The sequence below is a fragment of the Salmo salar genome, chromosome 05, assembly GCF_965601325.2.
Source record: "Salmo salar chromosome 05, fSalSal1, whole genome shotgun sequence".
NCBI classification, from domain to species: Eukaryota; Metazoa; Chordata; class Actinopteri; order Salmoniformes; family Salmonidae; genus Salmo; species Salmo salar.
Genome location: NC_138295.1, coordinates 41546039 through 41618127, shown reverse-complemented (window position 1 = coordinate 41618127; position 72089 = coordinate 41546039). Strand labels below are relative to the sequence as shown.

The 72089-nt window shown below is 43.0% G+C and overlaps 1 protein-coding gene across 2 annotated transcripts; it reads left to right on the top strand.

The window, feature by feature from the left end:
• The first annotated feature begins 35872 nt into the window (after positions 1–35872).
• On the top strand, positions 35873–44665 carry LOC106604927 (T-cell immunoglobulin and mucin domain-containing protein 4). 2 transcript variants are annotated; one of them, XM_014200067.2, is made up of 14 exons: positions 35873–36096; positions 36200–36538; positions 37754–37816; positions 42237–42275; positions 42423–42551; positions 42675–42842; positions 43007–43077; positions 43182–43416; positions 43545–43595; positions 43721–43798; positions 43950–44023; positions 44122–44221; positions 44310–44340; positions 44453–44665. In XM_014200067.2, exons 1-14 carry the CDS (start codon positions 36048–36050, stop codon positions 44505–44507), a joined length of 1482 nt encoding a protein of 493 aa, XP_014055542.1. In that variant the 5' UTR covers positions 35873–36047; the 3' UTR covers positions 44508–44665. The 2 variants fall into 2 exon arrangements, with proteins under 2 accessions (XP_014055542.1, XP_045574211.1); XM_045718255.1 differs by lacking the exon at positions 42237–42275.
• Positions 44666–72089: the final 27424 nt, after the last annotated feature.

The window sequence follows — 72089 nt, the reverse complement described above, 5'->3', positions numbered from 1 at the left end:
ACTTGTGGACTTCAATGCACAACACATCAGCTGTATGTGACCAGGCGAAAAAACCTTTCCAAGCCAAACCATATCATAACCGCTATACACAGCCTGGGTAGCCATTTGATTAGATGTTCAGGAGTCTCATGGCTTGGGGGTAGAAGCTGTTTAGAATCCTCTTGGACCTAGACTTGGCCCTCCGGTACCGCTTGCCGTTCGGTAGCAGAGAGAACAGTCTATGACTAGGGTGGCTGGAGTCTTTGACCATTTTTAGGGCCTTCCTCTGACACTGCCTGGTATAGAGGTCCTGGATGGCAGGGAACTTGGCCGTACACACTACCCTCTGTAATGCCTTGCGGTCGCAGGCCGAGCAGTTGCCATACCAGGCAGTGATGCAACCCATCGGGATGCTCTCGATGGTGCAGCTGTAGAACCTTTTGGGTATCTGATGACCCATATCAAATATTTTCTGTCTCTTGAGGGGGAATAGGTTTTGTTGAGCCCTCTTCACAACTGTATTGGTGTGTTTGGACAATATTAATTTGTTGGTGATGTGGACACCAAGGAACTTGAAGCGCTCAGCCTGCTCCACTACAGCCCCGTTGATGAGAATGGGGGCGTGCTCGGTCCTCCTTTTCCTGTAGTCCACAATCATCTCCTTTGTCTTGATCATGGCCAAGTCTCTGACCTCCTCCCCATAGGCCGTCTCGTCGTTGTCGGTGATCAGGCTGTTGTGTCATCTGCAAACTTAATGATGGTGTTGGAGTCGTGCCTGGCCGTGCAGTCATGAGTGAACAGGGAGTACAGGAGGGGACTGAGCACGCACCCCTGAGGGGACCCCGTGTTGAGGATCAGCGTGGTGGATGTATTGTTACCTACCCTTACGACCTGGGGGTGGCCCGTCAGGAAGTCCAGGATCCATTTGCAGAGGGAGGTGTTTAGTCCCAGGGTCCTTAGCTTAGTTTTGAGCTTTGAGGGTACTTTAGTGTTGAACGCTGAGCTGTAGTCAATGAATAGCATTCTCACATAAGTTTTTCTTTTGTCCATGTATGAAATTGCAGTATGGAGTGGATCTGTTGGGGCGGTTTGCAAATTGTAGTGGGTCTAGGGTTTCTGGAATAATGGTGTTGATGTGAGCCATGACCAGCCTTTCAAAGCACTTCATGGCTACAGACGTGAGTGCTATGGGTCAGTAGTCATTTAGGCAGGTTACCTTAGTGTTCTTGGGCACAGGGACTATGGTGGTCTGCTTGAAACATGTTGGTATAACAGACTCAGACAGGGAGAGGTTGAAAATGTCAGTGAAGACACTTGCCAGTTGGTCTGCGCATGCTCGGAGTACACGTCCTGGTAATCCGTCTGGCTCTGCGGCCTTGTGAATGTTGACCTGTTTAAAGGTATTACTCACATCCGCTGTGGAGAGTGTGATCACACAGTCGTCTGGAACAGCTGATGCTCGCAAGCATGTTTCAGTGTTACTTGCCTCGAAGCTAGCATAGAAGTAATTTAGCTCGTCTGATAAGCTCGTGTCATTGGGCAGCTCTCGGCTGTGCTTCTCTTTGTAGTCTGTAATAGTTTGCAAGCGCTGCCACATCTGACGGGTGTCGAAGCCGGTGTAGTACGATTCGGTCTTAGTCCTGTATTGATACTATGGCTGTTTGATGGTTTGTCGGAGGGCATTGCGGGATTTCTTATAAGCTTCCGGGTTAGAGTCCCTCTCCTTTGAAAGCGGCAGTTCTACCATTTAGCTCAGTGTGGATGTTGCCTGTAATCCATGGCTTATGGTTGGGGTATGTACATACAGTTACTGTGGGGATGACATCATCGATGCACTTATTGACTGATGTGGTGTACTCCTCAATGCCATCGGAAGAATCCCGGAACATATTCCAGTCTGTGATAGCAAAACAGTCCTGTAGCTTAGCATCTGCTTCACCTGAACACTTTTTTATTGAGCGAGTCACTAGTACTTCCTGCTTTAATTTTTGCTTGTAAGCAGGAATCAGGAGGATAGAATTATGGTCAGATTTGCCAAATGGATGGCGAGGGAGAGCTTTGTACACGTTTCTGTGTGTGGAGTATAGGTGGTCTAGAGTTTTTTCCCTCTGGTTGCACATTTAACATGCTGGTAGAAATGAGGTAAAACAGATTTAAGTTTCCCTGCATTAAAGTCCCCAGCCACTAGGAGCACCGCCTCTGGATGAGCGTTTTCCTGTTTGCTTATAGCTGTATACAGCTCATTGAGTGCGGTCTTAGTGCCAGCATCGGTTTGTGGTGGTAAATAGACAGCTACAAAGAATATAGATGAAAACTCTCTAGGTAGATAGTGTGGTCTACAGCTTATCATGAGATACTCTGCCTCAGGCGAGCAAAACCTTGAGACTTCCTTAGATATTGTGCACCAGCTATTGTTTACAAATATACATAGACCGCCACCCTTTGTCTTACCAGAGGCTGCTGTTCTATCCTGCCGATACAGTGTATAACCCGCCTGTATGTTATTCATGACGTAATTCAGCCACGACTCGGTGAAACATAAGATATTACAGTTTTTAATGTCCCGTTGGTAGGATATACGTGATTGTAGTTCGTTCACTTTATTATCAGCGATTGTACGTTAGCCAACAGTTCCGTTGGCAATGGCAGATTAGCTACTCGTCACTGGATCTTCACAAGGCACCCCGATCTCCTTCCTCAATACCGCCGTCTCCTTCTCCTGCGAATGACGGGGATGAGGGCCTGTTCGGATGTTTGGAGTAAATCCCTCTCGTCCGACTCGTTAAAGAAAAATGATTTGTCCAGTTCAAGGTGAGTAATCGGTGTTCTGATGTCCGGAAGCTCTTTTCGATCATAATAGACCAAAGCATTATGTACAAAATAAGTTACAAACAATGCCAGAAACGAACAAAATAGCAGGGTTGGTTAAGAGCCCATAAAACGGCAGCCATCCGCTCCGGCGCCATCTTTCATGATCACTCCAGAGAACGCGTTTCCGCTGCTCCAGAATCGAATGGCGGCGGGCTTTACACCACTCCAGCTTACGCTTGGCATTGCACAAGGTGAGCTTAGGCTTATGCTAGGCCATGAAAACCCATTTCATGAAGCTCACAATGAACAGCTCTTGTGCTGACGTTGCTTCCAGAGGCAGCTTTGAAACTCGGTAGTGAGTGTTGCAACCGAGGACAGATGATTTTTACGCGCTATGCGCTTACGCACTCACCGGTCCCATTCTGTAAGCTTGTGTGGCCTACCACTTCGCGACTGAGCCGTTGTTGCTCCAAGACGTTTCCACTTCACAATAACAGCACTTACAGTTGACCGGGGCAGCTCTAGCAGGGCAGAAATTTGGCGAACCTACTTGTTGGAAAGGTGGCATCCTATGAAGGTTCCAAGTTCAAAGTCACTGAGCTCTTCAGTAAGGCCATTATACTGCCAATGTCTATGGAGATTGGATGGCTGTGTGCTTGATTTTGTACATGTGGCTGAAATAGCCAAATCCACACATTTTAAGGGGTGTCCACATACTTCTGTATATATAGTGTAAATGACAACATACTGGATGACAACAAATGGAGGAACTAAGCGTTTGGCAGAATTTTTTTTAAAATGGGAATTCCAGGATTGGTACATCCATTTTTTAGGAGCTCATTTAGTAGTGAACTCTTGACGCCCCTTAAGCATAATTGTGCCACGAAACTCTTTCATTACTTTGCTGACTTCAATTTTGTGAGAGAGCAACATATAGCACTGATATCATTAATGAGGAATGTGTGTACACTTAAACTCAAGAAAACAAGGACGAAATGGGAAAAATAAGAGAGATATCCCCCGGGAGCCACTGATATTTAATGAGTAGACGTTACAACCTTTTATCTAATTCCTATGCACCCATACACCCCTCCTAAAACGCACTGAACATGTCTCTAATCCATAAACCCAATGAACTTCTCCCTTTGTACTTTCTGTTTCAAATGTCAGATATTACAGTATCCAAAAAGAAAGGGAGAATTATGGAAGGTCAATAAATGTTACATTAAATGAGGTATATTGTGATTAGAGTAAGTTATGATGGAGTAAATGTATTAATCAGTAAAAAAAAACAAATGAGTTGATCATTTCACAGGTAATTGTGGAATATTAGTCTTTATGTTAGTCGAGGTAGTTTGTACATGTAGGTTGTGGTAAAGTGACTATGCATAGACAAACTGTGAGTAGCAGCAGTGTAAAAACAAAGTGGGGGAGAGTGTCTATGTAAATAATCCTCAGCAGTTTTATAGTTTGGGGGTAGTCCCAATCCACTAACTTGTTTTTTATAGAAATTAAGCAGAAACTATCTGTCCTTCCACTCAGTTCCTATTCTATCCTTTCTATCCTTACACCCTGTTGTAAAAGCAGGGACTGGTGGGCAAGAACAACAGACTGTTGTTCTTGCCCACCAGCCCCTGCTTTTATAACAGAGGGTTTCTACCAAACAGCCTGACTGTTTCTCAACAGTTGTTTCATTACTCAGGGAGTAATTGATAATATTGTGCTTTCCAAACTCAATAGGTAATGTAAATCTCAAAACTACTAGTTTGTATTGTTTTTATGGTCTGTCAACCACCAGTGTCAACAGTGCTACTTCATAGGAAAACACAGCTGTTGACCCGAACAAGAGGACAGCTACTAAAACCTTTGCATGCATTATAGCTGGTTGACCTAGAGTATGAAATATGCATTCATTTCCACACGGGTTTCCTCCCTTCCTCCTGTGTGCTTATGGTAGAGTACAGTGTGTACTGACACATAAAGAAGTACTTGAGCCACAACCTTCCTATACACTGAGTACAATATGGCAGGAAATAAACATGTGAAACTCAAAAAACACGTTGAAAAAATTTATCAATACATTAATTGACCCCAATGTCTTAAAGTCATAGTAGCCAAGGCCTGCAGTGAAAGTACACTCTTAAAAATAAAGGTGCAAGTTGGAACCAAATAATGTTATTGAGAGCGATGCCATAGGGGAACCATTTTAAGGTCTCTGAAGAACCATAAATGGGGTGGTTCTTTGACGAACCATACAAAACTCCAAAACCAGAAATGTTTCGTCCCTCCAGGATCAGAATTGAATAGCTCTGCTGTAGGGTTTTAAGACTTATTTGCATATTGCCTTTTTGTGAATTTTAGAGTTACCAGTACCAATCATGACTGCGTTTGCTAGTGACATAGGTTGTTGCATTCATTCATTTTCAGTCCTGCGGCCTTCACCAAGTGAGATCCTACGTGAATATTTATTTTAAAATTGTTTTAAGACAATACAATACATACTCTATATATATATATGTAAAAATATGTGGACAACCCTTCAAATTAGGGGATTTGTCTATTTCAGCCAAACCCATTGCTGACAGGTGTATAAAATTGAACACACCGCCATGCAATCTCCTTAGACAAACAGTGGGCAGTAGAATGGCCTAACTGAAGAGTTCAGTGACTTTCAATGTGGCACCGTCATAGGATGACACCGTTCCAACAAGTCAGTTCTTCAAATTTCTGCCTTGCTAGAGCTGCCCCGGTCAACTGTAAGTGCTGTTATTGTGAAGTGGAAATGTCTAGGAGCACCAACGGCACAGCCATGAAGTTGTAGGCCACACAAGCTCACAGAATGGGACTGCCGAGTACGTGAGCACCTCTGGAGGCAACGTCAGCACAATAACTGTTAGTCGGGAGCTTCATGAAATGGGTTTCCATGGCCAAGCAGCCGCACACAAGCCTAAGATCACCATGAGCAATGCCAAGCGTCGGCTAGAGTGGTGTAAAGCTTGCAGCCATTGGACTCTGGAGCAGTAGAAACGCGTTACGCTGGCATTCCGACGGTCGAATCTGGGTTTGGCAGATGCCAGGAAAACGCTACCTCCCCTAATGCTTAGTGCCAACTGTGAAGTTTGGTGGAGGAGGAATAATGGTCTGGCGCTATTTTTCATGGTTTGGGCTAGGCCCCTTAGTTTCAGTGAAGGGAAATCTTAACGCTGGTGTAAATGTGTAGGCCCATGTGTTCCGTCATTCAGGGCAGGTGGGGCAGAGCCTGTTTAGCTAAATATATATATACATACAGTATATATACACATTATATATATATATATATATATATATATATATATATATATATATATATATGTATGTGTGTATATGTACATTATATCAGTTTGTAAACAATGTATAAAAAACGAACTTTGAGTTAATAAAGCTGCATACACGCATGGTCTCTTTTTTTGTTTTCTTGAGTAAGGCAGCTCCAAAATGCAGGTGTTTCAGCCTAGCTCGGTGCTTTCTGTGGTGGTGGGGCAGCCAGTGGAGCATAGGAGTTGGTAATGTTCTCTAGTTCCGCCGTGATTGGCTCAGTTTTCTGTCACTCATGGGGACACTACCTCACCGCAAAATCTATGGAGGGAGCTCGAAAATTCAAGCTCCATAGAGTTATATTAGAGGTGCGCATCCAAGAATGCTTAAGGTCATTGGCCACAAATAAAATGACATCAAATCACATTATATCTACAGTAGCTTTGAATGGACTGATCATGTCAACATCATACTTTCAAAATCTTAGCTAAACAAGCAGTCTTCATCATGAATCACGTAGACAATCTACTGGCAAATCCTTTTCAATCATTGTAATGATAGGTAAAATGTACCGGTGCTTATCGCCCATTGGACATAAACATTACACAACAAGTTGGAAATCGCTAATTCAACAATGAGTGGTTTGGAAGGAATCAGTGGCTAACTGCAAGAGTTGCAAAGCATTCACTAGCCTGCTATTCAGCATGACTTCTGCCACGTTCAAACAACTAGAAACTCGGAACTGGGAAATCTCAGACTTCAGGGAGTTCAAGACTGGGAACTCAGAAAAAAATTTGCTCTGACTGGGAAAATACATTTTGAACAGTCATCCAACTCGGAATTCCAAGTTGGGAACTCAGGTCTCTTTCCAGAGTGTCGACCTGAATATCACTGACGTCATGATTCGACCCAGTTTTTTTTCCAAGTTCCCAGTTGTCTTGAAAGCACAATAAATACAGAGAATGCCGGACTTTGATGACAAAGTTTCATGACAAAATTGTAATCATAAAATATTGTAAGAGCTTTCATTGTCTGCTTATATGCCCCCTTTATTTATCCTACAGTTCTGACTTGGTGTACAGGGAGAATACTGTAAAAACGGCACACGTTCTGAATTCTGTCGCTGTAAACTTCAAAAGTGCTGAACAAATAGTTATATTGACTACTTCCGTCGGAGCTCACTCATTAATGTCTTAATCGAAATTACGGAATGCCTTTTATCTGCTCATCGTCCCCTTATGCCATAGTTTCTACATCTCAATTGTCAGTAGAAACCACATTTGTTTAAGTAAGTCAGCCATATCAGCTATGTTTTTGTTTAAAGTTAGTAAATGAGGCTGAATGAACTGTTTCGCTGCCAGACAAGGCCCCGCTGATGCCAGGTGTAGCGGTGGTAAGGACTCACTCCATGGTGCTGAAAAGAAAGCTCTGCTGTTGGGACAGCTTTAAGTAGGCCCAAACAGTGTCGGCACCGTTTGTCACCGTTATAGTGCAATTGATGTATTTTTTTGTGTTGTGCTGTGTAGTGGCTTTCCTGACATGCATCGAAAATACATTTTTGGTTGTTTGCGACACCAATATTTGCATGCTAAAATCGGACAAATGCTGTTTGATACGCGTATCAAAGGTACAGATTACTGCCATATATAGTATAAATCAGAGGTGTAAAGTACTTACAGTGCCTTCGGAAAGTGTTCAGACCCCTTGACTTTTTCCACATTAAAATATTAAAATTAAAACCAGAAATACCTTATTTACATACGTATTCAGACCCTTTGCTCTGAGACTCGAAATTGAGCTCAGGTACCTCCGGTTTCCATTGATCATCCTTGAGAAGTTTCTACAACTTGATTGGAGTCCACCTGTGGTAAATTCAGTTGATTGGGCATGATTTGGAAAGAAACACGCATGACTATATAAGGTCCCACAGTTGACAGTGCATCTCAGAGCAAAAACCAAGCCATGAGGTCGAAGGAATTGTCCGTAGAGCGCTGAGACAGGATTGTGTCAAGGCACAGATCTGGGGAAGATTACCAAAACATGTCTGCAGCATTGAAGGTCCCCAAGAACACAGTGGCTTCCATCATTCTTAAATTGAAGAAGTTTGGAATCACCAAGAGAGCTGGCAACCTGGCCAAACTAATCAATCGGGGGAGAAGGGCCTTGGTCAGGGAGGTGAGGGATTTATGGTAGAGTGGCCAGACAGAAGCCACTCATCATTAAAAGGCACATGACAGCCCGCTTGGAGTTTGCCAAAAGGCACCTAAATTCTCTCAGACTATGAGAAACAAAATTCTCTGGTCTGATGAAAACAAGACTGAACTCTTTGGCCTGAAAGGCAAGCATCACGTCAGGAGGAAACCTGGCACCATCGCTATGGTGAAGCACGGTGGTGGCAGAATCATGCTGTGGGGATGTTTATCAGCGGCAGGGACTGGGAGACTAGTCAGGATCGAGATAAAGATCAACAGAGCTAAGTACAGAGAGATCCTTGATGAAAACCTGCTCCAGAGCTCTCAGGACCTCAGACTGGGGTGAAGGTTCACCTTCCAACAGAACAACGACTCTAAGCAGACAGCCAAGACGACGCAGGAGTGGCTTCGGGACAAGTCTCTGAATGTCCTTGAGTGGCACAGCCAGAGCCCGGACTTAAACCTGATCAAACAGCGATCGGTTGAATAGCGTGCATTTAGTTTTACTTGCATTTAAGAGCAGTTGGAGGCCACGGAAGGAGAGTTGTATGGCATTGAAGCTCGTCTATAAATTAAGGACAGAATATTCAGCTGTCTCCCTTTCCAAATTCACTGAAGGAATGTGCCTTTGTCTACACAGATATTTTCCCGCTGAAACTCTAACACGTTCTAAAGCGAATACTGGAACAATATTTCTAGCATAGAACATGGGGAATGGGCAGAGGTGACCTAAAAGAACACTAATTTCATTTCAGGTGTTATTTTGTGATGTCATTAAAAATGTTATGAAGGAAATATTGTAACTTGGAAAGTATACCAACTATGTGAGTGAAGTGTCCAAAAATTATGTAAGTGTTTTTGTGTGACAGGGGGCAGTATTTGGAAATTCAGATGAATAACGTGCCCAAATTAAACTGCCTGCTACTCGGGCCCAGAAGGTAGGATATGCATATCATTAGTAGATTTGGATAGAAAACACTCTGAAGTTTCTAAAACTGTTTGAATGATGTCCGTGAATATAACAGAACTCATATGGCAGGCAAAAACCTGAGAAAAAATCTAACCAGGAAGTGGTTTGTAGTTTTTCAAGTGATTGCCTATCCAAACTACAGTGTCTGCGGGGTCATTTTGCACTTCCTAAGGCTTCCACTAGAAGTCAACAGTCTTTATAACCTTGTTTCATGCTTCTACTGTTACTGGGGAGAGAATAAGAGCTGTGGACTGCCTGAGACCAATGAGTTGTTTACTGCGCTGTAATGCAGGCGCACCGTTCCTTCTTTTTCCTCTGTAATGAATACGCTATTGTCCGGTTGGAATATTATCGACTATTTATGATAAAAAGACCCTAAGAATATTGAACAATGTGCTTTCGCCGTAAAGCTATTTTGAAATCTGACACAGCGGTTGCATTAAGGAGAAGTGTATCTATAATTCTTTCAATAACTGTTGTACATTTTTATCAACGTTCATGATGAGTATTTTTGTAAATTGATGTGCTCATTCACAGGAAGTTTTGGGAGGCAAAACATTTTCTGAACATCACGTGCCAATGTAAAAGGTTTTTTTTGGATAGAAATATAAACTTTATCGAACAAAACATACATGTATTGTGTAACATTGAGTCCTGGGAGTGTCATCTGATGAAGATCGTCAAAGGTTAGTGATTCATTTTAGCTGTATTTCTGGTTTTTGTGACGCCTCTCCTTGCTTGGAAAATGGCTGTGTGGTTTTTCTTGTCTCGCGCTGTCCTAACATAATCTAATGTTATGCTTTCGCCGTAAAGCCTTTTTGAAAAGGTTGGGTTAACGAGAAGTGTATCTTTAAAATGGGATATAATAGTTGTATGTTTGAGAAATTTGAATTATGAGATTGTTGTGGTTTTGAATTTGCCACCCTGCTATTTCACTGGCTGTTGAATAGTGTGTCCCGCGGGACGCTAGCGTCCCACATGTCCCAGAGAGGTTAAGAGAGGGATGTGATTTTAGAAACTATAAGAGGAAATGGTTTCTCTAACTTTGCACAAGTAAGTAGTCACCGCCCCCTTGAGTGAGGTCGGAAAGCGTATCAGCCTCACGAACTGCCCCTTTTGAACGAACTGTATGAAACGATGGGTTAAGAATTAACATACAGTGGGGGAAAAAAGTATTTGATCCCCTGCTGATTTTGTACGTTTGCCCACTGATAAAGAAAGGATCAGTCTATAATTTGAATGGTAGGTATATTTGAACAGTGAGAGACAGAATAACAACAAAAATATCCAGAAAAACGCATGTCAAAATTGTTATAAATTGATTTGCATTTTAATTAGGGAAATAAGTATCCCCTCCTAGGGACGGGATGGAAGAGCACCATTAAGCCAGTGATTCAGCCCCATAATAGGGTTAGAGGCAGAGAATCCCGGTGGAGACAGGGGAACCGGCCAGGCAGAGGTAGCAAGGGTGGTTTGTCGCTCCAGTGCATTTCCGTTCACCTTCACACCCCTGGGCCAAACTACACTCAATCATAGGACCCACTGAAGAGATTAATCTTCAATAAAGACTTAAAGGTCTTCCAGAGCGAAAGTAGCGAGAGCTCTGTAGTTCTGTTCAGGACTACACGACAGGTCGCGGGATGCCGGGCAATGGCAGAGGAGAGCAACAGTAGAAGATGGGTGTGGACCGCTTTTGGACAATCAGAGCCTTACAAGCATGCTGCAAAAAGACCCAACAACCTTTCCAACAGAAATGCATGAAGAATCAAGACATTTACACATAAATACATTCATGATTTCTTACTTCAAACGGGCGGAGGTTCGTGGGCAGAGTATATGATTACTGTGAGAGTAGTTTCTAAAATGTACCAACGTTGTGTCTGTCTCTCTCTCTATCTCTCTCACATCCTCTCCATGTCTTTTGTAACAAGCCACTATGTTGTGTCAGTTCACTAGGGACCTGTTTCTAATGTATTAACCTCTATGGGCTAGGTGGGACGCTAGCGTGCCACCCGTGGTGCACTCCATCAACAGCAGGTGCATTTCAAGAGCGGCAAATTTGAATCCGAATAAATGTCAAAATTCAAATTTTTCAAACATACAACTATTTTACACCCTTTGAAAGATAAACATCTCCTTAATCTAACCACGTTTTACGATTTCAAAAAGGTTTTACGGCGAAAGCATAAATTTAGAGTATGTTAGGACAGTACATTTACAAGAGTTGTGTGTAATGTTTTGTCAATTCAAAGACAGGGTCACCAAAACCATAAAACCAGCTAAAATGATGCACTAACCTTTTACAATCTCCATCAGATGACACTCCTAGGACATTATGTTAGACAATGCATGCATTTTTAGTTCTATCAAGTTCATATTTATATCCAAAAACAGCGTTTTACTATGGCATTGATGTTGAGGAAATCGTTTCCCTCCAATAACCGGCAGTCAAGTCAGCGTCACAAATTAAATAATTAAAATTAGAAAACATTGGTAAAATATTATATTGTCATTTAAAGAATTATAGATTTACATCTCTTGAACGCAATCAACTTGCCAGATTTAAAAATAACCTTACTGGGAAATCACACTTTGCAATAATCTGAGCACTGCGCCCAGAAAAATACGCGTTGCGATACAGACTAGACGTCATGTTGGGGAGATCTAAAATCGAAAATACTATGTAAATAATCCATTACCTTTGATTCTCTTCATCAGATGTTACTTCCAGGTATCACAGGTCCATAACGAATGTAGTTTTGTTCAAAAAAGCTCATCATTTATGTCCAAAAATCTCCGTCTTGTTAGCACATGATCTAAGCCAGCCGGACTTCTCGTCATGAACGAGGGGAAAAAATATATTTCCGTTCGTTCAAACATGTCAAACGTTGTATAGCATAAATCATTAGGGCCTTTTTTAACCAGAACATGAATAATATTCAAGGTGGACGAATGCATACTCTTTTATAACGTATTGGAACGAGGGTACCCAACATGAACTCGCGCGCCAGGTGTCTAATGGGCCATCATCGTTCCATGGCTCTTGTTCGGTCAGATCTCCCTCCAGAAGACTCAAAACACTTTGTAAAGGCTGGTGACATCTAGTGGAAGCAATAGGAAGTGCCAAAATATTCCTCAGCCCCTGTGTTTTTCAATGGGATAGGTTTAAAGGTAATACAACACATCAGGTATCCACTTCCTGTCAGAAAATGTCTCAGGGTTTTGCCTGCCAAATGAGTTCTGTTATACTCACAGACACCATTCAAACAGTTTTAGAAAATGTAGGGTGTTTCTATCCATATGTAATAAGTATATGCATATTCTAGTTACTGGGTAGGAGTGGTAACCAGATTAAATCGGGTATGTTTTTTTATCCAGCCGTGTCAATACTGCCCCCTAGCCCTAACAGGTTAAGTGTGTATGGTTATCCTTTGTTACCATTTAGCTAGCTAGTAAATAAATAATTACACCAATTTGTGTAGTACTGAATCATAAGTAAGGCTGGGGTTTTTGCAGATGCAGGAGGTTACGACTCTTCAGAATTATGATATGATACGAGGTTACGATTAATAAGTTGACAATTTATGGATGTAATAGGTAAAGACCTTTAGAATTTCATTTGGGAAATGGTAACTCTTTAAAGAACCGCTCTCTTGTGGTGCTTAATGAGTTAATGGTAATTAATTCCTAATGAGTTAATGGTAACAACATACTTATTTGATGAGAAAAATAACAGTCATCAGATTAATGAAAGTAAAGTCACGACACCATCCAACCTGACAGAGCTTGAGAGGATCTGCAGAGAAGAATGGGAGAAACTCCCCAAATACAGGTATGCCAAGCTTATAGTGTCATACCCAAAAAGACTCAAGCCTGTAATCGCTGCCAAATGTGCTTCAACATAGTACTGAGTAAAGGGTCTGAAAACATATGTAAATGTTATAATTCCGTTTTTTATTTTTGTTATAAATTAGCTAAATTTCTAAAAACCTGATTTTGCTTTGTCATTATGGGGTATTGTGTGTAGATTGATGAGGAAAAAATGTATGTAATCAATTTTAGAATAAGTCTGTAACCTAAAAAAATGTGGAAAAAGTAAAGAGGTCTGAATACATTCCAAAGGCACTGTAAGTGAAAATACTTAAGTACTACTTAAGTATTTTTGATGGGTATCTGTACTTTACTATTAATATTTTTGACAAATTTGACTTTTTACTCCATACATTTTCCCTGACACCGAAAAGTACTTGTTACATTTCAAATGCTTAGCAGGACAGGAAAATGGTCCAATTCATGCACTTCTCAAGAGAACATCCCTGGTCATTCCTACTCCCTCTGAACTGGTGGGGTCACTAAACACAAATGCTTCATTTGTAAATGAGTGTTGGAGCATGCCCCTGGCGATCCTTAAAAAAATAAAATAAAAATTGGTTCCATTTCATTTGTGAAGTGATTTATACTTTTACTTTTGATACTTAAGCATATTTGAGAAATTACATTTGCTTTTGATAACTTAAGTTTCTTTAAAACCAAATACTTTTAGACTTAACTCAAGTTGTATTTTACTGGGTGACTTTCACTTTTACTTGAGTCATTTTCTATTAAGGTATCTTTACTTTTACTCAAGTATGACAGTTGGGTATTTTTTCCACCACTGGTTTAAATAGTAATAAAAATAAGACTATACATTTTCATTACATTTACATTTAAGTCATTTAGCAGACGCTCTTATCCAGAGCGACTTACAAATTGGTGCATTCACCTTATGATATCCAGTGGAACAACCACTTTACAATAGTGCATCTAAATCTTTTAAGGGGGGGGGGGGGGGGTTAGAAGGATTACTTTATCCTATCCTAGGTATTCCTTAAAGAGGTGGGGTTTCAGGTGTCTCCGGAAGGTGGTGATTGACTCCGCTGTCCTGGCGTCGTGAGGGAGCTTGTTCCACCATTGGGGTGCCAGAGCAGCGAACAGTTTTGACTGGGCTGAGCGGGAACTGTGCTTCCTCAGAGGTAGGGGGGCCAGCAGGCCAGTGGTGGATGAACGCAGTGCCCTTGTTTGGGTGTAGGGCCTGATCAGAGCCTGAAGGTATGGAGGTGCCGTTCCCTTCACAGCTCCGTAGGCAATCACCATGGTCTTGTAGCGGATGCGAGCTTCAACTGGAAGCCAGTGGAGAGAGCGGAGGAGCGGGGTGACGTGAGAGAACTTGGGAAGGTTGAACACCAGACGGGCTGCGGCGTTCTGGATGAGTTGTAGGGGTTTAATGGCACAGGCAGGGAGCCCAGCCAACAGCGAGTTGCAGTAATCCAGACGGGAGATGACAAGTGCCTGGATTAGGACCTGCGCCGCTTCCTGTGTGAGGCAGGGTCGTACTCTGCGAATGTTGTAGAGCATGAACCTACAGGATCGGGTCACCGCCTTGATGTTAGTGGAGAACGACAGGGTGTTGTCCAGGATCACGCCAAGGTTCTTAGCACTCTGGGAGGAGGACACAAGGGAGTTGTCAACCGTGATGGCGAGATCATGGAACGGGCAGTCCTTCCCCGGGAGGAAGAGCAGCTCCGTCTTGCTGAGGTTCAGCTTGAGCTGGTGATCCGTCATCCACACTGATATGTCTGACAGACATGCAGAGATGCGATTCGCCGCCTGGTTATCAGAAGGGGGAAAGGAGAAGATTAATTGTGTGTCGTCTGCATAGCAATGATAGGAGAGACCATGTGAGGATATGACAGAGCCAAGTGACTTGGTGTATAGCGAGAATAGGAGAGGGCCTAGAACAGAGCCCTGGGGGACACCAGTGGTGAGAGCGCATGGTGCGGAGACAGATTCTCGCCACGCCACCTGGTAGGAGCGACCTGTCAGGTAGGACGCAATCCAAGCGTGGGCCGCGCCGGAGATGCCCAACTCGGAGAGGGTGGAGAGGAGGATCTGATGGTTCACAGTATCAAAGGCAGCAGATAGGTCTAGAAGTATGAGAGCAGAGGAGAGAGAGTTAGCTTTAGCAGTGCGGAGAGCCTCCGTGACACAGAGAAGAGCAGTCTCAGTTGAATGCCCAGTCTTGAAACCTGACTGATTAGGATCAAGAAGGTCATTCTGAGAGAGATAGCAGGAGAGCTGGCCAAGGACGGCACGTTCAAGAGTTTTGGAGAGAAAAGAAAGAAGGGATACTGGTCTGTAGTTGTTGACATCGGAGGGATCGAGTGTAGGTTTTTTCAGAAGGGGTGCAACTCTCGCTCTCTTGAAGACGGAAGGGACGTAGCCAGCGGTCAAGGATGAGTTGATGAGCAAGGGGAGAAGGTCTCCGGAAATGGTCTGGAGAAGAGAGGAGGGGATAGGGTCAAGTGTGCAGGTTGTTGGGCGGCCGGCCGTCACAAGACGCGAGATTTCATCTGGAGAGAGAGGGGAGAAAGAGGTCAAAGCACAGGGTAGGGCAGTGTGAGCAGGACCAGCGGTGTCGTTTGACTTAGCAAACGAGGATCGGATATCGTCAACCTTCTTTTCAAAATGGTTGACGAAGTCATCCGCAGAGAGGGAGGAGGGGGGGGGGAGGGGGAGGAGGATTCAGGAGGGAGGAGAAGGTAGCAAAGAGCTTCCTAGGGTTAGAGGCAGATGCTTGGAATTTAGAGTGGTAGAAAGTGGCTTTAGCAGCAGAGACAGAAGAGGAGAATGTAGAGAGGAGTGAGTGAAAGGATGCCAGGTCCGCAGGGAGGCGAGTTTTCCTCCATTTCCGCTCGGCTGCCCGGAGCCCTGTTCTGTGAGCTCGTAGTGAGTCGTCGAGCCACGGAGCAGGAGGGGAGGACCGAGCCGGCCTGGAGGATAGGGGACAGAGAAAATCAAAGGATGCAGAAAGGGAGGAGAGGAGGGTTGAGGAGGCAGAATCAGGAGATAGGTTGGAGAAGGTTTGAGCAGAGGGAAGAGATGATAGGATGGAAGAGGAGAGAGTAGCGGGAGAGAGAGAGCGAAGGTTGGGACGGCGCAATACCATCCGAGTAGGGGCAGAGTGAGAAGTGTTGGATGAGAGCAAGAGGGAAAAGGATACAAGGTAGTGGTCGGAGATTTGGAGGGGAGTTGCAATGAGATTAGTGGAAGAACAGCATCTAGTAAAGATGAGGTCAAGCGTATTGCCTGCCTTGTGAGTAGGGGGGGAAGGTGAGAGGGTGAGGTCAAAAGAGGAGAGGAGTGGAAAGAAGGAGGCAGAGAGGAATGAGTCAAAGGTAGACGTGGGGAGGTTAAAGTCACCCAGAACTGTGAGAGGTGAGCCATCCTCAGGAAAGGAACTTATCAAGGCGTCAAGCTCATTAATGAACTCTCCAAGGGAACCTGGAGGGCGATAAATGATAAGGATGTTAAGCTTGAAAGGGCTGGTAACTGTGACAGCATGGAATTCAAATGAGGAGATAGACAGATGGGTCAGGGGAGAAAGAGAGAATGTCCACTTGGGAGAGATGAGGATTCCAGTGCCACCACCCCGCTGGCTCGATGCTCTAGGGGTATGCGAGAACACGTGGGCAGACGAAGAGAGAGCAGTAGGAGTAGCAGTGTTATCTGTGGTAATCCATGTTTCCGTCAGCGCCAGGAAGTCTAGGGACTGGAGGGTAGCATAGGTTGAGATGAACTCAGCCTTGTTGGCTGCAGACCGGCAGTTCCAGAGGCTGCCGGAGACCTGGAACTCCACGTGGGTCGTGCGCGCTGGGACCAGCAGGTTAGAGTGGCAGCGGCCACGCGGTGTGAAGCGTTTGTATGGCCTGTGCAGAGGGGAGAGAACAGGGATAGACAGACACATAGTTGACAAGCTACAGAAGTGTTGTTTCTTGTATTATTGTCTCTTGTGTCTTTAGAGAACTGTTTCACTTTGATATCCTTTTTCTTCTGTCCTGATTTTCTCTTTCTTTTCTTCTGTTAACTAGATATTCTTTGTTGTTCTTCGTTAGCTAGCTAGCTTCTTCCAAAAGAGTCCCTAGCAACTGCTTAGCAACTGGTAAACAATTCAGCTAGCTAAGATAACTACAATTTTATGAAAAATAGTTATTTTTCAAAAGCCTATCTTCTTTGTTTGTTGCTTGTTTTTTCTCCTATTCAGTCTTGCAGTTTTCTTTTGCTTTTTTCCGATGTACTTCACTCTAAAAACCATGTAAAATCCATCTATACGATACTGTTCCCTCACTTTCGCCAGTCCTGTCTTCCATTCCAACTGTGCTTATTGCTAGGGAGTAGAAGAATAAAAAAGTTATTTAAAAAGTGCAGTTTTGACATATGTAATACATTTGAGCAGAAGTTGTTTATATCTTCAGGGATTCCGTGCTTATGAAATAAACTGCAATGTTTTGGTGGGTGGGGGCAGTCAGAAATGTGTTCCTCTCCTTTATTTCATAATAGTTTTTAGTTTCCTGTGTTATAAACAGCTATTTCCCTGCAAACTCCGTCGTAACACTTCAGATACTCTCTTTGTTTGGTTGTATTTACTCAAGTAAAGAAGTATCCAATGGATTATTAGACTATATACTTTATTTTCTTTACCAAAAGCTCCACGAGATGATGGGTATAGTTGCTACCAAGAGGAGCTTGGTGGCCCTAAGAGACAGGAAACGATTAAAAGTGCATACCAGCCACTCTTGAGCCTAATTGAAATGCTGCAGGGGTCTGTGAGAACTCAATGGCCAACCCGCCAGACCTGCATGGGACCAAGTGGGGCTGTGTAATGGTACTGTGTTTCCAGGGTGCTCGCAGTGAGATGGAGAAAAAAAGTTACTTTTTTTTTCATCAACAATGTAACAGAGACTGACCGGATTGCGCAACTCTGGAGTAATTGTGTTGATTGGTCACCCCTCTTGGCTGGAGGAGCTGATGGATTGTGCAAGAAAGCCATCAGCATGTTCAGAGAGAGAGAGAGAGGAAGGGAGAGATCCATGAGATGTGGGAAGATTTTCTACTGGGAAAGCAGACACAATGGAATTCAGAGAGAGAGAGATAGTGGGAAGAAGAGAGAGAGTGAAAAATAGAAACCGAGGGAAAGGGAGGGAGAAACTATGTAAAATGCTCCTATATTGGAGGCTATGTGTTCTTGGCATAAAAAAAATTATTGCGTGATTTGGAAAAATAAGGAGTAGTCTTTTAAGCCTTTTCTAAGCCTTATATTAAGTGAAATACATTTGTATTACAGCTGTTCAAGTTTTGACAAACAGCTGATTCCTACTCCCCTTTGTTATCGTGCCCTAATAAATATCATCAAAACAATTCAGATACATTTTGTATCAATAGTTTGGCATGTCAAGTTCTATAGACTATTATCTTAAAGCACACATTAGGAGTTTAACCACACACTAGGCCTCCCGAGTGGTGCAGTGGTCTAAGGCACTGCATTGCAGTGCTAGAGGAGTCACTACAGACCCTGGTTCGTTCCCAAGCTATGTCACAACTGGATGTGATCGGGAGTCACATAGGGTGGCGCACAATTGGCCCATCTTCTTCTGGGTTATGGGATGGTTTGGCCGGGGGGTAGGCCGTCATCTTAAATAAGAATTTGTTCTTAACGGACTTGCCTAGTTAAATAAAGGTTAAATAAACAAAAACACTCCCCGTTGTCACTGTCCTCTATCGTTGCCAATGTATATTTCATCTCATGTCTCACAGACTGCAACAAAAGAGCTCTCTCTCCCCACAGGAGTCTTAGTTATTGATTGACAGTATGTTTGTAATATATCAGAAAATCCCACAATTTCCATGGTCTCCAACTTCGCAGACAGTGTATTTCCTTCCCACCACTGTGCTCTATCCTCCAGCTGATTCCAATAAGCAGGTGTCACGGAGTGGAGACAGAAGATGTATGTTTCATTAGCTCCCAGATGCAGTGCCTTGAATGGGACAACTGTGTGGGAAATTGTGTCTGATCCTCTGGTAGACTGCCGTTGTTAAACTTTAATTTCTAACAATCTGACTGTCAATTGTTGGTACAAATTGAAGAGTCACTAGGAACACAAGTTGACAAACACTAATTCAGACAGGTGATATGTGAAATACTGTAAATTTGCAATGACGGAATAATAGCACTGTATAGAATTCATAAAATTGGATGGTTCATCTCCACTTTAAAAACATTCAAACCAGAAATACATTAAGTACCCCCACAAAAGACCCTGTAATTTGACCTGCTAGGTGGTGTCACGGTAAATCACCTCCCCACCACTTCCATCAGAAGCCTCCCTCCCATGTTGTTTTGAACAATGGCTTAGCCCTGCCAAATGTATGTTCCCTCTGGAATAATCAGTAGCCTCCCTTGCTCTGCATGTGACCTGTGGGGAGTCACACTAAATCCGGTCCCCCACTGAATTCCTGTATGGCTTAAACAGAGGCCTGTTGCTCTGAATTACGATGGCCGTGCTGCCTCTGTGCTCTCCTCTGAACCTGCTGGAGAGTAGTAGCACTCGGCTGAGTTCAAAGCGACCATCCATCTTCTCTCTATCTCTGCTGGTCATTCTCCATTTCTCTCCCTCTCTCCATCTTTATCCCTCTGTCTCTCACTCTCTCAATCTCCAACACTCCAGGAGTCTCACACCTCCCTGTTTAGTCTGTGTGTACAGTATATTCCCTGGCTGTTGGTCTGTCTCTCTCCCTCTCTATGGTTCAGTTTGTACCAGATCTCTCACTGGCCTGTCCTTGGCTTGGTTGCTGTGTGCTACCTCTTTTCCTGGACTGATCAGAACTCACATACAGGGCGTAGGGAGTAGGAGTGGATTGGAGAGGGTTCAACAGGGTTTAAAAACTCTGTTGAAATCAGGAAATCCCCCAGTAAAAAATAAGAATTTCACTGCTTTCATTAATCTGTTTGCTCTGCCATCATATTTAGCCTCACATTGAAGTGTTTTACAATTCTTTTTTTCAGGACAACCAGAGCTATAAGTAGAACACAAAACAATTTCACATAAACAGTTGCATTCATGAGTTTTACTGACAAAAGTCAACAAACAAAGGTATCCACGAAGTAAAAATGGATGAATATCCAACTAGTCAGTGACAACTGTGCGGAGTTTGGAGTTTGAGACAGCAACTTTGTGAGCTTAAAGACACTATGTCCTGGGATTTCCTATGATCTTCTATGTAGAATAACCCCTTACCTTTTAACGACTCTTAAGTGGCTTGTGAGCGTCATATAGCAAAACAGATGTACAAAATACATGTATGTGTTCGTGAGAGTCTCAGCTTTTTGTAGTCGGGTAATAGTTTGTAGCGCAAACCGTTACAGACGTTTTTGTAAGAAGAACCGTTATTGGGACCCACCCTTGTCACAAACAGAGGAGAGGACCTTGGCTTAGTGGTGACTGCACAGACAGTTCTGCTCAGGGAAGACTCCTTTTCCTGTGGGTTGTTGGGAGGAATGTACGACTACACGTATACCATGGACAGGATGCATATTCATAAATAAAGGCATATGGCACACGTACGTACACACATGCATGCACGCACGCACACATAGACACACACACACACACACACTTTCCATAACTTTTTCTCATGAACCTTGACTCATGCTCCGTTAAGCGGTGAGAGGGCTCATGGCCTTGATTTGATTCACAGTATTGTGACTGAATCAGGATCTTTCTGGAGCTGCAGAAACAGGAAAAAACATCCAGATAAAAACTGCAGGGGACAAGCCAGAGGCCAAAGGACAGAAGCCTCCAACATACCCTAAAGTACATGTCTATAGTACATACCCTAAAGTACATGTCTATAGTACATACCCTAAAGTACATGTCTATAGTACATACCCTAAAGTACATGTCTATAGTACATACCCTAAAGTACATGTCTATAGTACATACCCTAAAGTACATGTCTATAGTACACACCCTAAAGTACATGTCTATAGTACATACCCTAAAGAACATGTCTATAGTACACACCCTAAAGTACATGTCTACAGTACATACCCTAAAGTACATGTCTATAGTACACACCCTAAAGTACATGTCTACAGTACATACCCTAAAGTACATGTCTATAGTACACACCCTAAAGTACATGTCTATAGTACATACCCTAAAGAACATGTCTATAGTACACACCCTAAAGTACATGTCTATAGTACATACCCTAAAGTACATGTCTATAGTACATACCCTAAAGTACATGTCTACAGTACACACCCTAAAGTACATGTCTATAGTACACACCCTAAAGTACATGTCTATAGTACATACCCTAAAGTACATGTCTATAGCACATACCCTAAAGTACATGTCTATAGTACATACCCTAAAGTTCATGTCTATAGTACATACCCTACAGTACATGTCCATGGCCTGTACGCCTACAGTTGATATGTGAGTAATTCAAGTAATGCATTTACTTCTTCCTGATTCCATTAGTGTTTGATAACTACTGTTCAAAATGGTAATCTTCAAGCCTGTCTTTCACCGCCCTTTCCAGCAGGCATCACTTCTTCTGTTCCCTGATCCCTGCTAAGCTCAGTGAATGATGCTTATGGCCAGTATAGCATTACGCCCTCATGGTCAAAGTTAGGATTTACAGTAGGGAGGATGATCTGATCTTAGATCTGTGCCTAAAGGTGACTTCTGCTAAACATTTACCAGCCAATGTTTTGCACGGGTTCACTCTTCAAGTCACTGCTGTTAGTGTTCTCTCATGGGGGTTTTCTCAGCATCGACCCTGTCCATGTATTAATGTCCCTGTCTTACAAGGTTGGGGTCAACTTGGAATTTCTGAATTTCATTCAATTCAAACAATGAATTTGAATTGAATATCATTTGGCCACACTCCACGGGAGGCAGAATTTGAATTCAATTTGAATTGAAGGAAATATAATTGTATTTAAAGGAATTTAAAAAAAATATTCACTTAGACGTGAACCTTAAAAGTCTAACTAATTTGACAAATATTTTATCAAAAGGATTTTGCCACTTATTAATACAAAGAATACACATACCATTTCAAATGTTAGTTTGATTGTAACTCAAAGATTTCAAACTATATTTTTCTCTGTAGTGTTTGATCTAATGCATTCTAGGAAACATGTTTTCTATATACACTGCTCAAAAAAATAAAGGGAACACTTAAACAACACAATGTAACTCCAAGTCGATCACACTTTTGTGAAATCAAACTGTCCACTTAAGAAGCAACGATGATTGACAATACATTTCACATGCTGTTGTGCAAATGGAATAGACAACAGGTGGAAATTATAGGCAATTAGCAAGACACCCCCAATAAAGGAGTGGTTCTGCAGGTGGGGACCACAGACCACTTCTCAGTTCCTATGCTTCCTGGCTGATGTTTTGGTCACTTTTGAATGCTGGCGGTGCTTTCACATGGTAGCATGAGACGGAGTCTACAACCCACACAAGTGGCTCAGCTAGTGCAGCTCATCCAGGATGGCACATCAATGCGAGCTGTGGCAAGAAGGTTTGCTGTGTCTGTCAGCGTAGTGTCCAGAGCATGGAGGCGCTACCAGGAGACAGGCCAGTACATCAGGAGAAGTAGAGGAGGCCGTAGGAGGGCAACAACCCAGCAGCAGGATCGCTACCTCCGCCTTTGTGCAAGGAGGAGCAGGAGGAGCACTGCCAGAGCCCTGCAAAATGACCTGCAGCAGGCCACAAATGTGCATGTGTCTGCTCAAACGGTCAGAAACAGACTCCATGAGGGTGGTATGAGGGCCCGACATCCACAGGTGGGGGTTGTGCTTACAGCCCAACACCGTGCAGGACGTTTGGCATTTGCCAGAGAACACCAAGATTGTCAAATTCGCCACTGGCGCCCTGTGCTCTTCACAGGTGAAAGCAGGTTCACACTGAGCACATGTGACAGACGTGACAGAGTCTGGAGACGCTGTGGAGAACGTTCTGCTGCCTGCAACATCCTCCAGCATGACCGGTTTGGCGGTGGGTCAGTCATGGTGTGGGGTGGCATTTCTTTGGGGGGCCGCACAGCCCTCCATGTGCTCGCCAGAGGTAGCCTGACTGCCATTAGGTACCGAGATGAGGTCCTCAGACCCCTTGTGAGACCATATGCTGGTGCGGTTAGCCCTGGGTTCCTCCTAATGCAAGACAATGCTAGAGCTCATGTGGCTGGAGTGTGTCAGCAGTTCCTGCAAGAGGAAGGCATTGATGCTATGGACTGGCCCGCCCGTTCCCCAGACCTGAATCCAATTGAGCACATCTGGGACATCATGTCTCGCTCCATCCACCAACGCCACGTTGCACCACAGACTGTCCAGGAGTTGGCGGATGCTTTAGTCCAGGTCTGGGAGGAGATCCCTCAGGAGACCATCCGCCACCTCATCAGGAGCATGCCCAGGTATTGTAGGGAGGTCATACAGGCACATGGAGGCCACACACACTACTAAGCCTCATTTTGACTTGTTTTAAGGACATTACATCAAAGTTGGATCAGCCTGTAATGTGGTTTTCCACTTTAATTTTGAGTGTGACTCCAAATCCAGACCTTCATGGGTTGATAAATTGGATTTCCATTGATTATTTTTGTGTGATTTTGTTGTCACCACATTCAACTATGTAAAGAAAAAAGTATTTAATAAGATTATTTTTTTCATTTAGATCTAGGATGTGTTGTTTAAGTGTTCTCTTTATTTTTTTGAGCAGTATATTTATATACAGCACCAGTCAAACGTTAGGACACACCTACTCATTCAAGGATTGACACTGTAGAAAAATAGTAAAGACATCCCAACAATGAATTAACACATAAGGAATATAGTAAACAGATGGGATGGCGTATCGCTCCACAATGCTGTGGTAGCCAAGTGTGCCTAATTCTAAATAAATCACAGACAGTGTCACCAGCAAAGCAACCCCACACCATCACACCTCCTTCTCCATGCTTCACGGTGGGAACCACACATGCGGTGATCATCCGTTCACCTACTCTGCGACGCACATTAAATAGTACCCTCAAAACACCAGTCTCAACATCAACAGTGAAGAGGCGACTCCGGGATGCTGGCCTTCTAGGCAGAGTTCCTCTGTCCAGTGTCTGTGTTCTTTTGCCCATCTTAATCTTTTCTTTTTATTGGCCAGTCTGAGATATGGCTTTTTCTTTGCAACTCTGCCAAGAAGGCCAGCATCCCGGAGTCGCCTCTTCGCTGTTGACGTTGAGACGGGTGTTTTGCGGGTACTATTTAATGAAGCTGCCAGTTGAGGACATGTGAGAAGTCTGTTTCTCAAACTAGACACTCTAATGTACTTGTCCTCTTGCTCAGTTTGCACCAGGGCCTCCCACTCCTCTTTCTATTCTGGTTAGAGCCAGTTAGAGCTGTTCTGTGAAGGAAGTAGTACACAGCGTTGTACAAAATCTTCAGTTTCTTGGCAATTTCTCGCATGGAATAGCCATCATTTCTCAGAACAAGAATAGACTGAGTTTCAGAAGAAAGTTCTTTGTTTCTGGCCATTTTGAGCCTGTAATCAAACCCACAAATGCTGATTCTCCAGATACTCAACTAGTCTAAAGAAGGCGAGTTTTATTGTTTCTTTATTTCTCCCCCGGCTTAGACAGGGCTTAGACTCTTATGGGTTAATTGGTTATAATATGGATAAGTTATTGAAACTGTGGACCAGCCAGCGCCACAGCTGTTTTTCCCTTAGTCAAGTATGGCTGTAGTGTTTATTCATCATCAATAGTGATCAGGGATATTATGTATCCCATAGACATGTACAGTGCATTTGAAAAGTATTCAGACCCCTTGACTTTTTCAAAATGTTGTTACGTTACAGCCTTATTCTAAAATTGATTTAAAAAACTAAAATCTCATCAATCTATGCACAATACCCCATAATGACGAAGCAAAAACAGGTTTTTAGACATTTTTGCAAATGTATTCAAAATAAAAAACATAAATACTTTATTTACATAAGTATTCAGACCCTTTGCTATGAGACTCGAAATTTAGCTCAGGTGCATCCTTTTCCCATTGATCATCCTTGCAAAACATCTGCATCAACTAGAGTATAACAAAGACTGTGTGGGTGTCTGTGTGTGTCTGGGGTGGAAGATAACATTTGAAGATGGAAGGCCAACATTTTAAAAATGTCCATAGCTCTAGACTAACTTTCTCCAAGATCAACCCTGTCTGGATCTCTATATCTTAGTGCTCCTCTCTCTCCCTCCTTCACCTCTTACTCTCAATCCTTCTCTTCTTTTCTCACCCAATCTCTCTCTCTCTCTCTCTCTCTCTCTCTCTCTCTCTCTCTCTCTCTCTCTCTCTCTCTCTCTCTCTCTCTCTCTCTGACCAGGGCACATATTCACAAAGCGTCTCAGACAAGGAGTACTGATGTAGAATCAGGTCACCCCTGTCCATATGATCTCATTCATTGTGAATAAAACAAAAGGCTAAACTGATCCTAGATCATCACTCCTACTCTGAGACGCTTTGTGAATACTGGACCAGTCCTCTGAGGCATTTCCGCTCCCAAACCCCTGTGTGCTCCTAGTCCCCCTGATCCCTGATGATGAGTTATTATTAGGAGGGGGAGGGACATTCCGACCATGTCTCTGGAGGACCCTGTCCTGTCCACACTGGGAGAAGACACTGTAAATCCACATAGGACTGAGTGTACACACACACACACACACACACACACACACACACACACACACACACACACACACACACACGCACACACATGCACAGACACGCACTCTAATACAAACACACACGCACACACAAAGACACATGCACAGATACACTCTTCGAAAAAAAGGTGCTATCTGGAACCTAAAAGGGTTATTCGGCTGTCCCCATAGGATAAACCTTTGAAGAACCCTTTTTGGTTCCAGGTAGAACCATTTTGAGTTCCATGTAGAGGGTTCTGCAGGGAACCAAAAATAGTTCTACAGTACCTGGAACCCAAAAAATGTATCCTATGGGGACAGCCGAAGAACCATTTTGGAACCCTTGTTTCTAAGAGTGTACACACACACCGACTGACGGACCTGCTGTACTCCACAAACAATTCCATGCAGCTACGTCCCACTTTTCTTAAAAAATGTGTCAAGTCGGAGGGCTAAATCTTAGTAAGCGGTGGTGTATTATGGGAATAGGTTTCTACTTCAGAGTGTAGTGGGAGTGGATGTGGGACCTTACTGGTATGGTGGTAAGTTCCCCCATGGGTTGTCTTTGATATCCTCTCTAGTGGACTGTGTTGACGTGTGGAAGGGGGAAGTGGAGAGAGGAGTGAGGCCTTTCAGAAGGAGTGGAAGAGCACAGGTCAGATAGCCAGTGGTACAGAAAAACCTTTACCTTAGAAAGAGCCCGCAAAGAGTTGAGACACACCCAGTCAATCTTTCCATGAGAACTTTCTAGATGCTCTACGTACGCAAGCATTGACCTCCTTTTTTTTACCAGGTAAGTTGACTGAGAATACATTCTCATTTACAGCAACAACCTGGGGAATAGTTACATTGGAGAGGAATGGAATGAATGAACCAATTGGAAGCTGGGGCTGATTAGGTGGCCATGATGATATGAGGGCCAGATTGGGATTTTAGCCAGGACACCGGGGTTAACACCCCTACTCTTACAAAAAATGCCATGGGATCTTTAGTGACCACAGAGAGTCACGACACCGTTTAACGTCCCATCCAAAAGATGGCACCCTACACATGACCCCAATCACTTCCTTGGGATATTTGTTTTAGACCAGAGGAAAGACTGCCTATTGCTGGCCCTCCTACACCACTTCCTGTAACATCTGGTCTCCCATCCAGGGACTGAGCAGGACCAACCCTGGTTAGCTTCAGAGGTAAGCCAGCAGTGGGATGCAGGGTGGTATGCTGCTGGCTATGCTGCTCCTTCTTTGGGCAGCATAGCCCTCAAGTGTAGTCTTTGTTTGAGTTGGTATGTCACACACCCATGCCTGTACGTGTGTATGCACGCACACATCAATGCACACACAAACGCATATACTGTAAAAACACACACTTGCACGGACGGACGCACACACACACACACCCAAACAGACACACACATACATACACGCACAAACACACACACAGACGCATACACACAATTACCTTAATGGCAGCAGAGAGAGCTCAAATGGGTAATTCCGCTCTACCTTAAAGGTACTATAGAAGATATTATAGATGATACTATAGGCTACCAAACCTCTTAAGGATCCGCCCCTTTTTTTCAATTTTCTAGATGATACTATAGGCTACCATTAAAAGACAGAACTCTATGGGTCAGTCAGGAAGATGTGACTGGAATGAGAGTGCATTGAAAGGCTTGTCTTCTTCCTCTGGAGGAGTACTGTAGCCCCATATGTATGGCAGAAGAAGCTGCCTCCTGCCTTTGGTAGTCAAAGTCAGGGAAGGCTTTCACAACTCAGCATAGCAAAGTAAACAGCTCAATACTGCTCTACATACTCATTATATTTATAACAGCAGAGTTACGGCAGTGTTGAGTGTTAAATGGCCTCAGGGTGTACAATAGACAGGCTTTAAATGTAGAATAGAAGGTTGTTTTGGATTGTTCTGTTTTGGATTTGGATCAATTACTGTATGTCATCATGGGAGCACAGTAGAGCAAGTCAAACAAAACATATTTCAATTAACTAGAATAGCCGTGTGTCAACAGATACCAACTGACGCCATTGGGGAGTCTTTTTTAACAGTCTAATAAATGATTTGAATATACACCATCACATGAAATCCATTATTATTTTACATAGGCTAACATTATGAAACTAAGAAAATGTATTGCAAATGAACAGAATAGCATATTTTATGTTTTACTATGTTACTAGTCTGCGCTTAGAAGCCCAAAGACTATACTGCCCCCGTGCTCACGCACCGAATGCGTGGAAGCGTGGTTATTCTACATAAAGGTGTTATTAAACAATAAGGCCCAAGGGGGTGTGGTATATGGCCAATATACCATGGCTAAGGGCTGTTCTTATGCACAACGCAATGCAGAGTGCCTGGACATAGCCCTTAGCTGTGGTATATTTGCCATATATCACAAACCCCCAAGGAGCCTTATTGCTATTCTAAACTGGTTACCAACGTAATTAGAGCAGTGAAACTAAATGTTTTGTCATACCCGTAGTATACAGTCTGATATACCATGGATGTTAGCCAATCAGAATTCAGGGCTCAAACCACCCAGTTTATAATTAAGCAATAAAGCCTGAGGGGGTGTGCTATATGGCCAATATACCACGGCTAAGTGCTGTTCTTAAGCACGATGCAACGCTGAGTGCCTGGATACAGCCCTTAGCTGTGGTATATTGGCAATGTACCACAAACCCCAGAGGTGCCTTAGGCACAATGTGAAGCAGAGTGCCTGGATACAACCCATAACCGTGGTATATTGGCTTTATACCACAAACCCCTGAGGGGCCTTATTGCTTAACATTAGCCAGCTAGAGATCTTTAGCTAGCTTATGATCATTTTGACATTTGTATGAATTGTAATTCTTATTATTTAATGTTTTAAGGGGTCCTGAGCAAACCAGCAAACCAGGCTGTCATCTTGAAAAACCCAGGAATATAAAGAATCTACTGTAGCTAAAGCATTTACTGCAAATTGAATGTACAATTTTGTAAGCTTGCCATGATGGTCATTGAAAAATATTTCAGTCAGTCACTTGTCATTGTTCTTTATTGTAGTAACCTTAACATTAGAGATCGAAGACATTTGCCATTAAATGCAGCTGAAGTAATGTAGTTAACTATTTTCTTACTTATAGAGCTCCACAGTGGAAGTGTCATAATACCCATACAACCTAGCTGTCAAACAGGGAAATAGTTCCAATTTATTCATTAATACTTTTGTTTTTACGTGTATGTGAATAACTCACGTCGGAAAGTTTGGTAAATTTCAAGCATAATCCTTTACTCAGGTATAACATGTTACAGGTCACGACATCCTAATCAGACACCTATAATGCACCTGTTTATATATCCTAGATAGGTGCCCCACTAGCGCCATCTCTGGGTTGGCATTATACCCATTATCTTAACAACATTTAGCTAACATTAGATCCAGAGATTCGTACCTTTGCCTCGATTCGGCGGTCTCGTCCAGATCATCCTGACATTTGTAGTTCTTTACAATAGCCACAATAGCAGCTAATTAACATTTAATTTTTGGGGAGTAAATACAGGTGAATATATTGATAAAAGTCACCTTGTCCTAGAGAGATTTACACAGATATCAAAATGTCACACCAGGGTAAGCCTACACAAAACACAGCCCTTATTTAGATTTTCTAAAATACCCTATGGGAAAAATGAATGGTGGAAAAACGATTGGAATCCTTTCCGTGTTTGACTGCTAGGTGTTATGGGTATTATGACTCATACTGTGGTACTCTATAGTGAAGTGGAAGATAAAAAGACCTGTGTGCCTATGGATTTGAGCTATGTAGCCAATACGTTTGGTTTAAATATTAGTTCAGAACACTGGTTTTAATTGCTTCCACTGGTTAATCATTAAACCCCAAGAAATTGAAGAAAATAGGAAATGCGCCTGTTACATGTCAAACTGCTATTATGGAATTAATCCTGCTTCACTACTACTCCACATTGAACCACAGTCACAGGATGGGTACATTACGGGCACATTGTTGTTTTGCAGTTCTTGTTTGTTGCTCATATGTTATGTATGTATTAGGTGCATGAGGAATATAAGGTAAGCTATTACTGCAGCCAATACGGGCATTGGGAAAAACACCAGGCTCGTTGTCAATTAATTGCATGGTAGGATATCTTTTGACGGCTTCTGTTGTGCAGGACTCGGATGATGTAGTGATGTCCCATTTCCTAGGGTTACATATCTCTCCCTAACACTAGCTCCTCCGTTTTCTCTGCATTTGAGGCTACTGAGCCCATTAAACTGGTCCACACTTTCTTGATAAGTTTAGCAAGCCCATGTCATCAGATAAGACCTTATGTGCCTCTGCTACTCTATCATAGCCTATCTTTCACACAGGCACATGTTTGTTCTATTTTTTTGTCAAAGTACCTCTTCAATGTCATTACGTCTATTTTTCATCCCTCGATGCTGCTCAAATGGACTTATAGCCTATTCTCACTTCATCGGCTGCTCTCTCAAGAAGCTCAAAGGGTAGACCTTGTTTTACGTATGTATACACCCGGCATGATGATGTGTGCTCTGTAACAATAAAAATGCACTGTCTAGAGTTCATAATGTATGCTGACACAATGTAATTAGTGGGTATGGTGGCCATTGGCTCAACTTACCCCAAGGCAAACATTTTGACTATATTAGCCCAAACAGCTACAAGGATGCACTTTCATGCTAGGTTTTGGACCTCAGATTGTACAAAACAATCTTAAAACTATCTACAGTACACTGGTTTAGATACAAGCATTATAAAAAAAATCAGTTTTTTGGACCTACCTACCTTACCACTTTTTCCATGTGGTTTCTTCCTTCATAGACTCCATGAAATGATGATCTCTTCTTAAATATTTGGTCACATTATTAATTTTGTGTATGGTTCACCAGAAACAAGGGGTGGCTAAACTAACCCTTTTGGCTCAATTTACCCCACTCTCCCCTACCTACATGACAAAACAACATAATGTGATATGGATATAGAGCATGGATGAACAGTTGCAGAAGGAACTGACCCCGCTGGCTCTCTATCCTCGTCTATGACCCATGACACGTGAAGACAGAAAAAACATTGAGTCTTCTCTTTAATCAGTGAGATTACCACAGGAAATGAAGACATTCCATAGTAGTTCAATAGGAGACCAGTGGATGGGTTTACTGCAAGCTCACACTGCACTGAACAGGCCAACTGTGGGCTGTATTAGCCAGTTAACAACACCATTCTAGTCCCTTTACTAAAGAAGCATGAAAATTGGCACAGAAATCATTTTTTTTACAGAATTGAAGAAAAGCCAATACAGAGCCGTGTGGCGTAGGTGCTGGCCTGTTTACAAATGTGACGGATTTAACTCCTCTGAGTCATCACAGAGTCAGTTAGGCTCTTTTACAGTCTCTCTCATAAGATGTTCTTGTTTGCCATCGTGTTTGCCAACAAGGTCCTGCAATGGTACTTCTAGCACGAATAAAGGTTTTGTTAAGAGATCTTTTGTCTTCCCCTCATCTCGGTTCTTCTGTGGTGCTTTGGACATAACGCCATCTAGTGGTTATAAGTGGTAATAAAGGTGGCAGCAGCAACTAGACCAAACTACAGTAAGAAGAGAAAAACCATTGGGTACACCATGTCATTCCAACATGGATAGTTGAGACATTGATCAATGAGATTACAACCTATATTGACCCACTCAAAAAGACAGCCAAAAGTTAGTTGAATTTCCAATGTGTTCTCACTATGCTTTCAACCTTCTAAAAGCACAACCAAGTTCCAATGGAAAAACAATGGCAGATATTTGGTTTCGTTGTAACCCAAATGTCTTATCACTGCACTTACAACCATTTAAAAGCTCATCAAAGTTCAAACGGGAATACAATTTTAGATATTTTGTTTATTTAAACAACAGATTCATGTTTTATCACTGTGCTTTATCTAATAGCAGAACCAAATGACCTGGATTGCAGTTGAGATTACATGAAAAGTACATGGTGCAAGTGATCAACGCCATTCAAGATTCTGCGCATATTGTTAGGGCAGTTGTGAATATCTCCACAGACCTGCGATAACCTATGCACGCTATCTTGAACGTGCGCGCTTTATATGATACTTAAGAAGACATTGTTACCGTAACCTCAAAATGTGGCCATGGATGTGTTACTCATTTTAAGGTTGAATGTTACATTAGTTTGTAAGACTTTTGTACTGTAAACTTTACAGTAATGTACTCTTAAACCAATTTTGGGGGGGAATTTACAGTAACATATTTTTTTTACGGTAATTTACAGGTAACTGGCTGCCAGTAAGTTATCGTAAAAACAACAGGATTGTTTTTACAGTGTATTTACTGTATTACAAAAGTAATATTAACTTGTGTTTGTTTGACAACGCAACTAAATATCAATATTTAAAGGAGATGTGTCTACTGCTTGGATAGTTCCATCTGAGCAAGTGGCTTAATCCTGTTCTTTCACTCTCAATTTTTGGTTGAGTTGGAGATGTGAAACCGACATATCATTTATTCACTTGTCGACAAGTTAATAAGCTATTTATTGTATTTCAAAAGTGATATTAAATTGTGTTTGGTTGTCAACACTGACGTATTCTGGCTTTAATTCCAGTTTGTCTCCAAAATAATAATTCATATGTTGGATTCTCCATCTGATCCAAAAATCTAAGTTAAAGAATAAGACTAAATGCACTGTTAATAACGTTTGATTTGATTTAGTCCTATTCCTTAATCCAAGCAGAATATACTTCTCAGAATATATTTTTTCCTAGGCCTATATGTATTGTCTATTTTTAGTAGAATCCTGGGCTGAATTGAAACAATAGCTGTTGATGACTTTTCAAATGCTGTATGGGTCTAAATAGTATCATCGATGATGTATAACTGATAAAGTATGGTCACATTTCATGTGCTCTGTTAAAACTACCCTTTGAAATGACACTCAACAATCATTCTCATGATAGTACATTGGTAATAATCAGTGGGCTTAGTTAAAACCCTGGATGGGAGACCGAAAGGTAGCTGTAGATAGATGAAGGGTAGCTTTAGATAGATGAAGGGTAGCTGTAGATAGATGAAAGGTAGCTGTAGATAGATGAAAGGTAGCTGTAGATAGATGAAAGGTAGCTGTAGATAGATGAAAGGTAGCTGTAGATAGATGAAGGGTAGCTGTAGATAGATGAAAGGTAGCTGTAGATAGATGAAAGGTAGCTGTAGATAGATGAAAGGTAGCTGTAGATAGATGAAAGGTAGCTGTAGATAGATGAAAGGTAGCTGTAGATAGATGAAGGGTAGCTGTAGATAGATGAAAGGTGGCTGTAGATAGATGAAAGGTAGCTGTAGATAGATGAAAGGTAGCTGTAGATAGATGAAGGGTAGCTGTAGATAGATACATTCTTCAGTAGGAGGTGCTGCCCAGCCTATAGTGTTTTTTGTAATATTGAATATAACGTTGAGGAATATAACATCAAAGACCTGATGTTGTTTTAAAGGTTTATACCTATGTTAAATTTGGTTACCACGATGATGGCATAATGCTGTAGTTGAAATTTTACCTCCATAACAACAATTTACGTTGATGACTTTTTGCAAATCTGATGTATTTTACTCATAGATTCCATGTCACAATACGTTGACAAATGATGTTGAAACAACTTTGATTCAACCCGTTTTGTCTCTCAGAGATATTCTAGGAGAACTTGACCATGTCATAGAGCTGCACCTGAATAACTGTATGGTTTTGCTAAGTGGTCAAGTTTCCCACACAACATGTGAAATAAGAAACCAAAGTTAAACAGAGAGAAGAAGTAGAGGGAATTTTGTATGTAAAAACTTTCACTTCTGATATTTGAAGTATTTGGATCTTTGGTTACAGTTTTTTTATATTCAGGTTGACACTAATTTCAGAACCTTGATGTCATTTTCCAAATTCTCGACACAAAACACAACCGATGATCAAAATGCAGATTTTCAAAACTTTTTACAATTGCTTGGATACACAATACACATAAAGCTAAGATCATTTGTTCATGGAACTAAAATCACCTGTTCAAAATGACACAACATCAAAGTGTTACCATTTCAAAATGCAATTCACACATTACATCTGAGATGACTGTCTATTCATTTCATTACAATGATCTAACTATCAATTGATACAACTGCTCAAAATGATAAGTAAATATTGCATTACTCTTAATGCATAGTTTTATGGAAACTGACAAACAATTTTCCATGTTTAGATCATGAAAGTTTCAGGATAAAGAGATCCATTGACCGTGGAACACGAACCAATTGGACTACATTATCTATGGATGTAATATTTCATCATCATTTTTATCAGACACTGTTTCTATGGCCCCATGTACCACTTTTCCAGACCATGGTTTCAGATTTGACATTACTGTACACTCATGGGCCACTTTATTAGGTACACCTGTCTAGTCCTGGGTAGAACCCCCTTTTGCCTCCACAACAGCCTGAATTATTCACGGTGTTGTATGTTAAGAGATGCTCTTCTGCACACCACTGTTTTAAACGGCTGTTATTTAAGCATTTGTTGCCTTTCTGTTAGCTTGAATGAGTCTGGACATTCTCCTCTGACCTCTCTCATTAACAAGGTGTTTTTGACCACAGAAATGCCGCTCACTGAATGTGTTTTGTTTATCGCACCGTTCTCTGTAAACTCTAGAGACTGTAGTGCGTGAAAATCCCAGGAGGGCAGCTGTTTCTGAGATGCTGGAACCACCATGTGTGGCACCAACAATCATACCACGGTCAAAGTTGCTTAGATTACGCATCATGCCCGTTCTAATGTTTGGTCGAACAACAACTAAAGCTCTCTACTCTATATACTCTATATATTGAGTTGCAGGCAGCCACATGATTCGCTGTTCGAAGGAGCAGGCTATTTGCGTTAACACACAGGTGTACCTTATAAAGTGGCCGGAGAGCGTATGTATGCAGGCCCTTGTAATTGCTTTTCCAATTCTGCCAACTCGTTACTGATGATTGATTTCACATTGTGGTACGTGTATACACTGCGTGCACAATTATTAGGCAAATTGTATTCCTCGGGATAAATTTTATTGTTGAACAAACACAATGGTCTCAGTCAATCCAAAATGTTATTGAACCTCAAACCTGAATGTTTAACAAAGGAAAAGTGAGTTTTGTCTTTCTCAGGGAAATATATAAGTGTGCACAATTATTAGGCAACTATTAGTGTGCAGAACTATTAGGCAACTAAATTTCAAAAATAATTTCTCTCAACTCACTTGTTTATTCTCAATTTTTAGATTAAGTGTAACAGATAAGTAACACAAAATGACAATTATATAACATTTTTGGCCGTTTTGAGTTTTGTGTCTAGAGTTTTGAAAAAAGGTTCTGAAATTTGTGCAAAAGTGATTGTGAAAAACGGTATTTCTCCAAGGGCTTCAGTAGAATATAATAGAAAATACATATCCACTTGTAGCACATGGTTTGCTGCAGAGCAGGGCCCCTAAAGCGGGTTAGGGGCTAAGTGGCTTGCTCAAGCAGTGGGTAGCACCTTGGTACATTGAGTTGTCTGGATGGGGTGTCTTCTAGGCATCTAGGTTCCCCTTCAGATCTACACCTTCACTATACCCCAACCCTAACCCTACCCTAAACTTGCTTGCAAGCATGTCCTTGAGTAACATCCCTGCCAAATGTTGAAATGACATCTGTTGATGCAGCGTCTTTGCTCCTAAACATTGGAGTAAACAAGTTTGTGGTGTCAACCGTGTTTCACGAGGAACCAAAACCACTGAAAAGGAAACAGGCCCAGAACGCGACCCTGCTGCAACCAACACAACTGATGATGTGTGCAGATTAAGTACACTGTGTCACCTGATTTATGTGTGTGTGTGTGTGTGTGTGTGTGTGTGTGTGTGTGTGTGTGTGTGTGTGTGTGTGTGTGTGTGTGTGTGTGTGTGTGTGTGTGTGTGTGTGTGTGTGTGTGTGTGTGTGTGTGTGTGTGTGTGTTTGTTGTGTGGCGTGGTGTGCGTGGGTGTGCTGTGGTATGTGTGTGTCTGTATGGTGTGGTGTGTGTACGTGCGTGCGTGTGTGTGACAGTGCAATAGGGGTTTAATTGTGAGACAACAGTGCAGTCATGTGTTGTGTGTTTCAGTTGTTGACCAGAGCCTGTTGAAGGTACAGACACCCTCATGGACTCATACATCTCGTGTTGCTGGCTAGTGCTCTACCTTTTCTTTGGTGAGATCATCATCTTAGTAGTCTGATAAACAGTCAAATAAAAAAAAACAAAAAGCACGTTTTTGGTAAGACTCCTTTGATATCATCTCTTTCTCCATTGTAGGCGGTGGTTCTACAGTAACCATCCAAGGCTATGTCGGTGACGTTGTGACCCTAACATGTAAGTATGACGCCCGGCATTATGGTACGCTCTCTATCTGCTGGGGTCGTGGTCACATCCCCAACAGCGGCTGTGGCAATGAGGTCCTCAGGACGGAGGGAGTCAAAGTGACCCACAGGGCTTCGGTCCGGTACAATCTCCAGGGTGATCTGAGGTCAGGGGATGTCTCTCTGACCATCACCCAAGCACAGGTGAAGGATTCTGGGTTATACGGCTGTCGTGTGGATATACCTGGATGGTTCAATGACCAGAAACACCATCTGGCACTCGTCATCAAGCCCGGTGAGCGAACAATTGTGCATTTAAGCCATTTAGTCATTTAGACAGTCATTTCATTAGATCAAATTAAGATTAGTTAAAAAACTGAAACTTTCTGTAGAGCAGGGAAGGCTATCTTGACCATCATCTATACTTATCTATAGGGGAGAGTGGGGGATAAGCTGAGCTACCCTTGTTTCTGGGAAACCATACACAAAATGTATCATGTGACCAAATATTTAGACAGAGGTCATCATTTCATGGAGTATGTGATTGAAGAAACCACATGGAAAAAGATTAAAAAAAATATCCACAAAAACACATCTCCACCAAATTAATTTATTGTGTTAGAAGTTTCATGATATCTTTGTTAATTTTTTTACATATATATTCCCATTGACGGAGTGATGCTGAATGTAAAAAAATGATCAATGTTCTTCTTCCTCTACTTCTTCTCTACATCAAATTCAATCAGTCCATTTGAATCTATTTCAGCTCATGAAATAACCCCTGAACCGTGGATCCCTAGAGAGAGCACAACAGTTGGCTACCCGAAAGGCACTACGTTTACAATCGCTATTAGTTTGTGTTAATGCAGAGGTGGAAAAAGTATGAGGTTGTAAATAACAAGAACATTTCCCAGGACATAGACATATCTGATATTGGCAGAAAGCTTAAATTCTTGTTAATCTAACTGCACTGTCCAATTTACAGTAGCTATTACAGTGAAAGAATGCCATGCTATTGTTTGAGGAGAGTGGACAATTTGGGCAGTCTTGATACAACATTTTGAACAGAAATGCAATGGTTCATTAAATCAAATTAAGATTAGTTAAAAGGTTTACTGAAAACTTTCTGTAGAGCAGGGAAGGCTATCTATGCAATGTCAATAAGACTATCTTGACCATCATCTATACTTATCTATAGGGGAGAATGGGGGGTAAGCTGAGCTACCCTTGTTTCTTGGAAACCATACACAAAATGTATCATGTGACCAAATATTGAGGAAAAGGTCCTCATTTCATGTAGTATGTGATTGAAGAAACCACATGGAAAAAGATAGGTCCAAAAAACACATCTTCACCAAATTAATTTATTGTGTTAGAAGTTTCATGATATCTTTGTTAATTTTTGTATATATATTTCCCTTGGCGGAGTGATGCTGAATGTAAAGAAATGCTCAACGTACCCCACTCTTCTCTAAGTCAAATTCAATCAGTCCATTTGAATCTATTTCAGCTCATGAAACAACCCCTGAACCGTGGATCCCTAGAGAGAGCACAACAGTTGGCTACCCGAAAGGTACTACGTTTACAATCGCTATTAGTTTGTGTTGAATGCAGAGGTGGAAAAAGTACCCAATTTTCACACTTGAGTAAGAGTAAAGATACCTTAAAACCTCTTCAGGATTGGTGGGTCCCCTGCGGGATTGTTGAGCTAACGTAGGCTAATGCAATCAGTATGAGGTTGTAAATAACAAGAACATTTCCCAGGACATAGACATATCTCAAATCAAATCAAATCAAATTTTATTTGTCACATACACATGGTTAGCAGGTGTTAATGCAAGTGTAGCGAAATGCTTGTGCTTCTAGTTCTGACCTTGCAGTAATATCTAACAAGTAATCTACCAATTCCACAACAACTACCTTGTACACACAAGTGTAAAGGAATTCATACGAATATGTACATAAAAATATATAAATGAGTGATGGCCGAACGGCATAGGCAAGATGTATAGATGGTATGGAGTACAGTATATACATATGAGATGAGTATTGTAGGGTATGAAAACATATAATGCAGCGTTGTTTAAGGTGGCTAGTGATACATTACATCAGGATGGCAAGATGCAGTAGATGGTATAGAGTACAGTATATACATATGAGATGAGTAATGTAGGTTATGAAAACATTATAAAAAGTGGCATTGTTTAAAGTGGCTAGTGATACATCTAATTACATCAAGATGGCAAGATGCAGTAGATGGTATGGCGTACATTATATACATATGAGATGAATAATGTAGGTTATATAAACATTATCTAATATAAATAATATAAAGTGGCAAGTGATAAATTGATTACATCAATTTTCCCATTATTAAAGTGGCTTGAGTTGAGTCAGTATGTTGGCAGCAGCCACTCAATGTTAGTTATGGCTGTTTAACAGTCTGATGGCCTTGAGATCGAAGCTGTTTTTCAGTCTCTCGGTTCCAGCTTTGATGCACCTGTACTGACCTCGCCTTCTGGATGTTAGCGGGGTGAACAGGTAGTGGCTCGGGTGGTTGCTGTCCTTGATGATCTTTTTGGCCTTCCTGTGACATCGGGTGGTGTAGGTGTCCTGGAGGGCAGGTAGTTTGCACCCGGTGATGCGCTGTGCAGACCTCACTACCCTCTGGAGAGCCTTCCGGTTATGGGCGGAGCAGCTGCCGTACCAGGCGGTGATACAGCCCGACAGGATGCTCTCGATTGTGCATCTGTAAAAGTTTGTGAATGTTTTTGGTGACAAGCCGAATTTCTTCAGCCTCCTGAGGTTGAAGAGGCGCTGCTGCGCCTTCTTCACCACGCTGTCTGTGTGGGTGGACCATTTCAGTTTGTCCGTGATGTGTATGCCGAGGAACTTAAAACTCTCCACCCTCTCCACTACTATCCCGTCAATGTAGATAGGGGGCTGCTCCCTCTGCTGTTCCCTGAAGTCCACGATCATCTCTTTTGTTTTGTTGACATTAAGTGCGAGGTTATTTTCCTGACACCACACTCCGAGGGCCCTCACCTCCTCCCTGTAGGCCGTCTCGTCGTTGTTGGTAATCAAGCCTACCACTGTAGTGTCGTCTGCAAACTTGATGATTGAGTTGGATGCGTGCATGGCCACGCAGTCGTGGGTGAACAGGGAGTACAGGAGAGGGCTGAGAACGCACCCTTGTGGGGACCCAGTGTTGAGGATCAGCGGGGTGGAGATGTTGTTACCTACCCTCACCACCTGGGGACGACCCGTCAGGAAGTCCAGGACCCAGTTGCGCAGGGCGGGATCGAGACCCAGGGTCTCGAGCTTAATGACGAGTTTGGAGGGTACTATGGTGTTAAATGCTGAGCTGTAATCGATGAACAGCATTCTTACATAGGTATTCCTCTTGTCCAAATGGGTTAGGGCAGTGTGCAGTGTGATGGCGATTGCGTCGTCTGTGGACCTATTGGGTTGGTAAGCAAATTGGAGTGGGTCTAGGGTGTCAGGTAGGGTGGAGGTGATATTGGCAGAAAGCTTAAAATCTTGTTAATATAACTGCACTGCCCAATTCACAGTAGCTATTACAGTGAAAGAATGCCATGCTATTGTTTGAGGAGAGTGCACAATTTGGGCAGTCTTGATACAACAGTTTGCAGAAATGCAATGGTTCATAGGATCAGACTAAAACTTTGCGCATACACTGCTGCTGGTGGCCAATATCGAAATTGCACCTAGGCTGGAATAATACATTATTGCCTTTCTCTTGATGGTGCAAAAAAAATACCCCAAAAGTTTTTTTTTTGTATTATCTTTTACCAGATCTAATGTGTTATATTCTCCTACATTCCTTTCACATTTCCACAAACTTCAAAGTGTTTCTTTTCAAATGGTACCAAGAATATGCATATCCTCGCTTCAGGGCCTGAGCTACAGGCAGTTAGATTTGGGTATGTCATTTTAGGCGAAAATGGAAAAAAACATTGGTGGTGCATAGTTTTTTTTTTTATGGATAGCCAGCGGCATGCTCCAACACTCAGACTTAAGCAGTACTTTCAAGTATTTTTACTTAAGTACTTTACACCACTGGTTGATTGCAATGTTGATCTCTGTTAAAATCGTTATGCAAATATATACTGCTCAAAAAAATTAAGGGAACACTAAAATGACACATCCTAGATCTGAATGAATGAAATAATCTTATTAAATACTTTTTTCTTTACATAGTTGAATGTGCTGACAACAAAATCACACAGAAATAATCAATGGAAATCCAATTTATCAACCCATGGAGGTCTGGATTTGGAGTCACACTCAAAATGAAAGTGGAAAACCACACTACAGGCTGATCCAACTTTCATGCAATGTCCTTAAAACAAGTCAAAATGAGGCTCAGTAGTGTGTGTGGCCTCCACGTGCCTGTATGACCTCCCTACAACGCCTGGGCATGCTCCTGATGAGGTGGCGGATGGTCTCCTGAGGGATCTCCTCCCAGACCTAGACTAAAGCATCCGCCAACTCCTGGACAGTCTGTGGTGCAACGTGGCGTTGGTGGATGGAGCGAGACATGATGTCCCAGATGTGCTCAATTGGATTCAGGTCTGGGGAACGGGCGGGCAGGTCCATAGCACCAATGCCTTCCTCTTGCAGGAACTGCTGACACACTCCAGCCACATGAGCTCTAGCATTGTCTTGTATTAGGAGGAACCCAGGGCCAACCGCACCAGCATATGGTCTCACAAGGGGTCTGAGGATCTCATCTCGGTACCTAATGGCAGTCAGGCTACCTCTGGCGAGCACATGGAGGGCTGTGCTGACCCACCGCCAAACCGGTCATGCTGGAGGATGTTGCAGGCAGCAGAACGTTCTCCACGGCGTCTCCAGACTCTGTCACATCTGTCACATGTGCTCAGTGTGAACCTGCTTCATCTGTGAAGAGCACAGGGCGCCAGTGGCGAATTTGCCAATCTTGGTGTTCTCTGGCAAATGCCAAACATCCTGCACGGTGTTGGGCTGTAAGCACAACCCCCACCTGTGGATGTCGGGCCCTCATACCACCCTCATGGAGTCTGTTTCTGACCGTTTGAGCAGACACATGCACATTTGTGGCCTGCTGGAGGTCATTTTGCAGGGCTATGGCAGTGCTCCTCCTGCTCCTCCTTGCACAAAGGCGGAGGTAGCGGTTGTTGCCCTCCTACGGCCTCCTCCACGTCTCCTGATGTACTGGCCTGTCTCCTGGTAGCGCCTCCATGCTCTGGACACTACGCTGACAGACACAGCAAACCTTCTTGACAGAGATCGCATTGATGTGCCATCCTGGATGAGCTGCACTAGCTGAGCCACTTGTGTGGGTTGTAGACTCCGTCTCATGCTACCACTAGAGTGAAAGCACCGCCAGCATTCAAAAGTGACCAAAACATCAGCCAGGAAGCATAAGAACTGAGAAGTGGTCTGTGGTCACCACCTGCCGAACCACTCCTTTATTGGGGGTGTCTTGCTAATTGCCTATAATTTCCACCTGTTGTCTATTCCATTTGCACAACAGCATGTGAAATTTATTGTCAATCAGTGTTGCTTCCTAAGTGGACAGTTTGATTTCACAGAAGTGTGATTGACTTGGAGTTACATTGTGTTGTTTAAGTGTTCCCTTTATTTTTTTGAGCAGTGTATATATATTTTTTACATTGAACCTTTATTTAACTAGGCAAGTCAGTTAAGAACAAATTCTTATTTACAATGACGGCCTACACCGGCCAAACCCGGACAACGCTAGGCCAATTGTGTGCCGCCCTATGGGACTCCCAATCAAGGCCGGTTTTGACACAGCCTGGATACCATGTTGATGCCATGTTGATGCAAATGGATTATGTTGATACATTACCGTAAGTAGAAGTAACTAGGAAACAATGTCCAATGCCCAACCAGTTTATGTGTGGCGGGATTATTTAACGACTGTATCAGGAACACTTCCAATAACTGCTGTCTCATCTACTTGTCAGCGCAAACCACAACAATGCAGACAACGATGGGTTCATCAGGTAAAATCAAATCGTTATATTATATTACATCCTGTATCACTTTACAAGGTACCATCTAGAAAGATCTAATAAAAGGAAATAAATCCTGTTTAATGGCCCTTTTTTTAAAGATCTCTCTAATAACTCGGATAACTGTGTTGTCTCCAGTACCTCCGGACCCTCCCACAGTGGCAATCCGAGAAATATCAGCCAGGTCCATCTCTGTATGGTGGAGCGCTGGCTTTGATGGAAACACCCCCATCACAGGTTTCCACCTGGAATGCAAGAGCCAATCGGGTAAAATAACAGAAATAGCAAGACTTGCACTTCCTAATGGCTTGAATGAATGGGTGCTACCGATAGTACAATTTCAATGTTTACTCACTCTGTATTATTTCTTCGTAATTTTTGCTGTAACAGACTCCTGGGTAGATGGAGTACGAGGCAGCAATATTCTGCCTTGGGAGAGAGAGACCGCTATCAATGACCTGCGACCCTTTTACACCTACAACATCCGCATGTTCACCAAGAACGACATGGGCTTGAGTAAACCCAGCAATGAGCTCACCATCACCACTAAGGAAGCAGGTATATCCCCTGATCAAACATCCTCAGGCTAAATCTCAAATGAGATTGGCCGACAGTAATTATATCAATAAGCCTCTGTCACTATCTCTGTCATCTCTCTGTCACTTCGAGCTAAGTAAATGTCATCATTTGTAAAGTATCTGAAAAATATGTCCTCCCTCTAGCCCCTGATGGTCCCCCACAGGATGTGAAGCTTGAAGCCCTTTCTTCCCACAGCATCAGAGTCACATGGAGGGTACCTTGCTCTTTTTTACCTATTTTTTTCCAGCCCAACATTTACATGCCACAATTTATTGGGATTTTTTGGGATTCAATTGTCTTGTCTTCTTCCCCGTGCAGGCCCCTGAGTTGTCCTTCCAGAACGGGCTGATCCGGGGCTACCAGCTCCGCTACAGTGAGTACAGTCCCCAGGAACGGCTTCCTGTCAGGGTGGTGCATCTGATGGACGGATCAGAGCGCTTCACCATGAACAACCTGCAGGAGGCGACAAAGTACAGTGTGACGCTGCACACCATCAACAGTGCAGGGCTGGGGCCGTCTTCACAGGAGCTCGTCTGCTCCACTCTGACTAATGGTGAGGAGAGGTTTTCAATGGTTAGCTTTTGTGAAGTGAAGTGGATAGTTATTAGAGTAAGGAAAACGCACACATGAATTGGTTATGTGCATGTACTCAATTACCAATATACTTATCTTCTTTGTCAGATGATCAGCAGCATATGACAACAACTCAAGCAACAACAGAACTTCAGACAGGTAATAACCTGACTCCAACAATATATTGGGAGAGATTTTAACTATGAGAAAATGAAACTGCAGTTGAATATAGGCTACTTGCCACTAGGTGCTATTGATCATGTTTACCTGTAATGTCTTTCAAGAACATTCAACCTCAACCATTGCGACAACAACATCTTCAACTGAGACATGGCTGCTTGTCACTGACAGTCCCACTCAAGGTAGGCTATTGTGTTACTTTTCACGGTGCATAATTATACAACCCAAAGCACAACTCTTCAATTCCTCAAAATAGTAAAGCACATATCCACTTCCCCTAACAACAGACTGACCAGCTTCTCATCTCTTTGTCCTGTTTCCTGTACCGTATAGGTCAGAGGGTAGACGACTTCTCAACTACTAGTCCACTAAGTAACTCTACTACTAACCCAGCATTGAGTAAAAAAGTGTGTTCACATTTCTGTATTCTGTATTTGGATACTTAAAATGTGCATTGTTGACAATATTATTAGTACCAAACTAATAACTTGTGCTTTTATTACAGCTGGGTACTGAGGAACAGAGCGGTCATCTTGTTGCCATCCTAGTGCCAGTGCTGGTGCTGGGGTTGCTTGTTGTCATGGCGATCATATGGCAATTTAGGCGTGAGTAAGCCTACAGAATTATAGATTATCACACGGATCCCTTTTCAGACATTTTTGATTCTCTCCTAATCTATCCCCCTCTCTTTAGGTACCACGTTGAAAAAAGGCAACTGGAAAATGTAAGTGGTACCTAAAGTAATAAATATCAATATCCCACGTTGTCATTTGATCTACATGCAGTTCTACACGTCCCTCTCCGGTACTACATTTTCTCATCTCTCCCTCATTCAGATTATGGAAGAACAACGGCTTTATGTCCTTCGGGGACTCTGAGCCAGCACAGTAGAGACCTCTGGGATGTTAGAATTCCAATCAAGATGATGCTGTAGTCACCGTGGGGTTAGCATAAAGAGTAAGAAGAGAGAGTCCTATCTTACAATGAGATCAACTGCAATGTACACGATGTGACGTTTGTGCGCCCATGTTAATAAATGCTTGCTCATAGCTCGCCCCGACTCTTTTTTTATGGTCTCACGCACGGATGCAGTCGCTATAAACAATTTCATGGGTCCACTCGCTGTCAACAATTTCATGGGTCCAGTCGCTATCAACAATTTCATGGGTCTAGTTGCTGCCGACAATTTCATGGGTCCAGTCGCTATCAACGATTTCATGGGTCCAGTCGCTATCAACAGTTTCATGGGTCTAGTTGCTATAAACAATTTCATGGGTCCAGTTGCTATCAAAAATGTCATGGTTCCAGTCGCTATCAACAATTTCGGAAACACTACAGCACATTTACAGCAATACTTCAATACAACATCCAGCCTGTACTAACTATAGCCACCAGGGGGAGCAGAGACACACGGTTGCATAAGAGGGGACTTCGGTTACATTCCAGTGCTCACTCAGCCCTCTATCTCTCAGAGCCTGCATGCATTTCTCTAGAGGCCGGTTCTGAGGCTCTCTGAGGCTCTCCGAGGCGCTGTAGCCCGCTGGATTTCCACCCATCTGTCCTATAAATCTCGCAATTGGTCTAATTAATGTGCTGAATGTGGAGATGTGTTACCTCTGTGGAGCCAGGCCCAGGCAGCAGCTGTTACTGAGGGAGTTCCCCACAAACGGGGGAGCGGAGGGGGGATACCCACCCAGGCCTCTCCCCACTCCCTTAGCCCCCCCCCCCCCCCATGCAGGGCCCACACAGTGGAGTTAGGATGAGGGATGGATGGAAAGATGAACTGATGGATGGACGGATGAATGTCCTCAGTGACAGATAATCAGCTAAAGCTTCTCAAGCGTCATCCAAATACTTTCTTTACTCAAGCCCTCCTTGTAGATCAGTTTCTGAATATGAAAATAATCAACAAGTCATAAAAGCTGCTGGACCATGCCACTCCAGACCATGGGGGAAAATCCCTGTCTTCAAAATTCTTCACCTCTTCCTACCCCTGTATTCCAGCTAGAGCATGAACCATGGCATTCAAAGAAGCACATGTTGTACGACTGGTGCCAGGAGTTTGTTTGTTACCCATAGCAGTATGATAATACCCCTCCACTCTCCATGCCACGCTGTGACTATGGCCTAAACACACTGGTGCCACATCCCTCCTCTCTGCCTGAGGACTTCCTTCTATCTCTGCCTCGGTCTGTCTCTCTGTAGTGTTCTCTCTCTTTCTTTTTCTCTCATTCTCTGTCCTGTCCTATAAAAACATACAACATTGATCCCTCTGTCCCGGGGCCATACTTCCTTCCTTTCCATCCCTCCATCCCAACCCCACTGATTACTCAGATGAAGGGTAGATAAACAAACAGAGGGATGGGGTGGAAGACGGGTCGAGGAATGGAGGGAAGGAGGAGTGGCGGGGTGTCTTTGATGCAGTTGAACGCACATTCGGATTGATTAGAGAGAGCTTTGATCGGTCATGGAGCCACCAGCTGATGGAGTCTTGGCCCCACTTATCCTTGCCTGGCCCCCATGGCCCTCCTAGGCCACTGCCTGGCACCCAACCAAACTTGAGATGAGGAAACAGAAGGATGAGATAAATACAAACACCCTTTATTTCAACAACAATTCAAGCATGAGCTACTCTTTCTCCATCAGCAACACTGTCTCACACCCCATCCAACCCCCTTCAACCTCCCTCCCCTACCTAATAGAATCCAGTGGCAGTTGGCGGTTCAAGGCCTCAGCTTTTGCATGCAGGTGGGTGGAGGGGATAATGGGTATAGTGGTGGGGATGGAGTTAGTATGGCAATACATCAACACAATGGCTTTGGCCACATCAAGGCTCGATGGTTCAGGAAGGGGAAGCTATGTACTGTACCACACACACCAAAGCCTGAGCTCCATGGGGGTGGGGGGGGGGGGCTGGTCTACAGGCCTGACTGTCCCAGCTTCGGGTGAATGTCCCTGGGCCTGAGGAGAGACAGATGTGGCCCCTTCTGGAGCTCCCTATGAAGTCCTGAGGAAGGAGCAGATGAGAGCAAGAAACGGAAGGAAAGCGAAAGATGAGGGGGGTGTGGGCAGAACAAGAAAGAGGGGAGGTGGCTGTAGGGAGGGTGGGGGATAGGGGGTAACACTGGTGGTTTTTGGGGGAGAAGGGGCTGGCTTTTCCATGATGAAAGAAACCTTAATAGATTCAACCCTTCACATAAGGTAGACCCCTAAACACAAAGGAGGAACATACTAACTTTTCAAACTGTAGTAGCAGTACAACTTGTGCCAATGAACAGCAGAAATACATGGATGCACTCAGGATAGGAGTAAGGTAGACAGGTGGGATAGAGCGGTGAATAATTCTCTTTTTTCAGAATAATGCACTCTATGGATTGGGAATGAACCTTTTAGATGCTGTTTGAGAAGAGACAAAGGGAAATGATAGACTACATGGAAAAAAACAAAATAGTAATTGCTTTGCTTGCTCTTTGATGGATTGATCATTAGGGGCTTTACTTAGTTGTCTATATCGCAAAGTGCATAACATGTTTCTGTGTATAATTATGTGTGTGTGTGTGTGTGTGTGTGTGTGCGTGTGTTGTTGTGATTAACCAACCTTAGCCAGATGGAACGCTTTGCACATGATTGAAGGTCAGACATAACAGTTACCATGGAGACATTGCCAAGTTAGACTAAACCGGGTGGTTCTCCTCTATCTTCTCCCCCTACGGACCGTCATCTAGAAGAGTGTGTGTGTGTGTGTGTGTGTGTGTGTGTGTGTGTGTGTGTGTGTGTGTGTGTGTGTGTGTGTGTGTGTGTGTATGTGTACAGTATGTGTGTGTGTGTATGTGTATGTGTACAGTATATGTGTGTGTGTGTTTGTGTATGTGTACAGTATATGTGTGTGTGTTTGTGAGTGAGTGAGTGAGTGAGTGAGTGAGTGAGTGAGTGAGTGAGTGAGTGAGTGAGTGAGTGAGTGAGTGAGTGAGTGAGTGAGTGAGTGAAGTGAGTGAGAGTGTGTGTGTGTGTGTGTGGGTGTGTGTGTGTGTGTTTGTGTTTGTGTGCATGTATGTGTATGTGTACAGTATATGTGTGTTTGTGTATGTGTACAGTATATGTGTGTGTGTTTGTGTGAGTGTGTGTGTGTGTGTGTGTGTGTGTGTGTGTGTGTGTGTGTGTGTGTGTGTGTGTGTGTGTGTGTGTGTGTGTGGTGTGTGTGTGTGTGTGTGTGGTGTGTGTGTATGTGTGTGTTTGCTCTGAAAAAAGCTCTATTCAATTAAACTTGGAACGCAGCATTCACATGGGATCATATGAACTCATCCCCTTTTAACGGCAAATTGGTTTGGGTGTTCAGTGTGTCTGTTTATGTGTGCGGTCGTGACTGGGTGAGAAACGTACAGACCAATGTTTCACTATTGACAGAATAAGAAACTAGGCTATCAGCACACATTGGACTTGCATTCCAAGTTTGATTGAATAGTGCTTTTTTGAGAGCAAACACACACATACACACAAGCGGTAATGAAAATTCAGTGAGTTACAGTTCAAAAGAAGGCCATGCTTTTGGGTAACTTCACACTTCAAAAGCCCCAAAACACTGCTTTTCTACAGTGGGCTAAGTGAGAATTTTGTGGGGGGGTGGGGGGTAAAATCTTGTAATAGACTCTGCAGTGTGGTGTGGATAAACCATCTGGGAGAGAGATACGGACATGAAGTGTGGGTGTGTGTGTGTGCGTGCGTGCGTGCGTGCTTACACATGCAAGCGAGTGAGCGAACAAGCGTGCGTGTATGAACTCGCAGCTATATAGTTTTACTTGGCTGATAGTCAGTGAAAATCTGAACCTTTTCAAGGCTCAAGTTTCCATAGAAACAGTTGCGAGTTTTTATTGATGTCGTTTGTCAAATAGTAAAAAAAAAAAAATCATTTTGGCAATCACTGAAGACAGAAATAGAGGTACCGACATGCGACTTACTTCCCTTTGTGCAGACATAATCCTTACATGCATTTTTATAAACCATATCTCAAACCATTCATACCACATGCCTCTTCTAATTCAAATAGCGTTACATTTGGTGTAAATCTGGTTAGATGTGTTTCCCCCACCATCACATCCACTGTTTAGGGTTTCTCCTCACCTGCCCTCCAGGCAGTGTTGGGAGCATTGGGAAAAGGGTTGTCTGGATGGAAGACCTGTATAGGCTGACAGGGAGGATAAAGCTTTGAGATGAGAGGAAGTGGAGATTGGATAAGCGATCAGCTGAACTGCCTGGTATGGCTTTCTTGATAGAGAGATGGAGAGAGAAAGAGAGGGACAGAGAGAGAGGGGGGGGGGGGGTGGTAATCTCATTACAGGATTAGTCGGTGTTATTAACGAGGCCCATGCACCTCTCTCTCTCCCTTCCATCCTTTATTGTTTTATTCCCATTATCTTCCATCATTTTCCTCTCTTCATTCTCTCCTCTTCCTCTATTTCTTTTGGTCCTTCGGTCCTCCCTGCTTATCTCTCTCTCTCTCTCTCTCTCTCGCTCCCTCTCTGTTCCACATCCACATCCTCACCCTCTTTCTCACTTTCCTTTTCTGGCTCTCTCTCCATCCATCCATCCTTCCCTCACTTCCCCCCCTCCCCTCTCTCCCCCCCCCCCCTCTCTCTCTCTCTCTCTCTCTCTCGCTCCCTCTCTGTTCCACATCCACATCCTCACCCTCTTTCTCGCTTTCCTTTTCTGTCTCTCTCTCTCCATCCCTCCCTCCCTTCCCCCCTCTCCCCCCCTCCCCTCTCTCTCTCTCAGATGGTAATGCTGCTACACAGCTTCTTCTGTTCTCAATCTCCTCCTCATGCAGGCTCAGGCCGGCGGTGCTGCATTATGAGTTCTTTTTGTAATATTCTTGCCACCTTTTTTGGGAGGGAGAAAATGATCCCCAAAATGATCCTCTGTGCAGTGTGTGTGTGTGTGTGTGTGTGTGTGTGTGTGTGTGTGTGTGTGTGTGGTGTGTGTGTGTGTGTGTGTGTGTGTGTGTGTGTGTGTGTGTGTGTGTGTGTGTGTGTGTGTGTGTGTGTGTGTGTGTGTGTTCGGTTTTACTAAAACAAGGAAAATTCATACAAGTGGGGATATTTCGCTGGTCCACACAAGGAAAAAGGCTATTTTAGGCTTAGGAGTTAGGTTTAGAGTTAGGGTTAGGGTTAGAATTATGGTTTGCATTATGCTTAGGCTTAGGGTAAGGTTTACGGTTAGGGTTTGGGGTTTGGGGTTAAGGTTAGGTTAGGCTTAGGTTTAGGGGCAGGTTTACGGTTAGGGGTTTGGGGTTAAGGTTAGGTTAGGCTTAGGTTTAGGGTTAGGTTTAGGGTTAGGGGTTTGGGGTTAAGGTTAGGTTAGGTTAGGCTTAGGTTTAGGGTTAGGTTTACGGTTAGGGGTTTGGGGTTAAGGATAGGTTAGGTTAGGCTTAGGTTTAGGGTTAGGTTTACAGTTAGGGGTTTGGGGTTAAGGATAGGTTAGGTTAGGCTTAGGTTTAGGGTTAGGTTTACAGTTAGGGGTTTGGGGTTAAGGTTAGGTTAAGTTAGGGAAAATAGGATTTTTAATGGTAATCAATAGGGGTGTGCCAATCTCATCATACTCATATTTATAATCGTATCCATTTCATCACACTTGATAGGCTACTCGTATTCGGTTTTACTTGTGATCGGAAAACCCGGAAGTGCGCTATACATGCCGGTAAAGCCAATACATCAAGTGTGCATTACTGCGCTATCACTCAGATTGTGTCATTATGCTCCTTCACACACACTGTTCAAAGGTAAATGACACCGACAAATGAAAATGCACATTAGGGCTATTTACTTACTTAGTCTTATTCAGTTATCAATGAAATAGGCAAATATATACACTAATGCATGGCTGGCTACTACTGCTTGTATTTATTCCAGACACAGATTTAGATGAAGGTAGGCTAATTCGGCCTGTATTTATTCCAGACACAGATTTAGATGAAGGTAGGCTAATGCGGCCTGTATTTATTCCAGACACAGATTTAGATGAAGGTAGGCTAATTTGCTTGCCCCATATATTGTTTTGAGAGCAGCAAAACGTTTCTCTCCCTACACTTATACCATAAAATGTGTGCAATCAGAATAAACCATCTACATTCATAATTGTATTTTTTAATGCTCTGTCCCTCAGTAAACATGTCTGGGCCATAACAAATAATAGTGACAAGAAGCATGGGCTTGGAAGCATGGGCTTGGATCACGACATAACAGCAGAAATAAGCAATGTCATTATTATACTGAACAACAATATAAACGCAACATGCAACAATTTCAACAAATTTACTGAGTTACAGTTCATATAAGGACATCAGACAATTGAAATTAATTAATTAGGCTATAGTCTACGGATTTCACATGACTGGGCAGGGGCGCAGACATGGGTGGAGACACTGGGGAGCCAAGCCCAGCAAATTAGAATGAGTTTTCCCCCACATTGTGTTGTGTGACAAAACTGCACATTTTAGAGTGGCCTTTTATTGTCCCAGCACAAGGTACACCTGTGTAATGATCAAACCATTTAATCAGCTTCTTGATATGCTGCTAACTGTCAGGTGGATGGATTATCTTGACAAAGGAGAAATGCTCACTAATAGGGATGTAAATGTAAACAAATGTGTGGAAAAACTTTGAGAGAAATAACATTTTTGTAAGTATGGAACATTTCTGGGATCTTTAATTTCAGCTCAGGAAACATGGGACCAACACTTTACACGTTGTGTTTATATTTTGTTCAGTATACATGGACAGACAAAGTAGGTCTACAAAACAACGCCAAGTAGACAGACGAAAACAACATTAGCAAAGTCGACAGGAAATAACTAGATTGAACAACAATGACTAGCTACGGATTATGATTTATGCATGATTTTTGGAGAAGGGGAGACTTGTGCCCTGAGACGAGTGACTGAGTGAAACAGCCACATGTGTGTCTGTCTGGGGAAATGACAGCAGGCGGAGAGATGCTTGTTCTAATCCAATCGTTGCAGCAGGCTCAACCGATACCCCACCCGTTTCTTTACAGATGGAAGAACTAGCCAATAGTTGTAGGGAGCAAACAGCACTTCCCTGTTTGAGTGAGAGATGAGTATCAAGTATCAGCATATCAAGAAGCAGCTGAAAATATATTTTTTTTCCATCGCCGGATAATGACAAAAAATACTTGTGTCATAATCGTATTCGGAAAATTAGCCATATCGTTTATGATACTTGTTTTGTCCGAGTACTCAGCACACCCCTAGTAATCAATTGTTTGGTCCCCACGAGGATAATAAAGCAAATGTGTGTGTGTGTGTGTATGCGCCTGCATGACCCTGCATGCTTGTGTGTGAGTGTATGCGTTTGTGTGCGCATGTGCGTGTGTTGGCAGGCAGCAAGCTGAAAGATAGCCATTCATTGTTGAACAAACAAAACATTTGCCTCAAGTCTTGCATCACCTCAGACAAGGATGGATCTGTGGAAGTCTGCCTGGTCTTGGGTGCTAAACTGCTAAACCCTCTCTCGCTGCTCTGTTTACCTGCAAATTCGGATTACTAAAACTAATTCCAATGTAAGGGAACATCCAAAATCTATTTTGACACCTGTCTGTCATTACGATAATAGTGCCACTAAATGAACTTTGACACATGTCACACGCATTGCACACACATAGGGGGAATACACCTGCTACTATACTATAAGAAAGATTTTTAAGCCTTGAGGATTTTGAGACATTGTTCCAACACCCAAAGGATGTCCAGCTAGCTTTTGACACCTTGTAGAGTCCATGGCCCCATGAATATAGTCTGTTCTGAGGGCAAAAGGGGGGAGTGCAACTCAATATTAGTACGGTGTTCATAATGTTTGGAGAAGTGAGGAGTGTGTGCATGACACACACACACACAAATATACAGATAAGGGTATGTGTCAGTCTCACACAGTGGCGATGACAGTCACAATAGCATCCCTATGAGGAGATGTATGGGGCTAAAAAGGCACTTTTACAGACGGTTTCATCACCGTGGTAACGCAGCAATGGCCTCTCTCTCCGCCTCAGCCTGGGAGAGAGCCACAGATAGACAAGTTTCCCACAGTGAACCACAGACACAGTCACACTGCAGTTTCATCATCTGAATGGAGTTTCACAGCAGTGGCAGGGAAACTGAAATTATTGAAGTCACCAGGCTTACCATTCCACCCAAGGACCCTGGAGGTGCAGCTAAGAAGCGGTGGAGAATAAGTAAATAGAAGGAATCGACTAAGCTAGGCAGACGGAGGGAGGGGTGGAAAGAGTTTGGAAAGGCAGTCAGCCATGCTCTTCCCAAGCAGTGAGACGCACACTTTACACACTTCACATAAAGGACTTGATGTTTCCCCTCCACTGCCTTTCTCTATGACAGTAAAAACAGAACACACAAGTAAACTTTTATAGTACTGTCCTTGTTCAGTCACAATATTCTCAAGGACTCCAAAAGAGGCAGGTAAGGATCTTCTGCCCATGTCCACCTGAAGCTCCGTCTGTGTTGGCATATGCAATAGCTTGACGTGTTTGGCCCCTGGACTCATAGAGACCCAAATGTTTTTCATATTGTCATAGACCTTTCTTCTCTGTGAGAGTGAGAGGGACAGAGAGGGAGTGAGGGTAAGAGAAAAAAGAGAGAGCGGGACAGAGAGAGAGAAATAGGGATAGAGAGAGAAATAGGGATAGAGAGAGAGATAGAGAGATGGAGAGAGAGAGAGAAAGAGAGAGGGGGCAGAGGGACAGTGCGGGAGAGAGAGAGAGAAAGAGAGAGACAGAGAGAGAGAGAGAACGTGAACGAGAGAAAGGGAGAGAGAGTGAGAAAGAGTCTCCTTTGTTCTGCAGTGTTAATCTCTATTTTCTTCATTTCTTTGCTCGTTCTTTTGATCCACTGTTGGATCATCCCCTTGATGATTCACTAACAGCAAAATAAATTAAATATATCAGATTGACGACCAGCTTCCTCCCTCCTTCCCTCCCTTCCTCCCCTCCCCTCCACCCTCCCCTCTCCCCCCTTTCTCTCCCTGAAGCCTTGGCTTCTCCATAGATAAGCAGAGAATCTGTTCTTTTTCACTTGTCTCTTCCCCTCTTCCCCTCTCGTCCCTCTCTTCCTCTCCTTTTTCTCCATCATATCTTTAATCCCAGCCTTGCGGTGGATGTGTCAGAGATGTAATTCCATTGTTCAACATGTTCCGTTGAGAAGGGCCCTCTCCTCTCCCAGGCCCTCATGTATATTCATGGTGTACGGGAAACAAAAGGCAGATCACTTTGTTTGTCATGTTCTGCACCGAGCGCTATTCAACTCTCTTCCTCTTGGTGGGTGGATTATCTTGTGTTGAACATATCTCACACACGACAAGATTAAATTCCAACGTATAGACATTCAATCAGACTAGAGGAGACAACAGTTTCTGAAGTGGCAAAATGGCCTCGTTTCACTGAAAACATAAAAAAGTCTGGCACAGTGCATCTTTTGAGAGTGGTAACTACTGCATAGCGGGTGAGATGAGTGGATAGGTTGTGTTGGGCTTAAACAAATCAAAAGTTAGAGAGAGTTGCGGATGCCTATGGCAGGTCTTGACTAAGAGGTCTGCAGGTCCTGCCCTTGTCCTCTCTCTCTCTCTCTCTCTCTCTCTCTCTCTCTCTCTCTCTCTCTCTCTCTCTCTCTCCTAAATTCCCCTCCTCCCCATCCCTGTCTCCCTCTGTCCCTCTCTGTGCTGCATGCATGGTCCCATGCCAGGCTAAAGATTCTGCCCCCGTGGGCTGGGGCCAGTCCAGGATGCAGTTCCAAAGCGTTCCAGGCCTCAGGCTCCACCTTGCAGCCTCCAGGGCTCCAGGCCCAGACAGACAGACAGAAGTAAACATACCCTGACCACACACTTGGGCTCGGAGCCAACCTCCCCCTCCCGACGCACAAAAACATCCCTGGAATGATGGCACAACGACAGCCGGCCAAGTCTGGGTGCTGACCTAAGGCAGACCATGGAAATGGGGGGAGTGAGGGGGCAGACAGAGCGAAAGGAAGTGAAAGACAGACATAGAGATAGAGAAGAGTATAATGGAATGAAGGAGACGGAATGAGAAGGAGAGGGAAGGAAAGATGAGATAAGGGTAGAGAGATACACTCTTCGAAGAAAAAAAAGGTGCTTTCTTCAGTTGAAGAACCATTGTTTCTTCCAGGTAGAACCCTTTTGGTTACTGGTAAAAATCATTTTGTGTTCCATATACAACCCTTTCCACAGAGGGTTATTCATGGAACCCAAAAGGGTTCTTCCTGGAACCAAAAAGGGTTCCACTTGGAACCTAAGAATGTAGAGGGGAAAGAAGAACATATCTTTGAACCTTATGTTCACATACTATATCGCTACTCTTTTGCCAGTTCATATATTTCATATATTTATACAGTATATTCAGTTCATGCCACCTGCATGCTGTGTTTAAAGTGGATGCGTGCTCTTAGGTATCGTCACTTAACAGGATTCAGACACACACACACACACACACACACACACACAGGCGTTTCTGCCTAATGTCAGCTGTGGTGGGCTCATCACTGTCTGTTTGAATTATGCGTCGGGACAAATATGGGTCAAAATGAAACATCCAACACGGTGGCTTCTTCTTGCTTGTTCTTCTCTTTTCTCTTTTATTTCCCCTGCACTTTCTTCTCTTCAAAGATGGAGCTCAGCAGTGCCGTGGCGGGGTGCAGGGGACTGTGTGTCTCTGCGCTGCGGTCGGGGGGGGGGAGGGGGGGAGGGTGTCGAGAGAAGAGATGAGACGTGACATGCGCCTTCATCCTCCCCTCAGACGCAGCATTCCAGAACGCTCCGCCACTCGCTCCGTTGCCGTTTTCATCTTTCATTTTTTTCCTCCCTATTCCATCCTTCTTCATCTTTCCTTCCTCTTTTTCTCTACTTCTTCTCGTCGCTCTCACAGGTGGAAGAAAGGAGCAGGGAGAAATGAAAGGAATGAGGGGCTAATTAGAGGAGGAGAGGAGGGATAAAAGCAGGGGAATAATAACGGGAAAGAAAGAACGAATGATGAAACAAGTAAAACACAGAGCCTTAATGTCAGAGGGGGGATGGAAGGATGACACGGGGGAGGGGGGATAGAGGGATGACACAGAGGAGTGGGGGGTAGAGGGATGGCACAGGGGAGGATGGTTGATGAAGGCTGTTTGTCGTTTCCTCTCCTCTGTCGGGGAATGGGCTGATGGGACGTGATGAGGCGTGCAGTGGCACTTGTCTCTGCTGAGAGAGAGAGAATGAGAGAGAGAGAGAGAGAGAGAGAGAGAGAGAGAGAGAGAGAGAGAGAGAGAGAGAGAGAGAGAGAGAGAGAGAGAGAGAGAGAGAGACGGTTGGAAACACAGCAAACAGCCTGAGGAATAATCGTGGCAGCATGCTGGGTCTTTCGGGTCTTATTTATGTTTTTTGGGGGGTGGCTTTCTCTGCATTCACAAGCCCTGATTTGAAGCAGTATCCAAAATGAATCAGGACAAAGTCTTCTTGTCCTGCCTGCTTCCCCTACTTACAGAGTAGCATTGATGTGAGAGTGAAGAATGGTCAAGATGCTTGATCTCCAAACCAGGCCTGAGATAAAGATGAGAGGATAGGACAGGAGAGAAGGAGAGGTGAGGGAAGAGGACAAGAGAGAGACTTTAGGGGAAAACGACTACAACCATTCTATTTTAGTGTGTTTATGACAAGAGTTCCGGAGAAGTTTAGTGTCAATAATCCGCCATTCGGTCAGATCAGAGGATATGTCTGTTTAAAATATACTATGGTAGAGTCATAGTCAGGCTAGCCCTGTGATGGTATAGCCACAGACATAGCACGGGTTCCACATGCCTGACATTACTTTGTGGTCTTCTCTGAGGTGTTATTCTGTTTTTCTGTGGTATTGATACAGACCTGGGCTGCGTTCCAAATGGCACCCTATTCTCTACATAGTGCACTACTTTTAACCCGTGCCCTATGGACCCTGGACAAAAGTAGTGCCCTACGTAGGGAATAGGTTGCCATTTGGGACGCAGGCCCTGGTACACAGGGCTGGTATTCCTCCTGCCTGAAGTCAGTTAGTGGTGGTACAGGAGCTGAAGCGCATCACTGTGGTGTTGACTGAGACCAGTAGACTGTGATGTGAGTGCTGCTCAGCCCAGGCTGTGATGTGGAAGCAGGAGCGTGTAGAGAGGTGTGTGTGGTGTGTGTGTGTGTGTGTGTGTGTGTGTGTGTGTGTGTGTGTGTGTGTGTGTGTGTGTGTGTGTGTGTGTGTGTGTGTGTGTGTGTGTGTGTGTGTGTGTGTGTGTGTGTGTGTGTGTGTGTGTGTGTGTGTGTGTACATGGGTGGTGAAGTGAGGTGAGGTAGGAGCAGGAGTGGGTGTTAGAGCAGACCGGGTCAGGCTTGAGTGCCGGTCCAAAAGACGAACGGGCAGCCGAGACGATCCTGCCGTGTCCAGGAAAACAAACAGAAGGAGACTGGGTGATTATCCTCTACCCCTTCCAGTGACCACCACCCCCACCTTAACCCCACTCCCCACAGTTCATCTTACACCCCTCTCACATCAGGCTGTTCCCCAGACACTGTCCCGGGTTGGAGCCTGAGGTGTGTGTGTGTGTGTGTGTGTGTGTGTGTGTGTGTGTGTGTGTGTGTGTGTGTGTGTGTGTGTGTGTGTGTGTGTGTGTGTGTGTGTGTGTGTGTGTGTGTGTGTATATGTGTGTGGGTGTGTGCGTGCATGCGTGCGTGCGTGCGTGTGTGTACACACTGGGGGAAAAACTGGTTTTATTCCATAACCTCCCTCCCCCTCCCCCCCCCCCACCCCAAAAGACATAAAGTATAAAGTAAAGGGATGTCGAGCCAAACTCACGCCTGGTTGACAGTAAATATTGACCCCAGGCTGTCTCAGTGTCTCAGTGTTTTAGTGTGGACCTGAGGAACTGAACCAGAGCCAATCCTAGGCACCAGTATGGAACCAGTGTGGCACGTCCCCCTGGCAGACAGGCAGGGAGCGGAACACCTTGTGGTGGCCCTGACCCCTGGATGAGTCCTTCTCTGTCCTGCCTGCCTGGGTGATGGATGGAGTGAGAGATCCTCATACAGGCTACACTTTGACTATGCCTATTTCAAATTTGTCCCTCTGCCCCGAATCCGGGGTCATTTCAGGGTTAAGCTATCTTATCCGAGGGCAAGGGGCAGCTATTGCCATGCTTTCTCAGATCTATACAACTTTGTGGTGCCAGGAGCCGATTTTACATTTATTGTCCAAATCACTGTAAATGGGGTGATGTGTCTGTGCATGCAATGCATTTGCACCTTTGTGTGTGTGTGTGTTTCTCAGCACAACACCTAACATTGAAGGAGACAGGCTGCCTCCTGACAGTTATTTGCGAGTTTTGCTTTCTCTGTGTATCTCTCTGTCTCTCTTCCTCTCCCCAAATTACCCCGCAGGACTCACAGAGTGTAAACAGCACCAGCAGAGGAGGCTCCGAACCCTTATTGTCAGAGGCTTTATCATTTTCTTCCTGCTGTCTGTGTCGGAATGAACGTCTTTAAGACAGACCTCTGTATTTGCTACAGCGCATTTATCTTACATTTCAGCCTTTGTAGTGCATCGTTAGAGCACATAAATGCTTTGTAAAATGTTAAATCGGCTATATCATAGATCATTCACTAGAACCCTTTGTGAGCAGGAGGTATAATATCCCGTTTGGCTGTGACATTTATGTCAAACACCTGTGGCCAATGCTGGCCAGCGTGTGGTGAGCACATGTACACTGTACATACGTTTCCATCTTGATCACAGCTGCCACTGTATTTATCAAAGAACCTAAATACCTCCCCCTCCTCAACAGCCAACAGATGGCGGGAAGAGAGAGACAGAGCCCCCCTATCCAGCCCTCCAACCGCTCCACCTCACCTATCCTTACCCTATAACCTTGTTCACATGTTCAGTCCCCAAAGCTACTGCGTCCCCCATCCTTCACATCCTGCTCACACATGAACACCCCTCGTTCACATGTGAGGTCCCACTCCATCACATTACCCCCCTCATGAACCCCGATTCCTTGCCAACATCCCCTCACGTTGATTCCCACCCTACACACACACACACACACACACACACACACACACACACACACACGTCTTTCCTCTGTGGTCCATTTTCATTAGGACAGGATATCCTGTACATTTTATACTTCCGTCATTTGTGCCGCACATGTTGCCTAACTGCCTGCCTCTTCCCTACCGCACAGGAGCGAGACAGAGAGACATGGGCCACATCCTGACACTGAAACGCTCATCAAAAGGCTTCAGAAACCGGTCCACTTCCATCTTTCATCCCTGTCCCTCTTTTCACTTCCAATGAACTCCTCTGTCTTTTCCCCCTTCCACTCCAGTGGGTCCTTATAGTGACTGCGGGTTGAGGTGACGTGATGCAGCCCTATAGGCTCCAGGGCTCCAGGGCTGCAGGTTGCAGGTCTGGAGCAATATACCTGCAGGGAGGTTTGTGGCTTGTGGACTACTGCCTGCCCATTGATTTAGACCTGCTGTGACCGCCATGTTTCTTTGATGAGTTCTGTCGACCCTAGTTAGCATGAGTGACACTCTGGGACGATCAGTGGTGTCCTCAAAAGAACAGCAGCTGTGATGAAGACTGCTGCTGCTGATGAAGACTGCCACCGCTGTTGTTGTAGTGCAATGTCACTGGACTGGTACTTTGAGTACACTGCTTTGATAGTCAGACAAAGAGACACACACACACACACCAGTGTGTACACAGGCTTGCACACACACGTACAACACACTAACACAGTATTTAAAATATCATTTGTTTACATTTAAAAAAAAATCCCTATGTGTTGGAATTTGAGGGGGAAACGCACCCAATGGCCCCAGTGTGTGTCGTAGGACTATAAATACTAGGGCTGGTGGAGAGTGTGGTTGACCATAATTACCTAGGCCCTTTTAAAGCCTGGGCACGCTGTCTGTCTGTCTGCTGGCCCCATTGCCACTCAACTCTGCTCCAGTACACTCCCTAACACACACATACAAAAAAAAACGCACGTAAGCACATACACGTAACACACAAACACAAAAGGGCAAACACACACACACTCACACACATCTGTCCTGTGGGTTGGACTGTTTTTCGACATCTGTCTGGACTAGGGTTTCAAAGGGAGGGTATATTACTGGAAACTTTAGAAGGTTATCGGTAAACTACCAAAATGTTGGTATCTTTCAAGGATTTTATGTAATCCGTCGCAAGACATCTAGAGCCATTTGGGGTACCTCAGATTATCGCGTTTCTGTCATTATCTCTGGCCCTCTCTCTAGCCTTATCACATGTAAAATATATTAAATACTTAAATAACATGATTGTAACATAAAACATAGAATAACAAAGCTGTAAAACATTATCCTGAGTATAAACCATCAACTTAGTGAATACCATTGGTGTTTAATATTAGGGTTTCGGCATGAAATAGACTTCATTGTTTTTCCACACTTTTATTTATTTTACTATGTCAATTAGTAATTTGTTGTCAGTGTTTTGGTGTCAAACTGGAGGCAGTTGTGAAAAAAGTCAATAGTTGGACAAGCTGCAGAGGAAACTGAAAGTAATGCCATTGCTGATTAGATGCTTTTTTCCTTATTTAGGCTATTTTCTCTTGAACCATATGGTCTACCTACTAGAAACTCATGGACAATACAGACAAAGATATAAAAAATAAATGCTATATATGAAAAAAACGTTTCAAGTTATTCAAATATATATTACCCAAGTTACCAAAGATTGCCATAGCTTTTCTGTTAATTACCAAAATGACTGAAGATTCCGGTAACTTTGGTAAATTAGCTTTGCAAACCTAGTCTGGACCAGTAAAGACTGAGATGTCTTACAACATATTACATCACTTTAGGTCTCCAGCTATATTTCCTGTCTGGGTTGACTTTCTTTGAGCCTAAAAACATTGACTGTTAGTTTTATGATGACCGAGACCTAACAAGTGAGACTGTGTTTTTGTATATTTGTGTTGTTGTGCGATGTTGCTGTATGTGAATATATTTCAGTTTGTGTGAACTGTATGTCCTGTATGTTCTATGTGTGTATGATTGATGCTGACTGGATATGTGGGTTTCCAGCCTTGTTTCATGAGCCTTTCAGAGCCTTGTTCAGTGACCCAAACATCTCCGCATTCCCAGCAATAGCCACACTCAATCAGGCTGATTGGAGTGGTGAGACGGAACATTTTTAGACACTGTTCTGTTCCCTGTGTATTTTCATCTATCAGCACTCATGTTGACATGATTTAATCATTATAACCTCTGGCCATGGTAATAGAGATGCATAACAGTATTGGATATGTGATGAAAACCTACATATTCACGCTGTTCCTTCACAGTGTTCTTCCCCTCTCTCTCAGCTGTGTTAAAGACGAGTCAGTCCAGATCCACTGTACACTCTTAGAAAAAAACGGTGCTACCTAGAATATAAAACTGTTCATCATTTGTCCTCTTATGAGAACCCTTTGAAGAACCCTTTTTGGTTCTAGGTAGAACCCTTTTGGGTTCCATGTAAAAACCTTTCCACGGAGGGTTATACATGGAACCCAATAGAGTTCTAACTGGAACCAAAAAGGGTTCTTCCTGGAATCAAAAAGGGTTATCCTATGGTGACAGCCAGAGAACCCCTTTGGAACCCTTTTTTCTAAGAGTGTACTGTGTCATATATGTGCCATATCTACAGGCAATGTTTCATGTGTCACAACCATCATAAATACTTCCTTTTTAAACATCAACCAGAACTGCTAAAAGCAGATCATTTACATGTACAGTACCAGTCAAAAGTTTGGACCCACCTATTCATTCAAGGGTTTTTCTTTATTTTTACTATTTTCTACATTGTAGAATAACTATGAAAAAAAACGATGAAATAACACATAAGGAATCATTTAGTAACCAAAAAAGTGTTAAACAAATCAAAATATATTTTAGATTTTAGATTCTTCAAAGTAGCCACCCTTTGCTTTGATGACAGCTTTAGTAAAAAAAAAATGTTTTTGCATAAATAAAGAAAAACCCTTGAATGAGTATGTGTGTCCAAACTTTTGACTGGTACTGTATATAGAAACTCTATAAACCATTACACTGTATCACAAAGTTCTGATCCAAAACCTGACAAAATCCCAACAGGCAGAATGTATTAGACAGGAGAAGAAACTCATCCAAGCCCACTTTTAATACCTTGTTTCCACTGTGACTTGTAAAACCCAGAGTACTATAACAATACTTGTGACCCAGCCTTATTTGATAGATCACAAAAGTCTCTTTTAAGATAGTGTTATTTCACAAGGCCTGCTGTTTTGCCCCAGGCCCCTGTGGGTTTGGCTGGGAGACCTCTGTGGTCGGGCCTGGGTATGGCACAGAGAGAGAACAGGATCAGGGCCAGACACTGGCTCCTCTTCTGTTTTGCTCTTCTGTTTGTTTTGAACACAACATAAAGAGAGACATATTCTCAGAATGTTGGTTAATTTTTTCCTTATTTAAGACCGGATTGTTATATATTAAATCACAAAGACATGCATTGGAATGCAGTTGCATTTTTTGGGACATTCACCGCTTGAGCTTGACATTTAAATAATTGGAAAGATTTATGAGGGGGAGAAATTACTGACTGAAATGATCAAAATGTTGTTCTGAGAGTTAGAGAACATACCCAATATTTCCCCCCTATCCTACTACAGTATCTATCATATCAGCTCCACATCTTTCTGTACCAGATCGGCTTTAAAATCATAGCTCTCTAATTGTTTTCTCTTTCATGAGATTCAGACAGTTGTTTTGCATCATGTCTTGTTTTGTTGCTTTTTTGTGTGTCGAAAATATATTTATTACATATTTAATAGGCTGTAGATCTTTTGGGGGGGGGTTTGATTATATTTCGCTGGATTTGGGGATCAAAAGAGGTTATTAACATCAATACATTACATCACATTTACATTTCATAATACACAAAGGATTGCGAATTGATTTTACGGAATAAAAAAAATATATATAATAATATATATATATCCCATTGTTCACCCCTTTCCAAGTTTCATTTAAATAGTTCTTCTCCCTTTAAGTTACTCTCGAACTTGTCGTTAGCTTCTCTTACAGGATTAAGATCACCCCCTACATTATAATGCCCCTATGTACACCCTTCGCATAAAAGTTCCACCACATACATTCCTTATACTCATAGCCTACATTTTAAAATTGCTCAACGTCTGTTAGATGTTTCAGGCAGAGTTCATGTACAAAAATAATATCAGCCTTGGCTTTTAACATTTTTTTAATTTATTTTCTCCATCCTATTTCTGCTCAACTGAAAGCCATGTTGATTATGCTTCAGGATGATCATTTGATGTGTCCTCATCCCAAAAATATAGGCTGACATACTATAGTATGTATGACTAGGTTTCACATATTTTCTTTTTGCATTACCTGTTAGACATTGCTTGACAGGTTGAGCAGTCGTGCTGGCCACCTCCGAAGGGGCGGGGTCGGGGGCCAGGGCGGGTGAACTCTCGTTGCCCTCATTGTCTCCGGCTCCTTATGGGTCCCCGTTGGAGGACTATTCACCTATGTTAACCTCGCTCTCAGGAAGAAAAAGAGTCGCTGGTGTACTCACTATCAAAATCATCTCCTTCGTCTTCTGCGCTCTCACTCCCCTTCTCGCTCGATGGCTGACTTGTCTCTCTCTCAGGTTGCTTATCTTCGGGCTTCAGCTCCATATCCACTCCCAGGAATGGCTTTGAATGCACCTCAACATGCTAAAACTAGTCTACAGGCTTTTCTGAATCTTGATTGATAATGTCCTACCGTGGTTGACAGTGTGACGTTCTCAAAGTATGCTGAACACAGAGTGTGAATTATACCATCACATTGGGACAGCCTCTATATAGACTTAATAGGCCTGATGTCATTTAACGGTAAACATGTATTCCATTTTAATGTGGCACGAACACAACCAGTCATGAGGTTTTTGATCTGATTGTCAAACAAATCACTTCAAAAAGTAGGCTACCTGCACAACTTCATCCACGCCAAGATAATTCCATCATCCATTTTTTGAGGAATGGAAAGAGACATCTGTTACAGACACCATAAGTGGATTTAAATTCGCCGATCGTCATTAGGCCTCCACAGTGACATGTATTCATGGGTGGCAAATGAAGCAATGCTTCCCCAACATTAAAAAAAAAAATAAAAAAATAAAAAACAGACACATTTTTCAAATGGCTACTGAATCTATCTCACCGGAGAAAGTTTTTAAGCGAGCGACACAGCAGCCTGTCATACTCCTTTGGCCAGACAGCATCAAATACATTGGCTACACATACTAAGACAGAGGGGCAGTGTTTCGCTCGCTCGGGCGCTTTCTTCGGTTGGCTGTCGCCGCGCATCTTGCTCAAACTATCGTTATTTAGAGCCCTCAAAAGTCGTAATTTTGTTGCCTTCATTGGAGCTCATGTCTCATTCAGGGGAGCCTAGCCCCCCCCCCCCCCCCCCCCCTCCATAATGCGTACTCTGGCTGAGTGCCACACAAGTCAGCACACCCCCTACACACCACAGAGCCACACAGCATTAAACTTTCAGTAGAGACAAATGAAAAGCACTCTTAAAATCACTAAGCAAGCCCTACTGCATCTGTACAAAACCTAAAATAATGGCGTCTAGACTGCAGGAAGTCCAAGTTTTTAAAAGAATACGACAACATAAGTGAAATGTTTTCCCCCTTTGGTGAAGACGGCGGTGGTGAATGCATTACACCCTATATTGTATACATCTTCATTTGTTTTATTGGGAGCCGAAATTGAATTGATGGTGCAGAGATGCAATATGCAGATCTAATGTGTCCCTGCAGAGCACTGATAGCGGGTTCATTGTCTGGGCTTTAGAAACGTAGGGAAACTTAGTGGAGCTGGTTGAACGGTGATACATCATCATGGATCTAACCTGTCTTCAACCATAAGGATCAACTCCATTTAACATAGAAAGAGGCAATGAGGGTTTTCACGAGGGAAAAGGAGAAATGAAAAGTCTATCTATCCACTGGTTTTTCAGCTTAGGAATGATATTATTGTTGAATTTTAGAACAGGATAGAACCCGTCTCTCTCTCTCTGTCTCTGCGCATCTCTGTCCTTGTATGTCTGTGTGTGTGTATGTCTGTGTACAGTATCTGTCTGTCCGTCTCTGTCTCTGTCTCTGTCTCTGTCTCTGTCTCTGTCTCTCTCTCTCTCTCTCTCTCTCTCTCTCTCTATCTCTCTCTCTCTCTCTCTCTCTCTCTCTCTCTCTCTCTCTCTCTCTCTGTCTCTCCCCCCCACTCTCTCTCTCTCTCTCCTCTAGGTGTCAGCAGAATTTTTTCTTTAGGCAGGGCTTGGCTGAGCTACCCGTCCGTGGGCGTCCGTGCCTGTGAGTGCATGTGTCTGTGCCTATGTGAATGAGATGCACATGTGTGTGTCATCAAGTTATCAGGATATCCATGTGTAGCGGGTATCATGTTGTATCAATAAGTTTGGTGCGCTTTAAGTGTTGTGTGTGCGTGTGTGTGCGTGTCCGCGTGCATGCATGCGGGCGCGTGTGTGTGTGTGTGTTTGTGAAGCACAGCTTTCCCCAGCGCACTGAAAGCCTCGCTCCAGTTGCCGTGGTGATATCCTCTCCCAGGTGCATCGCACACTGGTCCACACAATCAGGAGGAAGGAGCGGCGTCGCACACACACACACACACACACACACACACACACACACACACACACACACACACACACACACACACACACACACACACACACACACACTCTCACACACACACACACACACACACACACACACACACACACACACACACACACACACACACACACACAAGCACACGCACGCACAAACACACACATTACATCACTTCTCTACATGCCTTGACATCCTTGGATAGCTGGCTGTGTCCTTGTGCAGGTTAGGTGAGTATCATTAACACATATGTCCTTCTGCTGTGGTGGTGTTATAATAGCTGCATCTATACTATGTCACACGCATACTCTCCCTCCATCCGTCCCTACACCATCTCTCCATCCAGCTCCAGTGTTTCTGCAGGTGTCCCCCTCATCCCTGTGCTCGCTAATGAGAGTGAAAATGAGAACAATGGGGAGAGGAGCGCTGGGGCCCGCCAGCTCATCTGGGCTTCGTTGATCTTGTTAATTGCGTCCGTGGATGCGCTCCTCTCTCTTTGAAGTGTGTCTGAAGAGCCCGCTTCAGAGACCGGCAATTACCGCACATCATGTAATTGCTGCAAGACAGGCAGCCATATGAGAGAACTCGTGTTTCGGGTGTGTGTGTGTGTATGTGAGTGCATCAGTGAATGCTAATGTATCAATGTACAGTATGTGTGTGTGCCTAGATGATGGCTTCCTACAAGTTCTCCTGAGATTCTGTAATCGATTGAAGTATATGATAAACACGCATCAGACAAAAATCAAATCAAATCAAAGTTTATTCGTCACGTGCGCCGAATACAACAGGTGTAGACCTTACAGTGAAATGCTTACTTACAGGCTCTAACCAATACATCTTCTGAACATGTGACGGCATTTATGTTGTAAATGTTGAATCGCTTTGGTGCTGTTATCACAAAACTCTTAGTACCAAACTCCAAACTGGTAACACTTTGTAACGCAGCAAGTCTTATATCAGAGCCTTTTACTGTGCATTCATTTTGTTCGGAGACATCTTTCACTACACAGTCATCGATTCAAAATGGAAGTTTACTGTGAAATATCATGAGAACATGGATCGAAAACTTTATTCAATTGGTATCGCTGAAGTGTTACCGATGGCGTGAGAGAAATTGCAAGGTCATTTCCTGTTGAGCCGACGTCTGCAGTCTTTACTGTGAACGCAGTCTCCACTAACGCAGGAACATTGCCTTTAAATTTGAATCAGGCGGTAACACCGAAGATCTTCTCAATAGGCCTAACAAAGTTCATTTACTGTTTAACGGATGTATAATAATAAAAAAGAATACAATTTCAAAATAAAATATATACATAGACTGAACAAAAATACAAATGGAACATGCAACAATTTGAATGATTTTACTGAGTTACAGTTCATACAAGGAAATCAGTCAATTGAAATAAATGCATTAGGCCCTAATCTATGGATTTCATATGACTGGGAATACAGATATGCATCTGTTGGTCACAGATACCTTAAAAAATAGGTAGCGGCGTGAATCAGAAAACCAGTCAGTATCTGGTGTGACCACCATTTGCCTCATGCAGCGCGTCACATCTCATTCGCTTAGAGTTTATCAGGATGTTGATTGTGGCATGTGGAATAAGGTCTAACTCCTCTTCAATGGCTGTGCGAAGTTGCTATTTGCGGGAACTGGAACACACTGTTGTACAAGTCAATCCAGAGCATCCCAAATATGCTTAATGGGTGATAAGTCTGGTGAGTATGCAGGCCATAGAAAAACTGTGACATTTTCAGCTTCCAGGAATTGTGTACAGGTCCTTGCAACATGGGGCCGTGCAATATCATGCAAAAACATGAGGTGATGGCTGTGGATGAATGGCTTGACAATGGGCCTCTGGATCTCGTCATGGTATCTCGTCACGATAAAATGCAATTGTGATTGTTGTCCATAGCTTATGCTTGCCCATACCATAACCACACTGCCACCATGGGGCACTCTGTTCACAACGTTGACATCAACAAACCGCTTGCCCACACAACGCCATACAAGTAGTCTGCGCTTGTGAGGCCATTTGGACGTACTGCCAAATTCTCTAAAACAACGTTGGAGGCGGCATATGGTAGAGAAATGAACATTAAATTCTCTGGCAACACCTTTAGTTTACATTCCTGCAGTCAGCATGCAATTGCACACTCACTCAAAACTTGAGACATCTGTGGAATTGTGTTGAGTGACAAAACATTTTAGAGTGGCCTTTTAATGTCCCCATCACAAGGTGCACCTGTGTAACGATCATACTGTTTAATCAGATTATTGATATGCCACACCTGTCAGGTGGATGGATTATCTTGGCAAAGGAGAAATGCTCACTAACAGGGATGTAAACACATTTTAGGAAAATAATATTTTTGTGTGTATGGAACATTTCTGGGATATTTTATTTCAGCTCATTAAACATGGGACCAACTCTTTACATGTTGCATTTATATTTTTTGTGTATGTACTGTATATATAGTACCACTCAAAAGTTTAGACACACCTACTCATTCTAGGGTTTTTCTTTGTTTTTACTAGTTTCTACATTGCAGAATAATAGTGAAGACATCACAACTATGAAATAACACATATGGAATCATGTAGTTACCAAAAAAGAGTTTTAAACAAATCAAAATGTATGTTATATTTGAGATTCTTCAAATTAGCCACCCTTTGCCTTGATGACAGCTTTGCACACTCTTGGCATTCTCTCAACCATCTTCATGAGGTAGTCACCTGGAATGCATTTCAATTAACAGGTGTGCCTTGTTAATATGGATCCGCAGCTTTTTTTAAATGTTCACCTAAAATGACATAACCAAATCTAACTGCCTGTAGCTCAGGCCTTGGTACTGTTTGAAAGGAAACACGTTGAAGTTTGTGGAAATGTGAAAGGAATGTAGGAGAATATAACACAATAGATCAGGTAAAAGATAATACAAAGAAAAAACATGCGTTATTTAGATTTTTTTTGTACCATCATCTTTGAAATGCAAGAGAAAGGCCATAATGTATTATTCCAGCCCAGGTGCAATTTAGATTTTGGCCACTAGATGGCAGCAGTGTATGTGCCAAGTTTTAGACTGATCCAATGAACTATTGCATTTCTGCTAAAAATGTTGTGTAAAGACTGCCCAAATGTGCCTAATTTGTTTATTAATAACTTTTCATGTTCAAAATTGTGCACTCTCCTCAAACAATAGCATGGTATTCTTTCACTGTAAGAGCTACTGAAAATTGGACAGTGCAGTTAGATTAACAATAATTTAAGTTTTCTGCTAATATCAGATGTCTATGTCCTGGGAAATGTTCTTGTTACTTACAACCTCATGCTAATCGCATTAGCCTATATTAGCTCAACCGTCCCGTGGAAGGGACACTGATCCCAAAGAAGGTTTACTTTGTGGAATTTCTTTCCTTCTTAATGTGTTTGAGCCAATCAGCTGTGTTGTGACAAGGTAGGGATGGTATACAGAAGATAGCCCTATTTGGTAAAAGACCAAGTCAATATTATGGCAAGAACAGCTCAAATAAGCAAAGAAAAATGACAGTCCACATTACTTTAAGTCATCAAGGTCAGTCAATCTAGACATTTCAAAAACTTTTAAAGTTTCTTCAAGTGTATTCGCAAAAAAACATCAAGCGCTATGATGAAACGGGCTCCCATAAGGACCACCACAGGAAAGGAAGACCCAGAGTTACCTCTGCTGCAGAGGATAAGTTCATTAGATTTAACTGAACCTTATATTTCAGCCCAAATAAACGCTTCACAGACTTCAAGTAACAGACAACATCAACTGTTCAGAGGAGATTACGTGAATCAGGCCTTCATGGTCGAATTGCTGCAAAGAACCGACTTCTAAAGGACATCAATAAGAAAAAGAGACTTGCTTGGGCCAAGAAACACGAACAGTGGAAATCTGGCCTTTAGTCTGATCAGTCCAAATTTGAGATTTAAGGTTCCAACCGCTGTGTCTTTGTGAGACGCAGAGTAGGTGAACAGATGATCTCTGCATGTGTGGTTCCCACCATGAAGCTTGGAGGAGGAGGTGTGATGGTGTGGGGGTGCTTTGCTGGTGACACTGTCAGTGTTTTATTTAGAATTCAAGGCACACTTAACCAGCATGGCTACCACAGCATCCAGCAGCAATACACCATCCCATCTGGCTTGCGCTTAGTGGGACTATCATTTGTTTTTCAACAGGACAATGACGCAACACACCTCAGGCTGTGTAACAGCTTTTTTACCAAGAAGGATAGAGATGGAGTTATGCATCAGATGACCTGGCCAGATGGTTTGGGATGAGTTGGACCGCAGAGTGAAGGAAAAGCAGCCAACATGTGCTCAGCATATGTGGGAACTCCTACAAGACTGTTGGAAAAGCATTCCTCATGAAGCTACTTGAGAGAATGCCAAGAATTTGCAATGCTGTCATCAAGGCAAATGGTGGCTACTTTGAAGAATTTGTTAAACACTTTTTTGGTTACTAAATGATTCCATGTGTTATTACATCGTTTTGATGTCTTCACTATTATTCTACAATGTACGAAATAAAGAAAAATTAAGAAAAAACCCTTGAATGTGTAGGTATGTCCAAACTTTTGACTGGTACTGTATACATGTGTGTATGTTTGAACGATCCATTTGATCTATGTGAATTGATTCTTTTAAACAATTCTTTTTGATTAAACAAATGATTCACTTTGCCATTGTAGTAGTTGGGATTCTGTTCAATCGTGATTAATCGAATCATGTGAATCAAAATAATCATTTGTGAATCACAAAACAGTAATTGTTGGAAAAAAAGATCAGCTATAGGTTACGTGACTGCAAAACTTGTTTTGTAGATACTTTAAGTTGATTTGTGCTTTCAATTTATAGGACATTGCCTGCAAAGTAAGGTAAGATACATATGACTAAACTAGAAAGGGTATACTTCCTGAAGAAAATTTGTGCGCCTGCTTCAGCTGTCTAAAAATATTTGTATGGTAGTGGGAGATGTCTTCAATGTAGAATTCAAGTTGAATAGAAGCTGAAGCAGTTTGTTATAGTTAGAACAGGTCTGATTACTTTAGTAGACTGCTAAACAGTGACAAGCCTAAATAAGTTCAGGAGTAAAAATTTGCTTAACAAGTCACATAATAAGTTTGCATGGACTCACTATGTGGCATACAAGTTTTAAACATAATTTTTGAATGACTACCTCACCTCTGTACCCCACACGTACAATTATCTATAAGGTCCCTCAGTCGAGAAGTACATTTCAAACACAGATTCAACCACAAAGACGAGGGAGGTTTTGCAATGCCTCATACCTATTGGTAGATAAAAATTCAAATAAATATAAAGCAGACATCGAATATCCCTTTGAGCATGGTGAAATTATTACTTACACTTTGGATGGTGTATCTATGCACGCAGTCGCTTGAAAGATACAGTTGTCTTCCTAACTCAAGGAAGGAAACCGCTCAGGTATTTGACCATAAGGCCGATGGTGACTTTAAAACAGTTAAAGAGTTTAATGGCTGAGATTGGAGAAAACTGCGGATGGATCAACAACATTGTAGTTACACCACAATACTAACCCAATTGTCAGAGTGAAATAAAGGAAGCCTGCAAAGAATACAAATATTCCAAAACATGCATCCTGTTTGCAACATGGTACTAAAGTAATTCTGAAAAAGATTTGGCTAAGAAAATCACTTTTTGTCCTGAATACAAAGTGTTATGTTTGGGGAAAATCCGATACAACACATATCAGAGTACCACTCTACATATTTTTTCAAGCATAGTGGTGGTTGCATCATGTTGTGGGTATGCTTGTAATCGTTAAGGACTGGAGAGTTTTTCAGGATGAAAAATCAACAGAATGGAGCTGAGCACAGGCAAAATCCTAGAGGAAAACCTGCTTTCCACCAGACACTGGGAGGTGAATTCACCCTTCAGCAAGACAATAACCTAAAACACAAGGCCAAATCTACAATGGAGATGTTTACCAAGAAGACAGTGAATATTCCTGAGTGGCCGAGTTACAGTTTTTACTTAAATCTACTTGAAAATACAGTGCATTTGGAAAGTATACAAAACCCCTTGACTTTTTCCACATTTTGTTACAGCCTTATTCTTAAATGAATTGTTTTTTTCCCTTGTCAATCTACACACAATACACCATAATGACAAAGAAAAAACAGGGTTTTATAAGTTTATGCAAATGTATTAAAAATAAACATTTACCTAAGTATTTGGACCCTTTACTCAGTACTTTGTTGAACCACCGTTGGCAGCAATTACAGTCTCAAATCTTCTTTGGTATGACGCCACAAGCTTGGCACACCTGTTTTTGGGGAGTTTCTCCCATTCTTCTCTGCAAATCCTCACAAGCTCTGTCAGGTTGGATGGGGAGTGTCGCTGCACAGCTATTTTCAGGTCTCTCCAGAGATGTTCTATCGTGTTCAAGTTCAGGCTCTGGCTGGTCCACTCAAGGACATTCAGAGACTTGTCCTGAAGCCACACCTGCGTTGTCTTGGCTCTGTGCTTAGGGTCGTTGTCCTGTTGGAGGGTGAGGCTTTGCCCTAGTCCGAGGTCCTGAGCGCTACAGAGCAGGTTTTCAACAAGGATCTTATGTACTTTGTTCCATTCATCACTCCCTCGATCCTGACTGGTCTCCCAGTCCCTG

Bases quoted from the DNA above. Each gene is read 5' to 3' on its own strand.
- LOC106604927 (XM_014200067.2), top strand. From the start codon at position 36,048: ATGGACTCATACATCTCGTGTTGCTGGCTAGTGCTCTACCTTTTCTTT. The intron at 36,097-36,199 runs GTGAGATCATCA...TCTCCATTGTAG, and splicing joins AGTGCTCTACCTTTTCTTTG to GCGGTGGTTCTACAGTAACC. The intron at 44,341-44,452 runs GTAAGTGGTACC...TCCCTCATTCAG, and splicing joins AAAAAAGGCAACTGGAAAAT to ATTATGGAAGAACAACGGCT.